Below are 72,089 nucleotides of genomic sequence, written 5' to 3' on the forward strand. Positions count from 1 at the left end.
TAACAAAGACTGATCCTTGGAAATGAATTGCAGTAGTATTATTTATATTGAGAACAGTGTCAAAATTAAGTGATACCATTGGTTATCAACGTGGGGCTGATTCTTTTGAAAAACGCTTTAAATTCTTGCAAAAAAAAAAAAAAAAGCTTTCAATTATAGAATAGACTTCCACATTAACTCCCTCTATCTCATTTTATAATTTGTCTTTTTTGGAGTGATTTAATGCTTGTTGATGTAAAATGTTTTCAGAAAAATAATGATTTATTAATGTAATTTATTCAAAAATTGTTGCTTATTATTTTACTCCTTCAATGTTCTCTCCCTCTCACCCTTACAAAATAAAGAAGATTTTTAAAAGTTTATTTTTTAGAAATTAATATTAATTTTAAACCAGATCTATTCCATCATTTTGGCTGAAAAATTATATTTTCTCCCTTTTAAATTATAAAATAATTTGATATAAAATTACACATGCTAATAAAACATATAATAGTAACACTTTACAAATTTATTTTTTCATAACAAAACTATTAACTTTTAAAAAGACCTTTACACACTTAATCATTTCTACTCCATTTCTGAATATAAGATAAACTATTATTTTTATTTATAAGCAAAACTACAAGTTTTAAGAAGCATATATCACATTTTTTTAAATTGTCTCTCATAAAATCAATATTTATTTTGAATAAACAAATTTATTTCATTAATTACAGAAATAATTTAGTCCATTTTTTGAATTTTTAGACATAATTATTACACTTAATAATCAAGAGTTGGTTGTTTTCTCTTATATTTCAAAAAGGAAGAGAGTATGTTACAATATCATTTCAGTTTTTTTTATATTTGAAGAGTAATATTGAAAAAATATTATTAATAAAATAATTGTCTTAAATTTTGGGATAAAAAATTTCGGTAAAATTATCTTATAATTTGAGATGGAGAGAGTATTTAATTAATTTTTTTCCTTTTGTATTCACAATTTTACCAAGAAAGCGTGTTATAATGAGGTGGGAGGGAGTGTTAAACAAAAAATCTCTCTTAAGTTTTAAGAGATATATATATATATATATATATGGAGGCCGGTAAAAGGTGAATCAAGAACTACTCTTAAGTACTAATTATTTGCTTAAGATATGAGAGTATTTTTTTACTCTTTCTAGTTACAATTATAAGTCCAGTATTTTTCATTAGAATAAAAGAAATTTTAAAATCTATTAACTCTATGTACAAATTAAAGAAATTTTTTATTTTATCCATATTAAATATATCACTTCCTCTAAAGCTGATATTATCTTGAATTTTTATAAATTTTTTCTCTTTTAGTATTTTTTTCATTTTATTATTTTAAATAAATGTAAAATATTATTTTTCATTTTTAAAAATGCAAACTCCACAAAAAATTGCAGTCTCAATCGTAGAGGATTTAAATCCATAATGACTCCAACACAAAAATCCATCCTCCAAGTTAATTACTCATAAATAGGACCAAGACATGAACCTGAATTTGTATCACACATTTTAAATCTTATATCAAATATTAATTTTATAAATAAATTATATATTTTTTAAATCTCGCAATGCGTATCAGTTGAAGCTAAATCTCCAGTGAGCTGATTTTGTATATTGTTAAATAAATCATATAAAAAAAAAAAGCACAATGCAAAGAGAGGGAAGAGGACATCCAATGAGAAGAAAGTGTGTGAAATATGGAAAGTTAGAAAAACAACAGGGTCCCAAGAGGATCAAAGTTGTCTCTAAGAACATCTCTATATTTACTCATGTTTCAAATTACAAAAAGGCATAACTTCGACCAATTATTTGACAAAATATATAAGCATCTTGATATTATAAAAAAACGAAAAAAAAACAAGACACTTCAAGTTATTAATTATATATTATAAGGAGATGAGGAAAGAAACAACACAAGAAAGTAGATCAAATGAACGAGCATTATATATTATGAAAATGAAGACGATTTGAGAATGTGATGCATGTGATGAGAGCATGGTCCAACTTCAAGTCCATGTAAAGTGATTGGCTCTGCATCGTATCTTGCTATCTTTTCTTTACTATTTTTTCTGCTTTCACACAGTTTCCCTCACATACGTACAAAACCTTCTAGTGTATTATTATATAGGGCAACTTCTGAAGCAATGAAAACTTGATAGGTTTGTCCAACCAAATGCATTAAATAAGCTTAATATATATAATATTCATTCTGTGTGTGTGTGTGTGTGTGTGTGTATTCGGACCCATCACTTATAAGCTTTCATTAGAGACAGTTTGATTTTCCAACCAATTAATAACAAGCTGTACTGAAGAAGGATTGGAGAGAAAGGAAATGGAGGCTTCTTTTAATTGATGCAGTTAGGTTAGAAAAAGTAGAAACATTAGTGTGATAATTAAAATATTGCTTAATTCAACTTTGCGTAAGACAAATTAATGTTTGATCAACCAATAATATTTGATACTTACCAAAAAAAAAAACTAATAACGTTTGATAAAACAAAGAATTAACACTTCGGCAAAATTTTCAGACATATATCTATATAACATTTTAATTACATGGGTCTTGTGCTATCAATTTATAACAACAACAAGTAGAAGACTTATCTAAGTAGGTAAATTTGACCGCATAAATTACATAAGATCATTGTGCTCTATCAACATTATTAATCAAACCTTTAATTTGGGTATATTATTAATAAAAAAAAGTATTGTTCAATAACTTTTTTTATTTATTTCAATCTCCTTATTGGCACATTTCATGGCCTTTTATTATACTTTCAAACTATTTTAAATAATGTTCTACCATATTCTTTTTAATAGATGCCACATTTTTTTTTTGGGGTATATGCTCATTGAGAATCTTTTCTTTTGTTTTTTTTTAATGCCTACATATCCTTGTCTTTGCCATTCTAACTTTATATGCTCATTGATTTAAAACCAAACATTCACAGCCAAAATAATATGGGTATTCTTATAGCAATTAATAATTGGTTAATTCAAACTCAGCTCATCAGTGTTTGACCGACGACTTCTTTGACACGTAAGACATGCTTCTTCATTATAAATGCTAAGTTAGTTGTGCCTGTGCCATCTTTCTTTACCGCGACATTAACAATTGGCTAAGATTGGGACAGAACAAGTGGCTTTGATCATATTCTCTCCAGAAACCCCGAAACGTACTCATACAGGAACGAAACCCAATGATCCACCGTCAAGCCCATGTCTGTGTATGTTGAATTCTACTTCCTCCCTGGCTGCTGACCCACCACTGTTCCTACACAAAAAATGAAATTAAAAGTGCAACTTTTATTTCTCAACAAATCTCTCTCTCTCTCTCAAAGTCACACAGATATGAGAATAGAAGCTGCAACATAAATGGAACCATTACTGCTGTTAATAGCTAGGTTTTCAGTCTGATACAGTGATGAAAAGATCTTGTTCGTTCATTTTGATCTGACAGTTGTTATTCTGCCACATTCTCTATTGTGTCAAATGAAATAACATCGTTTTAAAGTTTGTAGTGTTTATGGGGCGTGTCTCACGTCTCAACAGTAATATGGTCCAATTAAAATAGAGGCATGAGATTTCTGCAATTAGACTGGACAGAATATCACGGATTGTATAGAGTCCGATAGATCAATCCGTCCTGGCGTCCTGGTACTTATATATATATATATATATCACTACTTACATGACTCATGTGTCAACATCATATTCATCTGTCATATGATCTCGTTGGATACGCATGTTTCACATTATCCCAACCTCTTACCTCCCACGACTAGTGTCACCATTTGGCTTATAACTTTTTCAATAGAAGTTAACGCACGGAACATCTCAGCTTATGATCCTATGTCCATATAGAAGCTACATATGAAAACAAGGACAGGTCATGGCTGGCACCTTTAATTATACTTACATACACTTCACACTCAGTACTCACTCACTGTTGGTCTGTTTGAAAGGCCACTTCTATAAATGACACGGAGAGACAGATAGCGACGCATATTCAATGATGATGGTTAAAAATTCACTGCAAAACTATTGTTTCTTCACTCCAATAGTTTTCACCAATTAGTACATGAGTTAGAACGAATTGATAGTGACATGATCTTTTTCAGGGCAATTCAACTCATTGGGTTTCAAATGGGAGAAAGCTTTCTAAATGTTTTTTTTTACAGTGATTATTTAATTAAATTAGATTCGATCATTGTTGGATTTAATTAGAGATAGTTATTCACTCATTCCACAAGTGTTTTGTGTGATTATACAATTCCAAACCAAAGACCATGTACTTAATTAGTTATAATTCCTTCTACTAAAACTAATGCCAGTTAATTTTCTAAATGCTATTTTCTATCATTCATAGAACTAAAACTCAACGGATCTTTCTAAGGCATGTCAGAACGTCCAATATGTGAATATTTAATCTGAAGTTAATCAAAAGATATTTTTGTTCAAATTTGAAGTTATTTTATCAATTTTTGTCGTGTTATTGCGAAACTTAAGGTTTTGGCCCCACCCATTGTCGTGTTGATAGCGATGAATAATTGTTTTAGGAAGCTTGCGTGATTGACGTTGAAGTCTTATTTTTTCTCTATTGGTTTTCTTGCTTTGAGAGAGATCTGCAAATCTTACTAACTACGAGAGAGAGTGTGAGAGCTTTTGGTGCTTTAAAAGCAAAATGATAGTAATGATAATGGATTAAGCATAATTAATCAAGGAAAAGAAGAAAGATCTCCTTAATTGAACGCCAAAGTCTTCATCACAACTCCTTACTGACCCACCCTGTCCCCTCTTACTGATACGTGTGTTCTATTCCATCAGTTTTCAAAGCTACCTTGCAATTAGTCAATTTTTTTCTCGTGAGATAAAGAAAGTCTCTTTGTAAATCCCCATGAAACGGATCACCTTTGAAGTGAAAGCTTGCATCTTTTTTAACTGTTAGATTTGATGATTAATCATCATTAAAACAATCCTTCTAGTGGCCAACCTACTCAATGAAATTACTTAGCTGTAGGTCACTAATAAACATTGATCTTAGTGAAAGAAATTACAACTATTTAAACATGAAGTTTTGAGTTTAAATTTATGTATAGAGAACGCTTTTGAGAGAACTACCTTTGGAATACGACAATACTCAAATGACCCAATCACACAATAGCATCCAAAAATAATTTAATTACATGTAGGCTTTTAGTAATTGTAATTATTTTTGAACTGTGTCATGGTTAATTAAACGAAAAAATGGTCAACTACTCAATCATGGCATTTATTAATATAAAAATTGTAGTTAAGGACTTGGATCTTAAAAGAATGCGTTACAGGGTCTTGTAAATCAAATTATCATTAAGTTTTACTAAACCTTTATCAAACTAGAAAAATTACTTCTATGTTTTAAGAAAATTGCAGTTATAATTAATGGTTCTTCCATCAGTAGTGACTTTTCCCATTGATTATAATAGTAACTTTTCCAAATCTTTGCGTAAAACCTTGAAGTAATTTTGAATATTAACCTTGGGGTGTGCCCTAGATGTAATTTTCCCTTTTCAATTATGTTTTGCCTGCTAGTGTTTCATCATTTCACGTCATGGAAGATGCAGCAGAAATGGGTTATGACGGTCTTAATTAATTAATCTTCTTTAGGTGTGGGTCCCAATGATTAAATTTACATAACATGGGATTACTGGTGGAAATTAACAGACATTAATAAAGAAGGTTAATTTATAGATGACTCCCATTAGGATCTCCATTATAATTAGAATCACAAAAGTGTTTGAACCTAACAATCCCTTTATGCTTTATTATGTGGATCCAATGATTCTCCATTGCAAGGGATGAGAGAGCTAGGTAGCTAGGGTTAGGAAAACCAGGGCTACCTAGCTAGATGGCGCACTTTAATCCCACTATATTAGAGTATTATATATAGTAGCATCAGATGATTAATAATGGGTACAACATCTACCGGTGGACTTGAATCTCAATTGAAAAAAATTAATTATTAAAACATGATGATGTTTTATAAATTTTTAAAAATTAATTTTGATAAAATTAGGATGTTAGGATAATTTTTTTAAAATTAATTTTGAGTGGATAATTATGCTGTTCAAAGTGGCAAATCAATAATGGTCAGAATTGCTTTTTCAAATGAAATAAATTTTAGCTTATACTAAAGGAAGTTTTGAAAACCAAATGAGGTTTGGTCCAAAAATTGAGGTGTTTAGATAAAAAATTTTAAAATTATGATTTTCAACGCATAATTGATTTTAAAATGGTATCCAAAGAGGCCTTATATCTCCTAATAATTATCATATGTTTCTTTCAATTTTTCTAAATACATTCCTTTTTTCTAGCAAATTTCTAAATGCATTCTAAACATTTATTTTTTGTAAACATTGATAATTGGGAGAATGGCAATAAAAGTTTCAAAAGAAAGAATTCATGACAGTTAGATTCAACAAAATTTTCTAAAAAATTATATTAATTCAAATACTTTATAGACAAGAATCTTAATTGCAAATTAAAAATTATATCTAAAATTTAAATATATTATTTGCAAGAAATTTATAAAATTTTAATTGATTAAATTGATTTTTGTAACTTATTTTTAAGAAAATTTTATCAGACACTGAACTGTTATTGATTCTCTCGTTTGAAACTTAACTTTCATTCTTCCTTGACAATTCCAATATTCAAACTTTCAAAGGTCATTTTCAACAGAACATAAAAAAAAAATTAACAATTTGTACAGTACTGGATTGAGGATCTAGTATAACACTGTCTTGTCCTATTCATGGATTAAAAAAAACAAAAAAATTGTGAACATATGCTGGCTGGAGAGTGTTGTTGGACCAGTGGTAGCCAAGCAAAAACTTGTACCATATTTTGGCTTCATCTTCTGTGCTGTACTTGGCTTCCCATAAATGCTTTATTTTGTAGACCATAAGACCTATTTACTTGTCAAGATCAAGTTTCATCGCTTTCTTCACATAAGATTCCGCAATTTGATTCTTATCTCTACTGATCACTGTTGCTTGGTAACGATCTTTTCACTAGGCACAGGATATTTAATTCAGATAATTGGAAAACCTAGTGAGAATCATCATTATTTTCAAAGACTAAAAAAAATATAATGTTATTAATTTATATGAAAAACTTTAAGAAATGTACTTAATATTGTAAATTTTTTAAAATATTGAAGTAATCTTCAAATATAATAATAAATCTCATTCAATGTTGAAACAAAATTTCAAAACCCACGCTACAAAAAAAAAAGACTTTTAGCGGCAATTTTCTGTGGCGATACTAAAAAGTCACCACTAATTCTCAACTTTTAGCGGCGACATTTGAAGTCGTCGCAGAAAGTCACACTTTCAGCGGCGATGTCTATTGTCGTTGTTGAAAGTTGCAAATCAGCGACGACTTTTTAGTGTCGCCGCTGATTGTCAACATTTTTATAATTTTTTTAAAAAAATTATGTTGTAAGTTTCAGCGGTGATTTTTTAGTGTCGCTGCTGATTGTCAACATTTTTATAATTTTTTTTAAAAAATTATGTTGTAAGTTTCAGCGGCGACATATAAGTCGCCATTGAAAGTCGACTTTCAGCGGCGACTTTTTGGTGTCGCCGCTGATTGTTAATATTTTTATAATTTTTTTGTAGTGATATTTCTTATACTTTTGAAATTAAATTTTATGACAAGTTCAATTTATGTGTTTTCAAAATTAGATTAAAGTATTTTCCATAGGAAAAAATATATTTTTGTTTTACCAATTTCATGATGTTCTTTTTATTTAAATTTTAATTTATTTCCATTTCCATTTATTTAACCAAGTTGTATGTATGTATGTATGTATAGATACACATACATATCTTGTAATTTATAAGTGGAGAGAGATTTATATTAAGAGATAGAGAATGGGCCATTTAACTCAATGCTTGCAAAATCAAAAGTCTTCTAATTTTATAGAAGTTTAGAAAAATCATGGTTAAATTAGCTCTTTTGATTTGCTTCACCTAATTATCTTTTTTTTTTGTGCTTAAATTATTTTTTAACAAGATTCAACTCTTGTTTTTCTTTTACTTTTCCTTTTTCTTCTTTTGTCATATTGGTTTTTCACCTATGATTTCTTATGTCTTTTTCTATTTCAAAAAGAATTTGGATATTTTGCACAAATATCTCTTTCAAATTTTTTTCTTATTTAATTTATTCTATTTTCTATTTTTTGGATTTCTATTTGTTCTTGAATTCTTTTATAATGTATTTCTTTATTTCTATCTCTTCTATTTCTCCTTCAGGTTCACTATTCCTTTTTGGTTGTAAACTGAGACTATTAAGACTTATTTTATTCTTCTTTTTTGACTTAGATCCTAATATCTTATCGAACCATCTCATATTTCTATTTCTACAAGTTTTATTTTCTATTGATATTGTTCTTATTAGGCTTAATAGGAACACCACTGCCTACCTTTCCTACTCTTTCACAGGATTTTTGAATATTATATTTCTTGAATATTCTCTGTTTGTTACTAAACTTACTTGGCAATATCATTTTTTTATAAGTTATATGTGATATTATGTTCATGTATCTTTGTTGATTTATTTCAAAAGGGGTGTTATCTATTTCATTTTCTATTTCTTTTTCTATATTTTCTTCTACTTTTATTTTACTAGTTATAACCAAGAACAATAAATTCTATTTTTTTAACATATTGACAAATAATTAATATTATAAATATCACGGGATTAAAGTTATACAATGAAATAAAAATGTAAAAAGAAATACATAGTGATACAAAACAAGAAAAAACTAGAGTTAGGAAAATACAAGCCCCTTCTATAGGAAAAATAAAAAAAATTATATATAATATTCTTATAAAAGATATATGAGACATAAAAAATATTTCCTGAAAAAACATAGAAAAACCTTTAGAAGAGATAATTTTAAAAAAGATAAAATAAAAATAGTTCGTTATAAATATGAAAGATTTGGCCATTTTATAATTTTTTTTAAATTATGTTGTAAGTTTTAGTGGCGACATACAAGTCGCCACTGAAAGTTGACTTTCAGCGATGACTTTTTAGTGTCGCTGCTAATTGTTAACATTTTTATAATTTTTTTTAAAAAATTATGTTGTAAGTTTCAGCGATGACATACAAGTCATCGCTGAAAGTTGACTTTCAATGATGACTTTTTGGTATCACCGCTGATTGTCAACATTTTTATAGTTTTTTTAAAAAATTATATTGTAAGTTTCAGCAGTGACACCAAAAAGTCGCCGCTGAAAGTCGACTTTCAGTGACGACTTTTTGGTGTTGCCACTGATTGTCAACATTTTTATAATTTTTTTAAAAAATTATGTTGTAAGTCTCAGCAGTGACATACAAGTCGTTACTGAAAGTCGACTTTTAGTGGCAACTTCGAATGTCACCGTTGAAAGTTTGATTTTGTATTATCATCATAATTTTTTATTTTTATTTATCTAATATTTAATATTTTAAGACATTAATTTTTTTGTATTATTGTAATTTTATAATGAATATATAAAATTACATAATGAATTTTCATTTAATATATTCTATGGTTAAATTGTAACTTTAAGATAAGGTTAATGTCTTATTTAATGCTAATGAACTAAAGTAAAGAATTAAGCCAAACCATATTATTTTATGTGTGTGTTTGTATTAAAAAATTTATAACTAAGGTTAAGATTCAACTGAGGTTAGCAAACTAAGATTAGAAGAAAAGTCAATAAATATCAGATGATTTATGTTTGGATATATTTTTTTTAGAAGTCTATTAGATAAACTGAAATTTATTTGGATAATTTTATTCAAAAGCCAGTTAAGATATTTAATGGCCAAAATAAGCATGAAATTTTTTAATATATATTTTTTGACTAATTAATAACTAAAAGAAATTAAATTTAAAATTATAACTAATAAGTAAAAAAATCTTAAATATTCAAAATAGAAGAGAAGAGAGAGAAAGCGTAAGTCATTAGATCAATGTAGAAGTCAATAACACTATTTGTTTATAATAATTAAACATGTGATACTTAAATTTATTTATTCATAGAATGATATTTCATCTAATCTAATTTTTTAATTTAAATTCTACATTTAACACTAGTAACTTTAAAGCTTGATGCTATTTTAGAAACATAAATAATTATAAACTAATGTATAATCGTCAGTATTTTTACTATTTATTCTTAGATATTTTTTATATTATAATTATAAATATGACTATTAAAATAAATAATATAACTACCTTAAGAAGTAAAAAAATTAAAATAAATAATACAAATGATATTGTATCAATTATATTTATAGTTTACTTTAAACAAAATAAATAATATAATTTGTAATTTTATAAATTAAAAGAATTAAATTGAAGTATTTAAGGATAGTAATGATATTTTATAATATTTAATATTTAATATATATATATATGTGTGTGTGTGTGTGTGTGTGTTTGTATAGTTTAATAATGTGTGTGTGTGTGTGTTTTTTTTTATTATGCAATAATAGACTATAGGTTCATTCCAGCTCAGTGGCAAAATGGTTGGACACAAAAGGAGGAGGTCACAGTTTCAAACCTTGGAGGAAACAACTTTCAAAATGGAAATATAAATTGGTGACATGATGACACGTGGCGTGTGATGAGAGTGACACATGGAGAGTGACATGGTGCCACGTGGTGTGAGGTGAGGGTGACACGTGGAGGATGCATGGCGCCATATGGTGCAAGGTGGGGTGCCACGTGGATGGTGACGTGGTACCATGTGTGTAAGTGAACCGACATTACTTTTCAGTGGCGACAAATGTCGCCCCTGATACTTAACATTTAGCAGCGACAAAAATAGTCGCCGTTGATGTGTGATTTTTACGGCGACAAAATGTCGCCGTCGATTGTCAACTTTTAGTGGTGACTATTATTTGGTTGCAACAAATTTTCTTTTCTGCGGCGACATTTGTCGCCATCGATTCTCAACTTTTAGCGGTGACATTTATTATCGCCGTAGATTGAAATCAACGACAGGAGCTCTCGCGGCGATATTGTGGCGACTTTTTGCTGCTGCTAAAAATTTTCAGCAGCGACTTTCGGCGGCGACAAATGTCGCCGCAGATTCTTAACTTTCAACGATGACTTTTATTGTCGTCGCAGATTGAATCAGCGACAAGAGTTCTCGCGGCGACATTTTGTGTGCCAGCTAGATATCCTCTCATATAATTTTTTTCTTTTCCAGACATTTGTTCTTACTTGTTTTAGCTGTTAAATTTTTATTTGACTTTTTTAACGGTGTTATGAAAATTATTAACATATATATATATATATATATTTATATTGTTTATTAAAGATATTGATAATCAGTTTAACAAAAAAAAAGAAATTAATGATCAATAATAGATATTTCAAAAACAGATATATATACCTAATTATATCCCATATGCTCTCCATATTAGAGAAAGAAGTACTTTAGATGATATTATGTTCAAAAGCTCAATTTTATCATTTCTGGGGTTAGGTTTGTGGATGAGAATAAAATGAAATTCAAAAATCATGTGCAATAATATGTATATGATAACATTCATGCGTCTGCATGCACCTAGAGTGACTTGTCTTTCCATTTCCATTAATTCCTTTTTCATATGAAATAGGCATGCAGAAGATCTCAGTCAAACAATTAGGATTTCATTAATTTTTGAGTCACCCCCAAAACATATATAGATTGTTACTTAGGCCTCTCTCTCTCTCTCTCTCCATATATGCATGCATGCATGGATGTCAATCCAGCAATATCCATGCATGCATATACATGAACGGACTGAACAGAGCCAAACACAGATTTAGTTAACACTGTTAGAGTTGAGAGTCCTGAATTAAAGAGGAAAAGGTGAAGAAAAAGAAAAGAGAGAGAGATTAGGGTTTGGAGTTGAGAGGAGTGTGAAAATGGTGAGACATGTGTTCTCCACTGATAATGTAGGGAAACACATGGGAAGGTACATGAGACTGGATTGTATATAGTTTGAAGAAGGAAGCAGATCCCACACTTTGTATCTTGGGACCACATGTGTGTGAGTTTTGTGGCACTTTGTCCCCACATGAGCACTTACTCTTTTGCTTGCTATTATGTGGACTGATGAAGCAAATTGTCGGTGTCATGCTTTCCATGTCTCTTGTTGATTCATTAACAACTGTCTTCCTTAATTGACAATAAACCAGCTTGTGATGAGAAGAGTTTTTAATGAATTTCATTTGTTAAAAAAACCATTTAAATTTATTTTTAATTATATCTAGCTAAGAATTTGTAAATTATGTAAATACTAATCCAGTCTCATCAACAAGAGATTCCTATATTGAACTTTTAAATATTAATAAAATATTTTGAAATGTTGATATGTTAAGTTAATAATAATTATTAGCATAAAAAATATTATTTAAAATTAATAGTGTTAGAGTGAGAGGATTGAAAATATATTTTATAAAATTAAAAGATTAAACTGAAATCTTATATAAAGTTAGAGAGCTAAAGATACATTTTAACCTGTTTATTTATTTGTTGTGTTCAACTTTTTTAGAACTTGTTGCAATGGTTTTCACCATCAATTTAGGAAAATGACTTGAGGGCGTCAACCATGCTCTCTTTAGCTGTTATTGATTAAAGTGAGATGCCTATATTATCACATAAGATCGCCCAAATCACGATTATGGCCCACCATTAGTGCTTAAGAAGCAACATTAAACCAATGGAACAATAAAGAACACTAATAAAAAATTCAAGTATACATTTAATTTAATTAGAGATCATCACCATTAATATCCTATCACATTAGAACCTCGCCCATTATTAACTTTTTAATCATATTTAATTTTGTTCCTTTTTCCAACCATTACTTTGGAAGCATCCAAAAAGGATGCAAAGATAGCCCCAAAATTGACTTAATTAGTTTTCAAGTTTTAAATCATTTTTAATTGTTTTTCTTCGAATCACTTTTAATTCAAAAGTAATTAAAAACTCCCCAAAAGCGATGTGGATTTGTGACTCAATTAGGCTCTTTATGTATTCCAAGTGACACAACCTCTACTACTTTTTAAAATTGCAATAATCACGCCCCTATTTATTTAAATAAACAAATTGATAGGTGTGATCAGATGAACCCATTTATAATACATATGTAGCTTTAAGTCATGTGATGAAGTGACTCTCTCTCTCTCTAATTATTTATTTATTTATTTATTTATTTATTTAAACAATAATTAATATAGGAAAACTGACGTGGAGCTAACTCTAGATTGCATTGTTCACAATGTCCACATTTTATATGACAAAGAAAGGGAATGATTCTAAAGTCCCTTGTGACTCTTTACAAGTGTTTGGAAGCTCTTTCCCGTCAATTTAGTACTTCTAGTTGCAAAAAATTATATATATATATATATATATATATTATATAATATAATATAATATAATAAGACAAAACATGTAGTTTAATTTTCTAATAAAGTGATGAGAGACATTGAAACGGCTATATACGCAAATAAATAACGGAATGAATTCTCATATTACATTACCAATTCGGATTTTCTCTGATGTATTGCGTCTCCAATCGCCTTTGGCCATTGGATAAATATCATGATAAATGCCAACATTTGTATAATTAAATAAATATGATTATTATTAACTTCTAAAATTTCATGTCATTTCATCACATTTTTCTTAGATTTTTAATATGTTTTAGCACAATTGTACATATTTTGACCATTCAAGTTAGGAAATTGAGTATATTATTTTTGAAAATTCACATGATGGCTCTACTTTGATATTTTCAAGCTAATTTATTAATATTTTGGTTTAATGTTATGATGGGGGCATTTTTAGACATTAAGTGATGCTTTGGAATGTATTGACATGAAGAAATATGGTGCAAAGTGTAATTAAGCCAGATGGGAGAAGCGTGAAGAATAATGCAAAGTCACAACTTTATTCACGACAGCAAAGCAAATCATTCTATTTAGTTGATGAAGTTAGGATTTTGGTGTATATGAGGTCTTTTTTTTTTTTTTTTTACTTTGGTTGACATCTTGGACTTTTTAGAATTATTTGGGAGCTTTGAGTGTATTGGGGCTTGAATTTGGTAGAGAATGAGTTATGGTTTAAAACTTGAAGAGATTTTTACTTCATATCTTGATTCCTTCTTCTCCATTGTCCTTTCCTTTCTCTTGTTCAATGTTTGTGCTAATATATCAGTATTTTCACATCGGCTTTATGAACATTTATAACTAAAACCTTGTTTCTACGATTATTTTGAACTCTTATGTGGATTAAATACTCATTTAATTTCCCCTTTATATATGTGATTAATGATGTGATTATGTTGATTTTACTCTATTCTTAATGCTTGTAGTTGATTAGCCATCAATTAGATTGTTGGATTCATTTGATTAATTACTAGTATAGAAAAGTCCCATATTTGACGCTTATTTTTTTTTCAATACTTGATCGTTTTTAACCATCAAGTAAGGGTGCGACATATATTAAGGCAACCTTACTTGACGATTTTTAATCGTCAATATTTATGGCCTGGTTTTGGCCATAAATACTTGATGATTATTTTAAATAAGTGTCAAGTATTATCAAATACTTTATCCTTATTTAGAAACAAATAACAAATACTTGATGCTTATATTTGAAAATAAACCTCAAATATATAAATACTTAACAGTTATTTTGAAATAACATTAAGTATTTGTGGCATCTTTTTAGGCATAAAGATATAAATACAAAACAAAATAGTCAGCTAGCAACCAGAAATAATACAATGAATGTTTCTGATAATATTTATTATCTAGATAACATTAAAATTCCTATACTTTTAGCCTTAAAACCTAAAAAATCTATACTTAGCTAATTTTAAAACTAAAGTTCCAAAACTAAGTGGCCCAAGCCATAAAAATTGGTCAAAAATATAATATAATGTGTAAAATGTATATATATATGTAACTAACTATTATGCCAGCCTAACCACTGTCGCTACCCACATATTAAAAACATATTGGGCCACCTCTTCAGGGATTTATTCTATATGTGCAGCTGCTTCACAAATGCAATAGACGTCCTCGAAGTACTATAAGTAAATAGTCACAATAATTTTAAATTAACAGGTAGCTAATTAAAATTGGTTAAAATTTATAATTAAAGTGTAATTAAATTTAATATATATACCTTGTTAGATAATGTGATAGGGTCATGGGTGATAATTTCCTTCATGAACTTCATCAAGTAATAACTACAATGATTGCTTTGATCTGGCTAGAGTGGACACTATAAAAAAAATACATATAAATAAAATTGTAAAACATAACACAATTTCTTGCTTAAAAACTTGGCCAATTAAATAAATACCTTAACAGTGACCCATTTTTTTAAAGAGTCGAATGCCCTCATCTTAGGGGATACACTTTTGTCGGTCGCAGTGCGATACAACACCACAGCTTTAAAAAGGAAGTATGGAATGAATGTGAGAAATATATATGTATGGAAACTAAAAATAACAAGTGAAAAAATCCAGCTTGTTAAAAAGTACGACCATATTTTCCCTATTACTGGGTTCTCCATTAAGGGGATCGAAATACCATATTTTTGGAGCAACGAGATTAACCACAACAAGTATTCAGTGTCCCTTAATAAGAAATAGTATGTATTATCAAATGAGTAAATATAAAAAAAATTACTCGTAACAAGTATTAGCAGCTCACTCTTGGAAGTAAAGAGCGAGAAATAAAGCATCCTTGTCTGCTCCCCTTTCTTGGAATTGATTTAAAGCATTCTTGGTTGATCTTCAAGAGCTTCCTTCATAAGATCATTGTGGGGAGAGACATTATGAGGATTAACTAGCTTGATTCTTAACTCGAGGCTACCAAGAACTATAAATGAGGTATAAAGGTGACTTGGGTAAAAAAAATAAACAAGTCAATACGTGTGTGTACACACACACATATATATAATTCAAGTAATTAACTGAGCAATATTGAAGAATTACCTTAGGTAGAAGGTCATTAAATTAGTTCTCGCCATATCGTGTTTGAGAATTTCATTTAAAATTTTATCCCGAACAATTTCAAATGATGCTCTACTGAATAACCTATCATCAAAATTAATAATATCCTTAATCAGCACTTAAACAAACTATCCTTGTAGATGAAGCATAAGTCTCAAGAGAACCATAAAATTTATTTTTTACAATAAGCATAGGCACTGGATGCTGTGAAATCATGGCTAGTTCTTTGGTGTGGCTTAACACCTTGCCCTTCAAGTTGCTTTTTCCCTCAATTATATAATGAAAAAGTTATACATGTATATTCAAAGATTCTAAACAACTATTTAAATCATATATACCTTTTTTCTTACTAGCAATTGGTCCTTTAGCGGCTTTGGGTCCTTTGCTAGCTTTAGTATACCTACTGTTACAAGGTGGCTAGGTCATACAATGAAGCTCCTTAATACATCTCCTATCATCTACATCTTATCAGTATGATAAGGTAATGGATAATTGGGATCGATTACAACAAGCAAGGAAACCTTAACACAATCGGGTGGGAGGGGAAGGCTATGGATTGTGTCCCTGAAAATATTGTACACGCGTCCCGTTGCAACTACTTTGTGTGAAGGATCATCTGCTAGACAGTTGCAGTTATTCTTGCCCTAAATAAACAAACAATGTTAATTTTTAAGACAAAAATAGTTAAGTAAACTTAGAAGATAAAGTGTATTACCTTAAATATTTTGTTTGAAAGAATTGTGTAGCTATCTTTTTTACTAGGGCTAACGTCAATGAAAAGCCTCCTAGGGATCTTCCCCTTCAGTAGCATGTCCATTAACTTTGCCTGGGCTTCTATCTACTACTTCATAACTGCTTGCTCTTTTCTCAGCTCTTGGACCTTGGATGAAGAAGCCAATGTTCGCTTCTTTATCTTGCCAAAGTATTGTTTCTTTGTAACACTGAAGCTGACATCCTTGACATGACCAGGGTGGTTAGGGGTCCCCAATGCTCTAGCCAATATGTCCTCATACTTAGGAAGCTTGCCCTGTGAGACTTCCTAAGAGAGGGAATCCTGTGCAAAGTAGATATGATTAGTATACATTTTCATAATCATTTATTAATTGAAAGATAATAATAATAATACTTATACTTTTTTCAATAACCTCCTTCACACAAGGGTTGTTAATAACTCCATCTTTGTTTGTTTGTGCCAATGCCTAGAGTCTTTGGTTAGATATGGTAACATCTAATCCTTCCACCTCTACTTGTTTTTGCTCCACACCTATATACCCCAACCTCCCTGCTCTGTAAGGATATTCATTCTTGGCTACTCTCTCCTTATTCTGGGCACTCAATTCCTTTAATCAATAACAAAAATATCTTATTAATACATTTAATAAAAGGTACTAAAATTTAAATTTTAAAAACACAAATACCTTGAATTCCTTCTCGCATCGAGGGGCAACAAAAGCATCCCAATCTTCCTGTTTTATTAAAGACTATAACAGGAGAGGAACTTGGGCTACAAATTTAGCATTATGGTCTTCCAAATATTTCTGTGTGATAAAATGTTTGAAAGACAGTAGTGCCCTCCTAACCTTTTGAAGGATAAAATCTTTCTTGCTCTTGTCTATTTCAAATCCTGATTGCAAAATAAAATAAATATGTTAGGTGTATTAATTTTAAATACTATAAAAAAATATAACTTAGTAAATGCAACTTATAGCCATGGTCTCCCAAACAATGTCCTTCATGGCTTGATCAACTTTGTGCCATAATTTCTATATGATAGGTATAGTTGTCTTTGCCACACCCCAATATAACTTATAATTTTTACAGATTTGATAGCTTGCCTTTTCTTGTTCCTTTGTACTGCTATTTTTTTGCTTGCAACTCTTGTTTTTGTAACTTTTTCCATTATTATTAGGCCCCACTGGATGTTGTTATATTCTTGCTCCAATTTTTTTGTGATAATGGAGTATTAGTAGAAGTTATAGCGAGATTTGATGGAGGGATTTCAGTAGACTTAAAATCTAAAACCATTTATCTATAACACAAGAAATTTAAAAATGGCACACATAATTCAAACATTAATCAACTAAGATAAAAATGGCACGATTAATTCAAACATTAATCATTCTAAATAAAAATGGCACATATAATTCAAAGGTTTCATGTTCAAGTCGCTCTTTTTCATTTCCTTGACTCTAATTTTTAACTTCCCCCTCCTTGAAATATTTTCTTCTTATGCTAATATAATTTACCCCTCTTGGAAATTTAAATTTCTTTATTGTGATTATTTCTCATGTATAAAGCATCATCTGTAGTGTCGTTACTTTGATTTGATGTCCCTTCAAATAGGTCAGCTTCAACTACTATATTTTCATTTAATTTTTTGCGTAACAAAAGAATAGATCATCTCTTATTAGTAAGGTCAAAGACATAAAACACTTGTTTAGCTTGTTGTGCCAAAATGAAAGGCTCATCTTTATACTGTTCCTTGCTCAAATTCACCTATACAAATCCAAATTAATAATTAAATTTCAAGGCATTTTTTCAATCAATCCACTTGTACCCAAAGACTGGAACCTGAAAGGATATGTAATCTAAATCCTATATATGCTCAATTATACCAAAGTATGACATGTTTGCATAGATAGAATGTTTATCCTTAGTACTAGAAATATGCATGGAATGAGCTATAATAGTTATACCATAATTTTGCATTGTGCTCCTATTATCTTGCTCCCTTATATAAAATGTGTACTCATTGACAAGGTAAGTAGTGTAAGAAATGGCCTATTTGCTTGGACCGTTAGCTCACCATATCAACTTTTTAGAAACTCAATTAGAATCAACATTTAACATTTAAAGAATATTCTCCTTAAAAAATGTTGTAAAATTTTTATTGTATTCCCTAGCATAACAAATTTATGATCTATTGAGATTATCCCTCTTAATTTCAACTATATTCTTGTCTACATACTCTTTAACCTCTTCAGTATTGTGCAACACATATAGTGGGCTTGCTCCCACTATACACTTGAGATAGTAAAGACTTTATTTCCCATTATTCCCCCTCTACCTGTTCTACCCATATACTGAGACTTTGAAAGCCTAACATAACTAATATGGCTCAGGTACTCAGTATAAAATTCAATAGCCTTTTCACAACTATATCATTCAATAATGCAATCCTCCGATTGACTTAGTTTTTCACATAACCTTTGAAAATCTTCATATAATGCTCAATAGGAGACATCCATCTTAAATAAGTAGGCCCACACATTTGAACCTCCCTAACTAAGTGAACAATTAGGCATACATAATATCAAAGAATGTCGATGAAAAATACATCTCAAGCTCACACAGTATTAATACAATTTGGGCTTGCAACCTTGGCAACTTATATAGGTTAATCACTTTACTATAAATGGACTTGGAAAATAAATATAACTTAATGATCATCCTTCATATTTTAAAGGGTAAAATTGCACATATAGCCACTAAAATGAAATCCTCTATTAAAACATGGCAATCGTGAGATTTTAAGCCCTTCGACTTCATATCTTTCATTGATACAAGATTTTTAATGTTTGAAGGGTAGCCTTTAGGAACTTTAACTGCATTAAAAAACTCACAAAATGTAGTTTTCTCTTTCTTAGATAGCATATGAGTTGCTAAAGGAAGAAAAGTACGATTCCCTTTATCTTGAGATGCCAATTCTTCTTTTATTCATAAAGAAACTATGTCCAACCTTGCCTTTACACTATCTTTTATTTTTCCTAACACTTAGAGTAAAGTACTAATAAGAATCTCACAGATATTTTTCTTAATATGCATAATATCAAGAAAATGCCTAATATCCAAGGTGGTCCAATAAGAAAATTTAAAGAAAATAGATCTCTTCTTTTATCTGCTTGTCCTAAGGTGCCTTGAAAATCATTTTCCAAATTCAATATCTAAATCCTTGATCTTCTTAACTAGCTCATCACTTATTAACAAAAAAGGTGTCTTTCTTTCTTCTGGATTTCCATTGAAAGCTTTTCTTAACCACTGGTGTAAGAACTTATAATGCTTGAGGTAAATATTCTTCATTCCATGTTAAAGCCTTATAGAATGTGTTCCCTCTTCATAAATAAAGCATCCAAGTTTTCCTTTAATGTTATACCCTAACATATTACCATAGGTAGGAAAGTCATTAATTGTACCAAATAGCATAGCTCCTAAATTGAAACTTTCTTTTCTATACCCATCATATATCTCTATACCTAACTCTCGAATGATCTTCAAGTCATCAATTAGAGGAGTCAAATATATCTTTATGTTAGTCCTAGGTTGCTTGGGTCCCGCAATTAGCATGGACAACATTATATATTTATGCTTCATGTAAAGCCATAAAGAAAGGTTATAAATCACCAAAATGATTGGTCATGTGCTGTGGCTACTACTTTGAAGCCCATGATGATTCATCCCCATTAGTAGATAAAGCAAGGTGTAGGCTTCTATTCTCTTCCCTGAATTTAGGGTACTCATAATCAATCTTTCTCTATTATGGAGAATCAGTATGATGACAAAGTATGCCATCTTTCATCCTTTCATTCGTATGCTATGTTAAGCTTTTTGCAACTTCTACACTACTATACATATATCTAAATCTATGCACGATTGAAAAATACCATTGTGCCTTTGCCGGACTCGATTCATTCTGCTTGTAGCGTGAGGCATTATACTTCAGACACTCAATTAATAATATATATTCATTTTAAAATAAAAGGCAATCATTAAGTCACACATGTATCTTTTCATAACTCATGCCAATTGATTGTAGCACTTGTTTTGCGTTATATGTTCAGAAAGGAAGCTTATTTTCCTTAAGAAGTAATTTTACTTTCAAATACCTAAGCAACTCAGTAAAGTTCACATCACTTCATCCGTGTTTTGCCTTCATGTTATACAATTTTAACACTACTGACAACTTTGATGCACTACAACCAGCATACAATGGCATCTCCGCATCACTTTTCAACTTCTCAAACATTTTTGAATAATCCTTGAGATTCTCTTTAATCACTTTGGCTATCTGTTTGAGACAATCTTCCTCAAGTATACATGTGTTAAAATCATTAAGAGATGATACACAGCTTTCACTATGCTCTTGGCTATAACTAATATCATCATTTGCCTCACTATGCATTGTCTAACTTTGATCCATCCTATTAATCACTAAGTGTTCTTCACAAGTATTTGGACTAATTCGCTTCACAAGACCACACTTTAAACATAGCTAAATAATTCTAACAGGGTCCTCCACATGCTTAACTACAAGCTTAATGAAATTCGCCACCCCATCCTAATATTCCTTAAATAGATGATTGGAAAACATCCATTCTTTATCCATAAATCCTAAAAAGATTAAGAGAAAAATACAATTAGTGACTTTAACTACTCCTAGATAGTGGGAGAATTAGATACAAGGATTAATCAGTCAATAAGTTACTAACCATATGTTTACACATTCCCTCTTTAATATTGTTTAAAACTAATAATTACATTTTAATGCTAGACATTGAAATAATTTCAACAACATAACAACTTAAAAAGAGAGTTTCTCAGGCTTTATACCCTTTATTAATCTAAATGACAACAACAATAACATCCATAACAACAATCACATAAAATTATATCCAAGAATAATTTCAAAAAAATTCAGTAGTGTATATAACGACTTAAAATGAGTATGATTAAGGCTTTATGCCTTTAGAAAAATCAAGTTATCCATAACATGACTATGTACGATCCAACAACAATAATAACAACATTAATAAGAAGCCCAATTTTAATTAAAATCATATAAACTACATCAAACACTATATATATCAATTTAAAACCTCAAAATTATTTCTACGTAAGTCAATTTTCAATCAATTCAAAAACTAGTAATGTGAAATTTGACAACTCAAGGAGTGAAAAAACTAAACTAATCATTTAATTACAGAACAAGCATAATTAAGCACCTAAAAATTTAAAATTTTAAACACCCATTAAAAAGAACAACAATGGAGATCTAAATAATCAACACAGAAATTACTTATTGTATATGTAAATCAAAATTAACAACTCATAGATTCAAAATGAAGATTAATGATTGGAAAAGCAAGAATCAACCTCAAGAAGAAAAGGGAAAGCTAAAAATGGAGAAAAACAGAGAGACGATGATCCTAGAGAATTATAGAGGTTGAGAATCAAAAACTCCCTAAGAATCGAGAGCAAAAATGCATTTTTTAGTAGTTGGAATGACAAAAAATGGGTCTCGATGGCTCTGGGTATGTTTCCATGATGAAGGTTTTGCAGAAATGTAACACAAAAATGATTCTAAAAGGTAATTTAAATGATAATACTTGACAGTTATTGTTATTTCATGATAACTATCAAGGATTATATAATTGACACTTGTTATGAAATAACCGCCAAGTATGTCATGAACATACTTGTTATGAACAAGCATCAAGTATGTGCATAATTTTAAATTTTTTTAAATTATTAATTTAACATTTGTTTAGCCAAGACCGTCAAATATATTTCATATTTATTTAATGGTCATGTTTAAAAATCATTAAATATATATATTTGATAGCTATTAGTAAATAACCGTCAAGTGTGTGTTAAAATATTTGATGCTTATTTATGAAAAACCATTAATTATTCTCCATCTTTTTTATTTGTCATTTTTTTTCAAATAAGCATCAATTATTATAAGGCATTAACTATCCCTTTTTCTGTAATAGTAAATGATTGAAAGAGCAAGGTTAAGTGTAAAACTTGAGATAAATTGTGTGAAAACTTAAAATTTGTAAGTTGAATGGATTTTTTTATTTATGAGGTAAAGATACACTCGTTAACTTCACATAATAACATAGGATTTGGAATGAGAATTGAAGTTTAATTATTTAATTAAGAGATTAAGGGATTAATTAACCTTAAAATCCTACTTGGAGACTTGAGAAAGTACTTATGGGTAATTTAGTATCATTAAATAGCATAATTATTCATTAAAAGCAAAATATATTGGGGGTTGATTGAGTATTCTTCAAGTATAAAGGGAGATAAATAATTCTAAGCCTAATTACTTTTAAAAATTTTTGAATCAATTTCTTTTCTATGTGTTCATACTCTTTTACACATTTAATTTATATTTTAAATGCCCATGATACTTTGGATTTGCATCAAGTTAATTGAATTCACAATGTCTTTTTATTTGACCATAATTTAACACAAATCTCTATGGTAATAATGATACTCCACTTACTTTGTATTACTTGCTACAATTCGTGCACTTGCGGAGTGTAAGCTTTTGGTGCTATTACTAAGGATTTGGCTTTGAAAATATTTTAGTCAATCTTAGATTAGTGATAGTAAATTTCACCTGAACATTATAAATTTTGTTTCTTATGTGTTTGTATTTCCACTTGTTACTTGTTTTCTTTGTGTTTTTATGTTTTTTAGTTTTTTTGTCTTATGCTTTCCTTACACTAAGAATTAAGTTGTGTTTTTCTCTTGATGTATAGATTCTCCTTGGTGGACTAATGGGATAAGTGGATGTTGTAAGTATGATGCTAATTAACATAAATTATAGTTATGCCACTCTTGCTTGTGAATCTCGACATGATTATACTTGTAATTATTTTGAGGATGGTCACTATAATGAGCAATATCCTTATGTCTCACCTTTGTATTATGTGGAGGAAGATTACACTAGGGTCCAAACTAACTTGCATGATAATAATTTTAACCCTAGATTGATTGCATTTTAATTGGAAAAATTTATTTGTGGTTGATAGGTGATGGTTAAGAATTAAATTTAGAGCAGTTTTTATAATGCTAGTGAGAAGTTTTAAAGGGTGTACTTATTAGGTTTTAAAACAAGATTTTGTAGAATTTCTTTATTGTCAAAAAGTTCTACTTCATCAAGACTTTGAGGAAGTAAAGAAGATTAAAGTCACAACTTCAGTTTAAAATTATGACCTTGGGAAAAAATTTCAAAAAAAAAGTTTTCCTTTTTTTCCTTTTCCTTTCTTGTTCCTTGCCCCAAATTTGACCTAATTTAAACCTTAAACTTACTCAATCACTTTAGTATAAACTTTTATTCTCACTATCCACAACTCCAACCACCAAAATTTTGTCCACATATGTTTCCTCCTCTTTACCATGAAATTCCCAAAATTTTTAGTGCCATATTTGTTTTGTTCACTGTGGATATTGTAACATCCTAGATTTTAAATCTTAAAATTTCAAGTGTTTAGAAGGGCAGAATGGTAAACTTAAGTGAATTTTTAACTAATGATATCTTCGAAAGACTAATGTAGTTATTAGATCATTGGACAGTCGTAGAAGAGGGCTAGGTTAGAGTTTGAGCGGGCCGTGGCATAGAGAGAGAGGCCCAAAATGTGTTTGAGTATCTCTGTGCCATACTTCACAATAAACACACCATACGCCACAGCGAATAGATAAAATTTGCACTTATCAAATTCATGAATCGAACCAAAAATCATAAAAGGGAAAGGATAAGCATGAGAAGGCAATAGAGAGCGACTTGTGGCTGCTAAGGCTCAGCTTTAGGACTAATTTGGAAGCATTTAGAGTAAGATTCATCTTTGAGTAAGCTTCTTACACCTCTCCCTCTCCCTTTATGTGAATTTTTGAAGGTTTTGAGTGATGTGGGGCTTGAGATTCATTTTTATTATGATATAATCAAACCCATTGCCTTAGTTAAGGTCTTGAGTAGGGATGAGCAGACAACCTATAACCTGCCAAACTCACCCATATACAGTTAAAACATGTGAACTAAAATCAGCCCATTGAAAGAAAAAAAAATAGGCAAGCTAAATTTACAGGCCAGCCCATATTTAATTTTAATAGGCAGGATGGGCTATGGGTTAGCCCTCAAGCTGCCGTCTTGGCCCGTCTAGAGGTTTACTTATACATATTAAAAAAAACTTTCCAAACTCAAAATGCTTATTCACCTTTGCCCTTAGAAAAAAATATTTCAATCAATCAATCCCTTCCCTCATCTGCTCTTCTCGTTTACAAATCACACTTTGCCTCCTTCGCTCAACTCAAAAATCACACTCAGCCTCTCGTCTGCTCAAGTTTGTCACTCACCTCACTCAATCTTTGTCGTGGCCTCATAGGTGTCACAATTTGGAGTTAAAGGCTGAAGCTCGACCATGCTCATGACTTATCTCCCTCCCTCTTATGTCTTGATCTCCTTCTTCTTTCACTCAAATCCAAAGTTAGGACCTATAGAGTAAACTTGCAGATCTGAACTAAGCTTTTTGCACCCATTTCTTTATCTTATATGTAACCTTGTAGATCTGAATCATGAGTTACTTTTTTACATGGTTCTTTATCTTATATATAAATTAAAGTTACAAACCTAAATCTTGCGTTGCTTTTTTACACCTTTTTCTTTTTTTCTTTTGTTTACAGAACATTTCTTTATCTTATATATGAACTTTAAATTTGTTCTCTTTTTTCTAAATCTACAAATTTGTTGGCTAGATATTAATGTATAAGTTCAATTTCTCCTTTTCTTAGTTCTATCATTTTCTTAATAAATTATGCTAGAGTGTTGCAAAATTTGGAGGTAAAAATAGGCTAATCTAAACCCGTTCTAACCTGCCTAAATTATACTAACTTGTTTTTAAATAGACCAAAATGGGTTATCTATGAGTATGACTAGCCCATACTCATTTTGAACTATATAGGTGGGCTACAGGAACCCTTCAAGCTAGCCCGTCCCTTCCGTTGCTCAGCCCTAGTCTTAGGGAGTTAAATCAAACTTATAAACCTAGGTTTGTGCATTATATAGCAATTTGGATTTTTTGAATTGAGTTTGGACAAACCCTAAGTAGAAATTGGGAGATTGAGAGCAACGTGGGTAATGAAATAGTGTTATTTAAGTATTTAGGTGTTAAATAGAATTAATGGAGTGTGTTGGGAGAATTGATAAGGTTAAATTAAGGTTTTAGATATAGTAGGTACCTGAAATTTTATTAGGAATAGGTTAATTAGTGCATAGATTGATGATTAAATGTTTAATCTTATAGATTAAATATTAATTGAGAATTGCTATGTTAACAGACATGTGTAGAGCTAAGTCTAACCATGGTAACCCTTTTAGTGACAAAAAGGTTGAGGTAATTCGATTGTCTAAAATCTCTTTTTATGTGTTTGGATGGTTGTGTGGTAGTATTAAGGTTAATACCTTAGTTTTGTATTAGTATAGTATTAATATGAAATAATTATGATTTAGAAACTATTTGAAGTGGAATAGAAAGTTATGTTTTTAATGTTGTGTTTTGAAGGCTAAATTCTATTTTCAAGCATAATTACTTGTGAAATTTTATGGTTTAAGTAGAAATGAACATGTTAGTAGAAAATTATATGTTATGGGTATGGGTGGAAGCATTGAGCATATGTTTGGCAAGATCATTGAGAGAGAATGAGAGTTTTCCCTAGTATGGTGTTAGGGACATTATTTGGAAATTTATATGGTACATTGGTATCGTGGAGGCCCTTATGCATAATTCTATATTGTTTGGAAGTCGCAATACTATGTGAGATAGATTAAGCATCGATACTGCAATGTTCGAGCATAGGAGGAATTTGTTGTCCATAATGAGTGAAGGCGCTCTTGGTTGGGGCTACCTCCTACTAATGGTGAACTTGAGCCAATCTAATCACATAGATTTAGTCCTATTGAGTTGTCAGCCCCCAGATTCAGTCGAAAGATATAAGGAGGGTATAAGGTGGTGTGTTGATCATACATATCATTCTATGACCATATGTATGGATATATGACTTGTTATGTGTTTTAAATGTCACTTCACATACACACCATCTATTTTCACACACAAGTAGTTTGATTAGACTATTTGGTTATTGAGTCCTCAACTTACCCCATGGTTACATTTTACAAGTGAAGGCTCCGATAGGGGAAAAGGGAAGGAAGGTGTTGTTGAGCATTGAACGGACATGTTTGTATAGTCCTTTCCTTTTCTATTGGTTTGTAACGAAGCATATATGCTTATGCCAACCTAGGATCATTAAGTCATTTTGTTGTCACTTGCACGAATTCTAGTATAATTGTTAGGTATGTTGACTTGGAATACTATAATTTATGATGTAATGGCTGTGAGATGTCAAGATACTAGTGCAAGTGTTATTTTGTGTTGATTTATGTGTTTATATGGCCATTTGAATGATTATTGCATTATTGTTACCCCTTTTTAGATTTATGCTTTTAGGGCTTGGATGTCCAATTTATGTCTAGAATGTTATTATTGTGGTTTAATTGTATAAATAGGTTGTTTGTGGTCTATTTGAGTTAGTTCAAGTGGTTCCATAGTTATTGGCGCTTGGTATATGAGTTTGAACACCTTGGTTGTTGTTTTGGAAAGTAAATATACCATTTTGTGTCTAGGTGTCCAGCTTTCATTTGGTTTAGAGTTTAGGTGTGAGACCAGTGTCAATAACTAGGTAGCTCTAAAAGCTGCATGTGGACACTTGAATCGCTCAAATTAGACATCAGATAAAAAATCTTCAAAAGTTGGCCCAAAGTAGCGCGAGCCATGGTACATGACATCTATACTGCGGTGCACAGCTCAACAAGAGCCTTGGCTCTCTGTGCCACCCATAGCGACAGATGGTGTATACACCGCAGCGGATGGAGTCATCAATTGGGGAGATGATTACCTCTTTTTGAGCTTGTTTTAAGATGTTATTTATTTTTTCTTGCTTCAACATTCTTCTATACTTTATTTTAAACTATAGTTTGAGCTTAAATGGTTTTTCAAAAAAAAATTTCTAGGGACCCCAAATTTCTTAAACTTATTTTCTAACCCTTGTGTTATGATAATAATTGTATGAGATTTTAATTCATTATTAGTTATCTTATTGGTGTTTCATGTTTGTTATGTGTGCTTGATAATGTTAGGGATGACGTTACAGATATTGTTGAAATGTTTTTTTTATAGGTTGTGCTTTTTGTGCCTTTTATGCAACTCTTTTGTTGTTGTTTGGGGGTGAGAGTATTATTTTGTTGAATTGACACGAAATTCAATTTTGAAAGCTTGAATTTTGTTGTTCCTCTTTTCTAAAATTTGAGCTAGATTAATAAATTATCTGTTGAATTGAATGTGGGATCCAATGATAGAAAGCTGCTTGGATTGAATGTTTAGTAGGAAGTTGTGGTTAATATTATAACATGCTTGGTTCATGATATGTTGAGGCTTGTTTTCTAAAAATTTTGAAATTGTCTTTTGAACTTTAGAATCAAAAAGGATTTGAATGCATCTGTAAGAGAAATTTGTAACAAATTGATGTGTATTTTCTTTCTCAATTGAAAAACTCTAAAACTTAGTTTGAAATCTCTTGAAGTATTTTAATTGAAAAAATTGCCAAAAATCCCTCCTTAAATGGGAAATTGTTCCTAAGGACCAAGCCAAATTTAAAGGCTAAGTTGAATGTTATAATCATAAAACAATATGTGCAATTGACTGAAATGCCCTTGTGGCTTAAAAAAAGCAACAAATGAAGAAAGAGGCAATCCCTCCAATGTTGTCAAATCACTATAAAAAACAGTTAATTAGTGATGGAATTTTCTGTTTCTAATCAGTGAAAATTCTGTCACTAAATAGGTTAGCGATAGAATAATTTCATGGATAAAAAAACGATCACTAATTTGTTAGCGACGGAATTGTATTCTGTCACTAATTAGTTGTTCATTCATGTTGTTTCATTGAAATTTTTGTTGTCTATTCTCTCTCTTGACATTTACTTGTCTTTCAGAGAAAATTGAGTTGTCATCCATGTAAAATTGTTGAATCAACATCATTTATAAGTTAATATGGCTTGGTATATATGAAAAGTACTTGAACATGGGAGAACTTATCGTGAGTGTTCCTAATCTTTCATGATAACTAATCAATAATTACATATATTTACAAATAATTACATGATAATTATAAACAATTACATGTAATTATTTAACAACCAGAGTGCATGTAAATGACAATGACTCTATATTTCATGATAATTACAAATAAGTACTTGTAATTTTAACATACAAAGGGCACACAAATGACAGTGAATGTAGATTACATGATAAATATGAAGAATGACATGAAAATCTCACTTCAAGTTGATATTAACTAGGTCCATCCTTTCATGACAATTACAAATATTTTTGTGAACACTGTATTTTGTCCGGACTTTTTTAAATTTAATAATAAAAAATTAAAAATATAAAAATGTAAAAATAAAATTTAATCCTTTTTAAGATTATATTTTCAAAACAAAAAAAATTTAATTGATAGGGTTTAATTTTATATTAGATAATCTTTTATTGGTTAGGTTTTAGTTCTTTTAGTTCAAAAAAAACAAAAAATATATATATAAAAATATGAAAAAAAAATTAATCCTTTTTATGGTTATATTTTCAAAAATATTTGTCCCTTAATCCAATGTCAGAAATTAATAAACACGATAAAAAAAGAATTATAGTTTTTTTTAAATAATAATATTCGAAAATCTCTCCACTCGGTCAGACATAAACAGGAGAAGAAAAAGCAAGAAGAAGAGCAGCACACACACAGGGACAAGAAATCACACACAGAAAGAAAACTGAAGGAACAGACAGCAAGCAGACCAAAAAGAAAATAGAAACAGAAGAAGCAGAGGCGTGTGCTAAAAAAAACTGAAACACACACGAAAAACACACAGAAAGCAAAGAGCATTGATTTTCAGCCTATTCTCTGAAGGTTGCAGTCTGAATTGATGTCACACAAGTGCTGGATGTTTTACAAGCAATAAAGAATCAAAAACGTGTTCAATACTTGAGGTTGAGGCGATGAAAGCGTTGTCTTGAGAGGAAGAAGAATGCAAACCTACAATCACAAGTTACTCGGGTAATATTTAAATCATATCATCTCCTTTAATCTAGATTCATTGATGAACATATATTTATTGATAGATGTTAAGGGTGTGGACGGATCTAAATGTATGTTTAAGCATTGATCCAGGTATATGTTTAGGCATTTAAAAATTTAAGAATTAAATATTTTTTATGTAGAATTTAGAACATACATGAGAGGTGTTTGACAAAAAATAAAAAAAAGGAGAGCTTGTGAAAATATTGATAATTTGTGAGGTTGATTGGGGTTTGGAGCTGTATCTATTGTGGTTATGATCTTGCTAAAAATTTATGCCAAATCTATTTTTTAAACAAATATATCCTCAAGTCGAAAGAATAATGAATTATCAAATTAATTTATTCTTTCCATTGCCTTTATTGTATAAATTGTTTAGCCAACCATAACATTATGCACCGATTGCAAACACAAATATTTTAGTTATCTATTTGTCATGTGAGATTTTAAGAATCTCCGTAGGCATTTAGAATGATTTCATACCGCGTAAATCAATAAGATTTCGCAGGCATGAGGATCAATCTTGTATGTATTTATATAGGTTTTAAAGGCCCATTATTAAAATTAATTCTCTCTTTATAATAAATATTTAAGTCTCATGTGAAATTTCAAGAATCTTCGTAGAGACTTAAAGTAATTACATTATCGTGTAGCATAATAAATCCTCATAGATATCATGATTCACAATTTATATGGTAAATAAATAAATGAATTTTATAAATAAGATAATAAATGTTTTATGATTTTAATTAAATTAATAAATTTAAAATATAATCATATTTTCTAATTAAATCTTTTAGTCATGTGAGATTTTTAAAACTCCATAGACCTTTAGGATAATCGTACTACCGTGTGAGTCAATAAGGCTTCGCAGGTATAACGATTAAGATTTCTATATTAAAAAATATGTGTTATATAATTACACATTAAAATATATTCAAAGTGAATATTATTTAATCCTTTTTATCGTGTGAGATTTTAAATCTCTGCAGATATTTGAAATAATCTCATGTCATGTAAATCAATAAGATTTCACAGATATGAGAGTAAAACTTATATATTAAAATTAACTGTCCTTTTATAATCTAAATTAATAATTTATTTAAGTCTCATGGGAGATTTTAAGAATCTTCGTAAAGACTTAAATTAATCACATCCTCGTGGGGATAATAAATCCTCACAAATGTATTAATTATCAATTTTTATAATAAATAAATAATTTTTGTAAATAATGATATAATACATAATTTAGAAAAATTAATTAATCAAATTAACATATTTAAATTTTAATCATATTCACCAATTATATCTTTTAGTCATGCGAGATTTTTGAATCTCCGTAGACTTCTAAGATAATCGTATTATCGTATGAGTCAATAAGACTCTGCAACTATAACAATTAAGTTTTTAAAATATATATATATATATAAGTTATATATTAAATTAATTAAATTAAAGATGTATTTAAATTTAATTCCTTTATCATGTGAGATTTTAAAATCTCCACAGATATTTAGGATAATCATATTACCATATAAGTCAATAAGGCTTTGCAAGTATGTTGATTAAAATTCTTCAAAACATGTATCTACATGCTAAAAAAATTATTATTAACACTTAAAAATGTACATAAGAATATAAATAAATAAATTAAATCGTCAAACTCTTTTATCGTGTGAGATTTCAGAATCTCCGCAGATATTTAGAACAATTGCATTATCGTATGAACCAATAAGGTTCTGCAGGTACTGCGATTAAAATTCTCAATCATAAAACATAAAGAAAAATAATTTTAAACCCTTTCCTTTCTTTATTAAAAATTCAAAAATGGAGAAAATAATTAAAATTAAATTACCTTTTGCAATTTAAAACACACATATCAAAATTTCAGAAATTATTTTATTTGCAAAATGGTGAATTATTTCTAATTAATTTCTCTTCAAAAAAAATATTTTCACCAACAAACTTTTAAGCCCGAACTACGTGGACTTTGATCCCCATCACAGGGTACCTAGGCCTCAGAGTCAGATTTTGAGTCAAGTCCGTCCTCCCTCATAAATAAATAAATATTTCTCACTTTATTCTTATCATTTTTATCAAATACATGAATATAAAAGGGATAATTAAAATAATTATAAAATCATATTAATAGAGCACAACAAACTTCAGGTAACCATTCTGATGAATGGGTGTTGCGAGGTGCCTAACATTTTCTCCACGCTCAACCGACTCTCAAACCTATCTCTGATTTCGCAGACTATCCTTATCCTCCTTTTAAACGGTTTCCCGATATTTCCCTCAAAATTTTGGTGGTGACTCCTCGTTCGATTCGGTTCCTGCTGTGAAGCTGGGACCTCCGCTCGCCCGCCGTCCACGTCACATTTTTTCCGGGTGCGACAATTTACATGTAATTTTAACAAACAGAGTGCATATAAATGACAGTGACTCTAAAATTTCATGTCATTTCATCATAATTTCCTTATGTTTTTAATATATTTTGGCACAAATGTGCATATCTTGAATACTCAAATTAGGAAATTATGTATATGGTTTGAAGATTAAAAGAAATTTTTGCTTCATATCTTGGTTTTTCCTATCTATTCTTCTTCCTTTCTCTTGTTCAATATTTGTGCTGATATATTTATATTTTCTCATGAGCTTTATGAACATTTGTAACTAAACCCTTATTTCTAGGATTATTTTGAACCCTTATATGAATTAAATACTCATTTAATTTTCCCTTTATATTTGTGATTAATGATGTAATTATATTAATTTTACTCTATACTTAATACTTCTAGTTGATTAACCATTAAGTAGATTGTTGGGTTCACTTAGTTGATATTCGAGAAAACTAGATTGAGTGCAAAACTTGAGTTAAATCATGTGAGAACTTGAAATTTGTAAGTTGGATGGATGGTTTTATTAATGAGGCAGAGATACACTCATTAACATCACATAATCACAATAATTACAATGAAAATTGGAGTTTAGTTAGTTAATTAAAGGATCAATTAAATTAAATAGCTATTTGGAGACTTGAAAAAGCACTTGTGCATAATTTAGTATTCTTAACTAGCATAATTCTTCATTAAGAGCAAAATATATTGGGGGTTAATTGAGTATTTGAAGTATAAAGGGGGATAAATAATCCTAGACTTAATTACTTTCAAAAAGTTTTGAATTGATTTCTTTTCTATGTTTTCATACTTTTTCACACATTTAATTTATATTTTAAACACCTATCATACTTTGGATTTGAATCAGCTTAATTAAATTCATAATGCCTTTTGTTTAACCATACTTTTAATACAAATCTCTATAAAAACGGTGCTCTACTTACTCTGCATTATTTGTTATGACTCATGCATTTATAGAGTACAACAGTCATATGCCTACTTTTTTTTTAAATTTTCATTATTTTCTTTGCCTATATGGCCAAGAATTCAAATAAGATAACTGGAGAAAATATACCATTATATTGAAGAGGATCTGAATTTATTACATATATCCCTTACACATCATATTACATTTGCACATGACATGACAAAACTGAAAACTCACACAGGTTCATGTACACACAAAAAATATTTGACCACACTACATAAAACTAATTGGAAGTTAGCTTGAAAATTTGAACCAAGCAAGTATATTATGCCAAATGTAGGTTTTAATAGCACACGGAAGACAGCGGTTTTTTTTTTTTTTTTTTCGAGAAAGGCTATTAAAAATATTGAAGCAAGGCTTTGTTAGTGCATCTATAAACTTAACGTTCATTAACAACCCTTGTTCATGGAGCTATCTATGGACATAAATATGGAGCTTCTCTAGAGAAACATTATTATATATAGAAGTCAAGCCTTATGCACGTATATAGCGCTTATTAATTAGAGAATAACTATAATAAATACTTAATAGCTTTTGTGATTGAAGAAGAGCTAGATATACTACATATGTTGTGTTTGAATGAATAAGAATTTGAATTTGGATTTCAATCAAATTTTTCATTTGGGTACATCAAAAGCCAATGAATTTGAATCAAATTCAAATCCCTATCTTATTAGATTTTTTTTTTTTTGTAATTTCAATAACTCTCTCTATATTATTGTTGTTTGAAAGTTCATCTACTCTAACTCTCTTATTTTCGTCACGTTTTTAATATTGGTATCTCTAATACTCTCATCTTTTCTCTCATATCTCATTTTCATTTCTCACTAATTGAAAATAAAAAGCAAATGCGTTATTTTAAATTTTTATTTTTTATTTGAATATCAACTCTTCTCTTTTCTTCTTTGAAATTTTTTAAACTATTCAAATAATAAAATATTTTAAATAAATGAATTTTAAAGGCAAGAATTTAAATGTAAAATTTAATTTCAAATCTATCGATCCAAACAGGATGCTACCTTAATTTAAATTCTTGATGGGTTGCCATTCACATCTCATCTCCAACCATATTTAAATACTAATATTTTACATATAATTTTTCCAACTTTAATTAGAGGCTCAACTTCAATTCATATCCACGGCAATTACCTATTGACTTTTGTCTCTCTACGAAACAAGGACAAAATTTGATTCAGATCCCTACAGATTATATTATATATAAGAAAAGAACTTAATTAATTACAAGCTATAAAACAAATTTAAAATTAGGTGAAGGTGACTCCAACTGGATCAATTAATCTTATTGAACCTATTACAGATACAGAGTGTTTGGTTAATATTCAATTGCAGCGTGCAGAGGGCCATTGAATCAATATACTATTTGACATAAGAAATTCACGATCAACCATAACATATAATTAATTAAGAGACATCTGGAGTTAATTAATTAAGAAATACGCTCATGTCTCCAAAAAAAAAAATTGAGTGATTATTCTTGACTAAACCTTATTAATCCTTACTAAAGAGGCTATCTTCAAGATGGTCCTTAAACGAAAAATCATAATATATTTTTGTAGTTTAGAGATACAACCTATTTTGTTCCCAAAATCAGTTTTTTATTTTAGTTTTTCATTGATCTTTCTCCAACTTTCTCGTTTCATCCTAGATTAGAAGCTACATATTTAAAGAAAACCAACAAGCATTGATCTTAGCAAAATGGGCTATAATCACTCATATATGAAGTGTTGGGTTCAAGTTCATGAGAATGTCGAAAACTTTTCTGGGAGAATTACTTTCAATTAAGTCTGGCCAACAATACTCCAATATGATCTATTTAGACATTCATATAAAAAAAATGCTATTTAAAGAACTATATTAGCTCACTCGTTCACTTATTTTTTCTCTGAAGGACTAATTTGAGAACAATTATTATTTGAGTGAGCTAGGATCCAATTAAAATAATATTTTATTCATTTTAATCAACAAATCTATGGAGATAATTTACAGGGAATTGAAATGTTCACAACTGAGCTATCACCTAAAAAAGGATTAATGAATATTTTGGACTTTAAACTATTACTCAAATAACATCCTAAATTCTGTACTCTTAAAATGAGTATCCTAAATTCTAAATTATTACTCAAATAAAAAATTACCCCTGCCGTTAATTTACATATAATAGTCATTACTTTTGATTTTGTGAGGCCCAGTCAAATGATGATGTGGCACCAATCTCCACTTGACATGTGGCATGCCAACTAGGTTACATAATAGTCAATGAAACAACAAGGGATAATTTGCTCAAAATTTATAAATTAAAAAAAGTTTTTACTCATTTCAATAGTTTAGGATCCAAAATGTTATTCGAATAATAATTCAGAGTTCATAATATTTATTAACAAAGAAAAATAACTGTGAAATAGAGATTTCTATCATACCATTACTAATTCTTAATATAAAAATCCACACTTAGGTATGCATGTGGGACTTGGGTCCTATAGCTAGAAGGGGTTTTAGGCATTTTCTCAAACTGTGTGATGTGCTTGTTTCAAACCAAACAAAACTTGGGGATCACCAATTGATTGTCCTTATTAGGTTATGGCATAATTGTATCTTGGGAAATGCAAAGCACATGCATCAAATGACCTAACTCACTATACCATATTGATGGGTTAGTTCCAGGACATGTCAAGACAAGTTTGTTTAGTTTGCAAGAAATTATAGTTAAAAGCATGTGTGACTTGTTACAGCTATATCTCGTATTCAACCCTCTATTTCATTTATTAATTAATTTTTATATTGTTGCACATCATCGTGAATTTTTGGTTTGAGTTGTGTACAATTATAATTTTTTGCCATTGAAGATTGGTTCAATTAATAATTAATAAGAATAAGTCTTACACCTCACAAGAATGTGTGTTAAAATTTTCTTAAAAATGCAAGGATATTGTTTATAAGTATAATTTGTAAGTATCTTAAAGCCATAATTCACAAAGCTGTTTTAAACCTGTCAACCTTTTTGACCTAACTTATAAATAATTTCCTTATTTGTAAAAATATTTTTAATACTATTTCCAAACATTTGATTGTCGATGTGAATTCTTGCAAGGATGAACACCTAATTAATATCACCAACAAAGCATATCTTTTTCTTAAGCAATTGAAAATTCCATTCTATTAGGCAATTTGTGTTATAAGATAAAGATATGTTTGGATTTACGTTTCACATCAATTAAGACTAAATCTTTTTCTTAATATCATCTTAATCAAAGGTTTACTTCCAATATCGGCACATAATTTCTAACCTCAAGATTTAAACTCAAATAATTAAAGCAAATGGCATGCTAACGTCCTTAAACATAGCCCTAAATTTAGGTAACAACTTATTCTGTGATTGCTTTCAAAATTCAAAGTTCAAACCAATATGCATAGAAAAACTTTTTTTTTTTTTGGCCAACAATATGCATAGAAAAACTAAGCAAATGGATCATGACACTCCAAGTATGCTTAGGTTAGGAATTAAAGGGCAGTCAGCACCAAAACATTATTAGGGTAAGTAACAAGACTATACAATTAATTAATGAAAGCTCAGTTTTATTAGGTTTGAAGATGATTGATCCTCAAATAATAGTTTAATGGTTTATTTGGTAATACATGAGAGAAAGAAACAGAAATGAAACTGGGAAAAGAAGCCAGAGAGAAAAACATAAGCAATTTCATAATTAATAGAATTCCAGCCCCTAAATAAACAAAGGAAAGTACGTACATAAAACACTTTCTTGGGAATCTTATTGTAAGGCCTCTCTAATTATAGCTGATACACACGGATATTTATTTGATCATTTTTTTTATTGTAAACATTTTCAAGCTTCATTTTTTTCCTTATATAATAAATATGGCTTTGTTGGCTATTAATAATTTAGATGGTTCTGAATTACATGATTAACCTCTATGAGCTTATTTTGCATTTCCTTAATTTAATATATATGTCATATGAATCAAATATATAATTGAATAGATAAATATGGAGATGGCTTTTGTTTAATTCAATTACATAACCAGTTATCCTAAAAGTGTAAAATACTACAACATTATCAAGTAATATGCCAAAATCTTAGTTTAAATTAAGAGACAACCCTTTGGTGGAAAATAATGAAAGTCTTAAAGTAAAGGGAGAATGACAAAGGTCCTAAAGAGATCAATTAATTCAAGTTAAATCATAAATGTCAGACTCCAGAAATTAAGTTGCAAATCCTTAAAATTTGACACTTGAAACCTAATTTAAATTAATTAATCCTTTTAAAGCATATCTATCATTCTCTCTAAAATAAATGCATAAACAAGAGAATTAAAACTTTATCCCAGCATCATATGATACGAAGCCTTCAAATGCCAAAAATGGACATTTAAAGGGAAAAAAATGATAATGAAAAAGAACATTTTATTTTTCACATTATTTGCGATATGCAGCATTTTGAATCAGACAATTTCCTTGGAGTGGTGAATCCTAACTTGATTTCCAATCTATTTACAAGTGAATACACTTCTTTTTTTATCATAAGTAAATACAAATTGAGTTTGGTTTGGTTTTCTTAACTTGATTTCCAATATAATTACTTTCTTCATATTTGTCAATTGGATAAAATGATCTTATATTTAGGATCAGACGAAGTATCAACTATTAATTACATGCTTCAATTTTTCAACACGTTTTAATTATAAATTCACTTGAGGTGAAACAACTTCAAACCCAAGATCTTTCATCTAACCTTGAAAAAAATGAAAAGATCTCAATTGGATTGTCAAAAAGAGCAAGGCTGAAGAGAATGACGTTGATGCACAGACATATAACTAAATATATCATTACAATATAAACTATATACGTTCATCATGCTACATGGAAATGGATGGTATGAGCCACACTGGACCAGTGGAATATTGGAAACAGCCGGCCTTGGATGCTTGCTTTCAGGTCTTTCAATAAATACAAAATATGAAAGGGAAAAAAAATACACCCAATTGTATTGGATGTGAAAAAGGGGGGAAAAAATACACTTATCATGCTTCAATCGAAAAACCTGATAGCAAACAAATAAAAATTGCTCTCAAATTTTGTCCTATGAGAAAATGCTAAATGCAAGCCAAAGAACAAACAAACATCAACCAATTTACAACCATGGTGTAACCTAACCAGGGAAACATCCCAAAACATCAGAGACACAACCAGGCATCTTTCAAAACATTCTCTTACCAGAGCCATTAAGATTGAGATTAAACCATTTCCTTCTTCCTGATTTATCCTTGCCATCCGAGCTTCCATCTTCCTTAGGGCTCCCTGTTTTGGAATCTTCACCAGAAAATTTCTTGCTACTACTTCCATTACTCAAATTACTTCCATTCCCATTAGAAATGATTGGCCTGGAAACAGTGAAGCAAGAATGGATGCCATCTCTCTGCTTCAGAAGCTCGTCTACCTGAATAGCAAAATGCACTTGCCAATGTCAGAGATATGATAAGAAGTCGTAACAAGTTTTATCAGATTATATTTGTTAAATTTAACTACTACTAATGAGGAACCAGATTTGCAAGGAGTTATAAAGACCCCACAGCAAACATATAGTCTCACTATTTAGAGTACAAATTCAAATGAAGGAAATGGTATGATTGAATAACGTGATATAATGCTCGCATAGCTCATTCCTCACATCTCACAATATGGAAACCAGCCCGTTTAATTTTTTGCGTCTTTTTTAGGTAACTTTAAGGTGGCCAGAATATCAGATCATGCCCCCAACCAATCAATAATAATATTATCAAAACAAGGAGGATTTAGAGGAAAAACTACAAAACAAAACCATTTTCTGCAAGATTAAACAAAGTGAACTTGATAGAATTAATGATTGGGAAATTGGACTTGGCAATGCCTTGAAGTGGGAGAGTCCATTGAATGCAGGAAAAAATCTCCCGAAACATTTTTATTTATTTATTCTCTAGGTTATTTTTGGGTAGCCTTTTGCTACATTTATGGTTCCCAGAAGTCTTTCAGAATCAGCGAGTCATAGAGAAACCAATTCCATCTAGCATATTAAGAGAACCTTGCTTATTTCTATCTCTCGCATGGCATGAATGCTCTGTCGAGAAACTTTGAACACATTTTCAGCACCATATACTAAGATGCCTCTCCGAATTTTATATGAAAATTAGCAGTGGGCCCTATGTACTTGCATGGCAACTCATGTTAGACTTACAAATTTAAAAAGGAGAATCATCATACGAAAATCATGAAGCATCACAAGCCGACGATGAAATCATACTCTTAATGGCTTATAAACAGTATGTATGACACGTCCATCCGAAATAACAACGTATAATAGTGCCATCTTTTTGTCAGACCTAAAATTTGACGTAACTAGACATTAGACCAAAACCAGCTTCTTCCATGTCAATCAGACATAATTTAATTTTGATCCTATCACAAATTAAGCCTTGAGCAAATTGATGTTAAAATGAATGCAAATGCATACATATTCAGAGATGCAATTGTGTAGTGAGTGATAAAAGTAGCTCAGGATATTAGAACATACTGCTTGCTTTTCTTTGGTGTATCTTTCAGTCACTTCTTGATAGTGTGCCAATGCCTAAAAGAGACAACAAAAATAATATTAATAACATTGCAACTTTGAGCACCAGAATGCACCTTAAATCATCAATAACTAAAGCTGATAATAACCTTTCTATATTCTGTTTCAAATTGGCGTAGCTCATTCCTTTTTAATAAAATTTTAGCCTCAACGTCCTTAAGTTTTTGATTGGTATCCTCGTATGATTTTGCACAAAGTGCCTCAATGGTATAGGTGGCAGTCTTAAAGAAGTTATCTCCTGAATAATATCAACTTGAATCAGGATGCATGATATTCAAAGAGTTAATATGAAAATCTAGTCCACACAGGGAAAAAGATTATTAAACAATAGATCATCCAAACCATAAACGGCAAATATATGAGTGCCAGGCTTTAGTTCCAAGACTTCACAAGGTTGAAGACCTTCCAACCTTTTGAAGAAGGCAGCTTCAGGATCCTTTGCCATTGCTAACTGCAACAAAGTACCCAAAATAATCACCACTTTCCGTCCCCCATACCACTGAACAAGAAAGACCAAACAGAAAGAAGCAACAGAAATCTAGTGAACACATTGCATACAGCATTCACAGTTGAATCCAATCTGTACACTTGAAAATGCAAGAAATACATTCCTGCAGATGTCACCCTGCCAGTCTTTTCGCTGTCTTCCTGTATATAAAGACAATCGCATTCAACAACAGTGCATGCCCAGTGGTCAATTGCAACAACAAAATAGCAGCAGATTGTAATATATGTTTCTACAACTTCTGTAATGGAAAAGACTGTTCTGAAAGCTCAGCAAGAATAATTCACCTGTATAGTAAATTAGGTACATGAATAAGATTAATAGATGTACAGGAGGTGCTTGACTTTAGATGTTACACAGTACCACAAAGCAAAGGAAGCTATTCTAAGACTTTATTGTACCAGATTAGTACTTTAATTGTTAACTACCCATGTGTCTGTGAACAAGAGAGATTAAGAGCATGAAAGAAAAAGGATACTTCAATTAATGGATTAGTAATTGAATGGTAGTGGTAATTATTCATCTCCTAATCTGCAAATTCCCATTTCCTTCACAAATCACCTATAAAACGATTATGTTCTGGTAGATTATGAAGATGAAAATTGAAACACTACTTAAAAAATGAAATTTTGTCTTGACTTCACAAGTTTAAACATTTTTAAAGAAAAAGAAAAAAATTACATTAAGAAGGAAAAGAAGTACAAGTTAGAGGATACAAACTGCTCAGTCAAAGAAAACATGATCTGAAAAGAGACTAGCACAGCAGACATTCTGGAAAAAACTAACCAGTGTAGGAAAACAGGAGTTTAAAAATAAGTGTCACAGTTAATAAAAAGAAACAATACATAAATTACCTGCAGTGCTAAGCCATAGCCACCATTCGCATCATGTTCAAAGTAGAGCAACTGAAATGCAGGATTTACTGTTATAATCCAATTTTATCTTATCCAAAAATTATTATAACACATAAGTCATTCATACCTTGAATTTGCTCTGTGCAGTTGATGTGGCTCTTACTACAACCCCTAACTCAGCTTGCTGCTCATTTATTGTCACACCAAAGAAATGAGCGCCTTGCTTCTCCACCTGCAACAAATTGTAATTTAAGCAAATCTGTAGAAGGGAAAAATATATAGCAGAATAATTATGTATTTCTTCATCAACATGAGACAAAACAGAAACTTGAGTACCTTTCCACTAACTGATGTTCCAATTGGAAGGGGTCTGACTGTAACTGTGCCACTCAGAGCTTCTTCAAGAACAGTAGCTGAAATGGTGGTCTTGATAGGAACACCCAGCTTGCTATACTCAAATAAAATAAGAGTTAAGTCACAGTTAAACTGTTCAGAAAATCTAGAAGCAATGAACTATACACTCACCTGAACAAAGCTGCAAACATTGTGTTGACAGTTCCAAGATTGGACAAGTCAACTTCCATGTCCACACTGTCTGCTTCAAGTGCCTGATATGAATTCACATAAAATTCATGGTATAAAGATTGTCAAGCTTGAAAAAGAAAATTAATTAAGGAAAAATTATGAAGTGAGAAGAAGAAAAGCACCCCAGGAATTTGCATAATTGTAGTGAACTTTCATTTAGCTATAACATAAATTAATAGCCATGCAGGCCAAAAGAAATGGACATCAATACTGCTGAATACAAATAACAGTAAAAATGCCTTAATGAAGATAAAGAATATGAAAACGTGAATTTATGGGGCTAATGATAACAAGTGACAAAAGCAACAAAAGACAGAAAATCAACAACAGAACACAAGTAAATAAATAAATTCTCTCTAACAAAACAAACATCCTAAAATTCACACAAGCATGTAAATACAATTCAGAAAAGGTAAAAGCAATAAGTGCAGACATCTCATGTCCACTTTCATGCCTATGCCCTGCTCTACAGAACTGTTCACCCTGAAAGCATAAATCCCCCTTGAAGGTCAAATTCTGCATTGCTAAGTAAGATGCCAGAATGATGTGCCCTCTAAAGGAAATCTCATAGACTATTCAAGCATCACAATTCTTTTTTCTTTTGGGCAAAGGCATGGACGGGTAGCAAATGATTCTGTGCGTTGAACCAAATGAGTAATATCAATATATTCTCTCAATCCCCTCACCCGGGGCCTAATTTTATGAGTATCATATCTCCCCCAAGGGCAGAAAACCCAACATGATACTAAAGGAAGCAACAGGTGGGCAATACAATAGATATCTTGATAATATGTGTGTGTGTGTGATGTTCACAGGAGTCTAGTTCAAGCACAATGACTCTTCAAAGAAACGTATGAAACAGACACAGACACCATTGTGACACAAAAGAAGCAATAATTTAACTTAGATAGATAAAGTGGGTTGGAAAGCCTTTATATTTTGAAGAATCATGCATTTTAAGCCAATGGGAGTATTTCTGTTTCTATGTTTTATCAAGCAGTGAAAGAAAACCAAAATAGAACACAGAAAAAAGGAGACAGAGCCTTGATCCACAGGCAAGGGGTAAGACAGAGACCTCAAATCCAGCACTGTCATATCGCCGTCTCTTCTCTGGGTCAGACAAGATACTGTATGAAAACGCAACCTCTTTAAAGAGTTCTGAAGCTTCAGGATTGTCAGCATTTTTGTCAGGGTGATACCTGTCAAATTTATGGAATAAATATATATAAGAGAGCATTTCATAATAATCACTTTTTTTATGAACATAATAATAATAATAATTTCTTATACAGTAAGTATTACAGAGACTTCTTAATCCTGAAAGACTTGACCAAAATAGGAGCATGGAGGGACTGCCGTGGAAGATTATAAGAGAAAATGTTGTTGGACTTCCTATTGAGAATATTACTGAGGTGACTAGGACTCTCATTGCACGGAATTAGAATGTAAAAATTGAACATGTTTATGGGGAAGTCAACCAGTGTGCTAACTGGCTTGCCTTGCAGTTAATTGGTTGGGACAAGACAACCAGGATACCTAGGCTTATGTTTTCTTCTTTGCTCCCATATAGTGTACCCATGTTCTTTTATTCATAATGATAAATTTTCTCCGTCTCTACCCTTTTCCCTTAAAAAGACAAAGAAAAGGGGGCCCCCACACCCCTGGGGGGGGGCAATGAAACCAAGCAAGCATTAAACCTTATATTCACCTCATGAGAAGTTGATAGAATAGAGGATCTGTAACAACTATCAGTAACGTTAGCACATAGTTGCCAAGGGATTATCCCAAGAAGAACTTTGCAAGATGCTACTATCAATTAGAGACTACTATCTTCATAGGATACTAGATATTTCGTTCAAATTTTTTGACAAAAAAAAAAATAGAATAGAATAAAATGTTAAGTAATAGTATGCACTATGACGAGAATAACAAACAACAGGAAACATGCAAGTTGCTCTATTGGTTCAGCTTTGAAGACAGGACTGTAATATGAAAGGTTGACATTAGATAAGGAAGTTCATCGAGCTTGAGAATTCTTCAACTTTTGTATCTCAATCAAAGATTATGCAAGATGATCAAACAAAAAATTTAGACCCAGACTATTCTCTGTCTCAATTTCTAGCATTTAAAGACAACGAGGGAAGGACAAATAACTATTTCATTGCAGAGGAAAGTTCATCACAGGATTACAGGGACAGACATAAGCTCGAAGGTCTGACAACCTCCCCGGAAGAAAAAAAAGACTTCAAAGCTAGAAGCATGTAACTATAAGCAAAGACCTGGCATTCTAAAGACCCAAAACTCTATTTTAAACGAAGTGATACCCATGAATTATCATTCCTAAAGAGTAAAAAAGAATCGCAAGCACTATCTTTCAGAACAAAGAAAACCTTATATAGCGTAGCCTCGTATAATTCAACAAAGAAGGTAATACAACGAAAATATAGAAGTAAACATACTTGAGTGCGAGCTTTCTGTAAGCAGTTTTTATCTCCTGATCATTTGCGTCCCTTAACACAGACAATACCTCATATGGATCTCGTCGAATTGCTGGGGTAGACGGTCCTTCCATCTTAGAACCCATCCCCTTCTCCACCCTTTTCTCTCCTACAGAGCAACTAATATAAAATATTTTCTTCTTCCAACAGTTATTAGATGATCCTCTTCATCGAGTCAACTCTTACACCAAACAAATTTTTCCACTAGAGAAAACTAATTATAGATCAATACCAAGTATCAACAGGAGTGGACGCACAGTTCAAAGAGACATTGGATCGCTAAAAACCTCCTCGAACTGTCGAAAAGAGCAATATGCATCAGCTGGAAATTGGGATCTAACCCAAGCCAAGAGGTCACTTGCCGAGGAAAGGAAAGGGGTCAGATTGGGTTTTGAATTTCCAGAGCAGAAGCATCATGGCACGTACGATGACCAGCGAGAGAGGGCGCTTCTGTATTTAATTTTATTTTTTAAAAGTACAATTAAATAATTATTTTATTTTTAATAATATCTCAATAATGGTTAATTATTGATGAGAGTTCTTAATTCATGCTGCATAATACTCTATATAGTATTAAAATATTTGATATTTTTGTAAGGTTAGATTTTAAAAAATATAATGAATTTTTAATTTTTAATATGTAATTAACAAAGTATTAAAACTAGTTCAAATGTTAATTGTCCAAATTATAATCAAACTGTGATTAATCATAAACAAAATATTTTATTAAACTAATCAAAAAATTGGTTTAACAAGTTACCGGTTTAACCAAGTAAGTTGACTCATATTTTCATACCATGATATTTAATATGCTTTATCCAAATATATTCTTAATAAATAAATTATTTATTGTTAAATGAGACACTTTATTAAATAAAAATAAATATAAAAAAATGGTATCAATTTAAAGATATTGAAATTTATTATGAATAATTTTTACTTTAATATAATTTGATTTCATTGACATAAATATTTTGTAATAATTGAGTATCATTACTATGTTGATATATTTGTTTACTACGATTATTAATTAAAAAATTTAATAAGCAAATAATATAACTTATTATATTGTATAAAACTTTAAATTTCAATAATTCATTTAAATCATTTAATGTTCATAGAAAAAATAAAATATTCACCAATTTAAGAAAATTGCTAAAATATTTATTATAGATATGATAAACAATGATTTTTATGTTATGAAAAATTAATGAGTAAAATTTAAAAAAATAATATATATATATATATATATTGTTATATATCTGTAAAATTAAATATAAATATATATATATATATAAAATATTTATATTATGTTGATGATATATTATAAATTTAAATTTCTTTCAATTATTATATATATTTTGTCATTTCAGCTTTCTTTAAAAAAAAATTCTTAGCTTTGTCCCTGCATTTAAAATTGTGGTGTACGTAATTTGCATTCCAAGATGATTTTATATATATATATATATATATATATATACCGAAAGATATATACACTAATTAAAAGATTTTTTAATGAACTTTAGCCTAAAGAGTTGAGATAAGTTTTTTTGAAAAAGTTTTCTGTGAACCTAACATTTACTTATTTGAAATACAAAAATTGAAACAACAAACTTTTTTGAAGATAAAGAGTATCCTTTATTAATAATAGATACCTTTTTGAAAAAAAAAAACAATCAAGATAGTAGCAAAAAAACACAGGGTCAAGGGCTTTGTTTCATACAGGGTTGTTAGAAACTGAATTTTTAACTAAAGGACCTAAATTGGTATTGAAACAACATTCTATAGCAATTTTTGAAGATTTTAAACAAGATTCCCATTATAGAACTTGCACCCTGATATTTAGCTTCTAAACAATTTGATAAATTATCACAACCTCATGGCACAATTTAAAAAAAAATAATTGTGTTAAGTGCAACAATAATAGAAATAATTATAAATACACAATTTAGCAAGTGAAAAATTACCACAATCAGAATGAATTTACCACCAGAGTCCATAGTACATATTTTTGGGGTCATCTACTACACCACAGCACAATTATTCACTTTTCAGTAGAAAACAAATAATAATAATACGACATTGACACCTACCCAAAAAAAAATTCGACACTGACTTCTTTTTATAAAAAAAATGAATAAATTATTTCCTAAATTTTAGATCAAATAGCATTATAGACCTTGAATTTGTTTATTGTATAAATTATTTTTTTAATTTTTAAAAATGATGCAATATAGCCCTTACATTAACAAAAATTAACTTTGACCTTTAATTAATCATAAAATGACATAAAATAACCTAAAAAATTATAAAAAAGGCCAAAAAATTACAATATAGGATCCAATAAGTACAAATAATGACCCTAAAAAAATTATAGAAAAGGACTAAATGAAAAATTTTGGACTATTTTTGTAATTTTTTATGTCATTTTCTATTATTTTTAAGTCAACTAACATCCAAAGTTAACTTTTATTAAAAATAAGAGTCAGATTGCACTGTTTTTAAAAGTTAAAGAAAAAATTTACACAATAAACAACTTCAGAGTTTATAATATTATTGGACTTGAAGTTTAGGAGATAATTTTCTCATCTTTTTAAAAGAAAAAACAACAATTTATATATCCAAATATGTCATTTCATTCAAAATTCATTCTCATTTTTTCCCTTTTTAATCTAAAAAAAATTAAATGAGTTAAATCCTTAGAACTCATTAATTAAAGCTAAAACATGTTTCTGAATTTAAAGAATATTTACAAAGATACTTACAGATCATTTATAAATAATTTTGTCACATTGTCAGTGAATTTGAGCTTACTACCTTGTGAGTTATGAGCAAAATATTTATCAAGTGAACCAATCCTTGTTAGCATCCTTATTTCTTTCCTTTTTCCCACTCCATTCCCTTAAAATTCTTTTAACATATCAATGGGATCTTTAAAATCATCGACTTAATTTCCATTAAAAAGAGTACAAGTCTATGATTCTTAATTAGAAATGAGAAGCAGATTTAGGTGACATGGTATAAGCATAAATTTAAATGAAAAGGTTTGATTTATTTCCAAAAAACAAAAAAAATGGTCCATCAGGTAGACAAACTCCAAGTCTGTCTCAACTTTGTGTGTACGATCTTTACAAAGGTAAGCTATCATCATTTGATTTGGCTCCTTCATGAGGGCGCACATTGGGTTTCACTACGCATTCACACATTATTATTAAATATAGAAAAGGAGCTTTAACAAATTTAATCAACATTATATGACTAAATAAAAATAATAACCCATCCTTCTCTAAATTAAAATAACAGCTGTTTTTAATTTATCTTTGATATAAAAGATAAAACTATTTTTAAACATCACCATACTCTGATTGCCTTTTTTCACATTGGTTTCACTTTTATCCACCTGAAAATATGGAGATGACACTGCACTCTCGATCACAACGGTGAAGAAACTGATAGTAGATGACGGAACAGCTCACATTGATAGACAAACGGAGTTAGAAATTTATCTAGGAAACCACATGAATACAAGGCGAGACATATTGGAAGTTACAGATTCATGTTGAAAAATCACAGATGCGAGGTGAGGAAGTGTGAAACTGCAACTTCTACACAAAGCCACACTAAAGCTGCAGATTCAAGGTGAGAAACTCCAGTCAGACTCTGTTATAAAAGCCAGAGTTTAAGTGAGGGTTTCGTAGGATTTTGTTTAATCTGTTTTGGGTAAATGATTATGCATTTTTTGAGTTACTAATTTGTGATACTGCATCATTGATATACGATTATATATCAGTTATAAATAAGTTTATGCCTAATTGTCTGATTATGTTAATTTACAATAACATATCAGTGATATACTATTATATATCACTGATATATAAGTCATATCAGTAAAAACTTACTAATTTATTTATCATTAATATATAGCTGTATATCAATGATGTAGTATCACAGATCAGTAATGGAGTTTCCTTTTTAATGTCTAATGTTCTCTTTATAATATCTGGGAAAAACAAAGAGGGAGAGGGAGGAAAAGCTCTGCAATGAAGATGGTAATCCGGGCAAATTAGATCAAAAATTTTGATTAAAAAAAGCACTATACGAGAAATGGATATGATGATCTTGCAAGAAAATCAGATCCAAAAATTTGATGAAGAAAATATTCAAAGATGAAAAATGAGAAAGGGAGAATGCACAATATGATTTTTTATGATAAAAATAAAAGATCCAGTTAATTAAAGATTAGTTAAATTAAATATATTCTATTCTAATAATAAATTTATTTTGAGGATAAAAAAGAAAAAACACATCTAATTAATTTTATGAATGAGTCATATTTTAAAATATTTAAAAACTTCATCTATAATTTATGTGAGTTATATTTTTTGAGGTTATTGAGCCTATTTTTTCTATAAAAAATCGGGATAAGGATCGTATGGGTGGAAAAAGTGAGAGGAAGTATCGTGTGTAACACCCTCAAATTTACAGACCCATTTTTCGTAAATTATTAAAACCATTATTATGGTAGAATTTTTTTTTTACCATGATACATCTAAGACATACCACAGGTCTTAAAATATCTCAAAAGGCAATTAAAACCATGAGGGACAGACATGATCCTCATGGCATGATATTTAAATCAGATCATAAATCAAGAAGGACAGACATAATCCTCTTGATCATATAAATACTTTTAATAAAAAGGATTAGAGTTTACATGCTTCTCAAAGAAGATATGTCCTAAGTTGGCACAAGATACATTGTATAATCCAAAATAAGAGGCAACGTAAAAGATGGTGTCTCATACACCATAGTTACACCTCTGGTGCTTTCTCGGCCGGACTCTCTCCTATAAAAATATTAACCACGGGGAATGAGACTTAACAGTCCCAGTAACCAAAAATTAATATGTAATGATGCATGCGGATGTAACTAATCATGCGATTGCTAAGTGGGCACACAAAACATTTAACTGAACAATACTTTCAAACAAACCGAACAAGTATTTAATTTGCATGATTGCACCTTATATCCTCCTTTCACCATGCTCGGACGCCAAATCACCCGGCCAAAGGTGAGTTGGACCAAGCGACACGCCACTCATTGGGTCCAATGAGGGCTTACCACGTGGTAATAATTAACCGAACAGAAATTCCCATTAACACCATATATTAAAATACCCTGACAAGTCATGCATCATTCAAATATCCAAACAGAAATATATCCGAACAATAATAGCTCATCATAATAAACAAAAATAAATTTTTAACCCACTTGACAATAATTTCAAACAAGTATATACAGTATTTATTTTCAATAATTCATAATTTTTCCAAACAATAAAACAACACATAACCATTCACAAACACACCCATCACAACACATTAATAATTGTTACCTTGTGTCTTGAATAACAAGTTCCCCTTCACAACTCCTCTTTCACCACTATCTTTGTCAACACAATCTACATAGTTATTTCATAATACTATATATTAATTTTACATTAAAATACATAACTCTAATTTAAAGAGTTAGAAAGTCTTAGATCTATAATCCATATTAACACTAATTTAAGATTTATGCCTCATTTAACTTTCCAAATTCTTTTCTAAAATTCTCGTACCCTAATAAACTATTTTTAAGCCTCAAATTACTTCTAGTATCACAATTTCATCCTTCTATATTCTAAAAATTCGTCCAAAAATAAATTAAAAATTTTAGAATTATCCTGAAGCCTCAAATCACCTTTCTATAATCTCAAAAATACCTATTTATACTTAAATAAATATTTAATAATCAGAGGTTCATCCCTACATCTCAGATTCCACATAAATTCAACCATATAGATCTAGATTTTAACTCAAAAATTCTTAAACATAAGTTTCAACCTTAAGAAAATATTCTATAATATTTATTATATCTCTAAGAGTTTTAACCTATATTTTTAATACATCATATCATCAGATTAACTATCCTATAGAAAAATTCTAATCAGAATATTTACTCTATCCTATAAAATAATCATATCACTAGAAAGCTAATATTATTTAGAAAATAACTATAAAATTAATTTTATAATTAAATAAATTTTTAAATGCTAATCTAAACAGGAAAGTTAGAACATACCTGAAAAAAAGAAAATAATCCCCCCTTGCAAGAAAATGCTGAGCAATGTGAGAGGAAGAGAGAAAAATAATATAAAAATAGGATTGTGGGTCCTAAAATTATATTAAAAAAAACTATAGGTCTGAATTTAATTATTCAAACCTTTGGGCCATAAGTTGCAATTTCCTTTAAATTGCATCTTAGTCTCTCATGCTTCCTAATGCACACACCCCCTCCTTTTTATACATGAAGGCACATCTTCTCTTCCCTCATCTAACTAATGTGGGACTTAGAAACAACAACCTTCCACCCCTTTTTTTTTTGTTCCTTCTACCTTCTCTTTTTTTTTAACACACACATAAAAAAATTATTTATGTATTATATGTTAACTAAATATTGCTTATGTGGTTTTAAATTTAAATTTTTAAATTCATAATTAAATACCTAACATAATATTATTTCTAAATAACCTTAAATAATATAAATTCCTATTATTATTATTTTTTTCTCAAAACCTAAATTTCATAATTTTTTTATTATATAAAAATTAAGATGTTACATCGTGCAATATTGAAAGTTCTTAATCAATACAAATTTTTGAAGATTTCTTAAACCTAATGCTGTCAGAACTGGACCAATCCTTAATAAATCGTGGTCAGAGCGTGGTTCAACTAATTTCATTTAAAATAATAAAAATTAAAAATTATATATGAAAATGAAAAATATTTTAGACAATACTTTTTTGGACAAAGACAATATTTAAATATATTTTTATCATAAAAACAAATAATTTTTAAGTCAACTGCATCAATATTATAATATGATAAAACTATTTATTATCAAATTGCAAATAATCAAAATCATCAAGTATGCCACAGTAATTATCCATTCAAATCAATATAAAACTTTGTTATTAACTAAAGTAATTAACAAATCATCAAATATATATAACATTAAAAAATTTAACCACAAGACAAATCAAAAAAATAAAATAGCATAATTTTGGATTATTGAAGTTCTTTTAAAAAATTGAAAACCAATTCTCGGTCAGCCTAACCGGTTTACTTTATACCAATTATGGAGGATTGATCGTATCAGACCATAGGCCAATTCTTGGTCAAACTAGTCAATCCAGTTTGATTATAACAACATTATTTAAAAGATTGCAAATTTTGAAAGGAAACACACACCCACCACAAATTTCCCACACCTGAGGATCGCAGCATCCATATTAAAAGAGGAGTGCCAATGCCAATGAGCCACAAGGGCCCAGACAATCCACAATTATCTTCATATGTTGGTCCTTTCTCCCAAATTTTTCAGGAAAAATTACTACCAAGTCCCTCATAATGATTTTAATTGTCCTAAAGTGTCATGAAATATACAAATTTCTGTTTAGACCCAAGCCCCTTAATATCGGAAATAATTTTTTGTACAATTACAAAAATACCCTCAACTTTCCATGAATACGATGGACTTGTCCTCTCCACTGATCCAGTTCCTATTAACAGTGTCTCCATTGTCGAGTTAAGCACCAGGAACGCATTCTCGTCCTTGTCATAGACTCTGATATGCAACCACTACACAAGCGTCTCTCATCCTCGTCTGATGAGTTAGGCACCACGCACTGGCATCTCTCGTCCTCCATCGTGGCCTCGTCTAAAGTTCTGATCATTGCTCGCTCGCTCACCTCTCGTCCTCTACTTTGTGTTCATGTGATGGACGACGGTGGGTTGGTGGCTCTATTCTCTTCACTTTGGCTCTCATCTCCTCTCTAGATCTCTTCCTCCCCTTCATGGCTTCAGGCATCGCTCTCCTCTCTTCACAGCTCACTCCCCTTCAAGTTCTCCAACAACAATAGCTATAGTCGTTGGTCACTCTGGTTTCCACATATATGATGACCATGGTGGGTTTCCACCACAAGGCCTCATTAGCAAATTGCGCTCATGCAAGAAGAAGGGCATATTGTATTCACTCGTCGTGTACATGAGTCTCCAAAAACACAAGGGTGTGGAAGAATTTAATAGTGTGTTTGAATTCATGAGAATTTGAATTTGAATTAAATTTCTTATTTAAATACACAAAAATTTATGAATTTAGTTTAATTTAAATCCAAATGTTTATTTGAAATTATATTCATTTGTATTTTCAAATTCCCTCTATTCTTAATTATTTAAAATTTTAATTACTTCAATTTTTTTTGGTTTTCACTATTAATATTTCTTTGATTCTCATATCTCTTCTCACTTATTATTGATTAAAAATTAGAAATAAATATGTCATTTATAATTTTTTTTGTTTGGAATCTCAGTTCATCTATCTTTTTCATTTAAATTTTTTTAAACTATCCAAATAAAAAAATTTAAATTTATAAATTTTAAATGTGAGATTTAAAATGCGATATTTTAAATTTTAAATTTAAATCCAAATTCATTAATTGAAACGCTACAAAAAGGATTTTGCAGTAATCTCGCCAAATTAAAGAGTGTAGTCTAGAAGTTCTGGAATATGTTGCCAGTTATTTTGTTGTTGGAGAGGTCGACTCTGACCAACACTCTTCTTGTTTTACCATTGTCGTGGCATGAGATTCCCAACCATTGACAAGGGTTCGAACCGATCGTATGTCCAGTTTGTGTATTGCTTTTGGTCTACTAGAGTTTGATTGTTGAGATATGCATGATTTGAGTTCAAGCAAAACTTATTTGCTGTGTCCAAAGAATCTCCGATAACTATTTTACCTGCTCAACAATACCATTGTAAGGACGAGTGAAGGAGAAGCCCGCGATGGGGGAGATTTTTTTTTTCTTTTTTACCTTTGTTAAAGGATATACACTAAAAATTAATTGCAATTAAAGTCCATGAAACTTTAGATTTATTTGTGCATTTTATGAGACTTTCTATAAATTGAAATCTCCACATGGGATCTCTGTGTGATTTTTCCAATTTTTTATTCATTTAGTCATTCTCAACAATATCAACTTTTGATGCTTTTTTATTCAGTTTTTAGAATCATTTGTCAATTATACGGCAAAGAAAGAGTCGTAAAATCTTGTGAAATAATTTGTCAAAATGGGAGGTAAAATTTTAAATGAAGTTTAAAATTGCAGAAAAAAACTTGTAAATATAATAGTAACAAAATTTAAAATATTAAATATTAAAATTTAATATCTTAATAAAAATATTATTAATAATTTAAAAATAAGTTGCAGAGAGCGGGCCAGTGCATGACAGCCGACGGATAATCTTATTCATTTATCATGTTTTTGCAATTACTCCCGAGTTCCTTAGAATATGTGTGTGTGAGAGAGAGAGGGAGAGCAATAACCTTTGGCAAAAAAAAAAAAAAAAAAGAATAATGAGCCAATTTATTAATGCCCCCCCTTTTTTTTGAATGAAGTGAAAATTTCATTAATCAAATTAAACTGTACAAGCACAAAAGGAACAAACAAACATTACTGATGGGCAAACCACATCAGTAAGACAGTAACGAATTACATAGGAATCTACTCATGATTAACTAATTAAACAGCATATTGATAAAAATCAATACCATGCTGGACAATCCAGCTTTCGTCCTTAGCTAAATATAAATCCTTCTTTCTCCTTTGAGGAAGGATCCAAAGAGAGTCTCAGTGCTAAATTTATACTAAAAATTAACATATTCAATCTATATAATGTCTCATAAACTTACATTAATGCTCTATATTCATGAAAGACTGTGGATGATGTCCCATAAACACATGGGTATGCAGCACGGTAAAATGAAAATTGAATACGCATTTATTCCCCTCAACTAATACTCCAACATTCCACTCCCATTTGTTTGGATTTATGCTCAGCCTTTGCGAAGTACTTTCCCACTTTCTAGATATAAGATATTGTTTGGACCAATGATTAAAAAATTAAACCGGACTAGATAGTCGAACCGATTTGATTGTCGATCAATCTAGATTTTAACTTGATCAGCATATAAAAATTATTTTGGAGGTTGATTCCAATTGGGTTATTTTAGACTGGTAGTCAAACTAGAAACCAGATTCGGTTTTCAAAAACCAGACTGTTTAAAAATATTATTTTTTATTTTTTATCAATTTTTTAAAAAAAATGATCAATTTTTTTAATCATTTGATGTTATATTATATCATGTGACTTCTTAAATCAAAATAAACTTAAAATATTTGATTTTATTTTTAAGTTAAGTAGCAATTTAATTTTTATATTTTAGATTTAGATTATTATATGCATATATAATTTTTTTTAAATTTAATTATTACGTCACCAATTTAATTAGTCCAACCCAATTGAACCATACAAATCGTGAATCATTAACCTTCCTAATTAAATATCTGATTTGATTTTAAAAATATTGGTTCAGACGTTTTATAATGTACAAATAAACTGACTTTTGGTAAGTACGTTGAAACAAGCAATGGGAAGTGAAATTGCCAGCGTGATGTCAAGGGGATGGAAGCTCTACTTTGCATTTCTAAGCTAATAATTCTCAATACATAAGTTGTATATATACTAATGATGTAATCCTCTAAGTGTCTCAAATCCTTTTATTTAGTGGGTGTCTACATTGTAATAGTAGGATTTTATCACGACTTGAAAATTCATGCTTGATTAGAAATACATGGAACGGACAATAATGACATTTTTATAAGATACATTTCAACCTTTTTTCTATAGTCATATAAATCATTAGATTAAGATATAAAATATGACAAGTTGACATGTGATTTGGCGTTCTCTATTGGCGGCACCGGCGGGAGACATGAATGGCGAACTATGAACTAAGATTAAACAAGCACTTCCTGTAGTGGAGCAAGGGAACAAAATAACAGAAACTGAAAAACAAACACATGCGAATAGACGAACACAAGAGCAGAAGGCAAAGGGAGGAGAGAATTGCCCCGAAAACTCAAGAGGCTGGTGCCATTTTTTGTCAACACCCAGGGGCTATATATAGCTCATAATCACCGGTTAATGTTTCGGTTACAGACGCATTAAACAACAAAACGTACATGGATTAATGCTCCAGTTACACACATCTTAAACAGCAAAAACATACACATCCATTAATCCAGAGGCGTTTAGCAGACAAAACGTTTAAGACATTAATTCACAAAAATAATTTTCAGAAGAGGTTTAATGTCCAAAAAACTGCCAAGGCCTCAAGTTGAAATTCAAAATAGCAAAATCAGAGGTTTTTCCAGCAAGCTAAAAATAATTATTTATTTAATTATTTTTGTGAAAATAATCTGGTAAAAAGAACCTAGTACCTCTTGAGATCACTTCTCCTCCAAACCCATTTTATCTCATATGTGCGAGACCACTTCTCCTCCAAACCCATTTTACTAGCCTACTTCATTCCTTAGTATATATATACTAGGAATGTCCTTCTTTTAGTCAATGTGGTACTTTGACACACACATACTTTTGACACACATACAACATTCTCTTCATATCTTGTGCTTGCAAGTAATTGATTAAATCAATGATTTTTATAGTGTCACGTAAAACACTCACTAAATAGGAGGATTTAAGAGACTCGTTGAATTTAAATTTGTATAATTTATGACTCCTAATCATTATCATATGCTTTGCTTGCGCACTGCCGCTCTTATAGAGTAACTCTCACACATAAAATGGTTTGGTGGTGCATATAATAACCATTCCCTCTCACAATTAGAAAGCTAAAGGGGATATTATATTTAAATGCCTAGCTTTATTACACTTGAAAACCCAGATTTCTCTATGTTTTAATAAAGCCCCATGGCCTTATATTTGGACCTAACTCACCAATAATGGATAACTCAACAGCTTGCAATTCAGCTACATTAATTGTTTGATAATACTTCCTTATCGTCTTGTTTTATGAAAAAATTGCTGATCACATGTGCAATTACATATGCTATAAAATTTAAGTATTATACACGTGAGAGGACTGGATAGCATGATGATGAATACGTCATTTTCTGCATTTCGTATGAAGCAGTCCTATTGTTGATTGCTTCCTTACACTCACATCCAACGTCCATGTTCCGTCACATGTCATCTCATTTTCACGCTATGTATGTATAATAACTTATATCGCAACATAAAAAGGCCAGCAAAGATAGTGAGTATTGAAAGTTTGTTGTGCCAGGCCAGTTGATATTGCTAAAAGTAAGATCTATCACTAAAGACTCTTTTTTGAGTTGTCTTCTTCCCGATCTTTTTCCTCAATTTCTCCACATCGGATCTTCTCGATATCAAATTTTTGGTTTTTTGGTCTCAAACTTGAAATCAATTTATTTTGCCATTAGATCGATGTCTATCTCTTTGATCAGCTTTTGCTCCTGGGCTACTCTAACAATATGATCCTGTGATAACTTTTAGCTTTTCTAGCATTATTTATCAGTTGTGAATGTTAATTGAGTCAGTCACCATAAATTTAATCATATGTATTGATTTTTTTTTGGCACTATTGATATATTACTCATTCAAATGCCACGGGTACGTCAACAAGTTCTTCATGCCATGGCAACAATCTCTAGATTATTCTTGCTTTGTTTAATTAATTTTTTTGAATCAAAGTGTGAAAAGATCATACAAAAATATGCAAAGATTGTTCTTTTTTTTTAAAATTTAAAATGGAATGTTGACCCATGTGTTGCCCGAATATGTTATAAATTATTATCTTGTTTATAATTTCAAAAGCGTGAGACTAATAATATGATAAATTGCAAATTGAAAATGATATGGATTATTTCTTGTACAGTGTTAAGCGCTATAAATCGAAGCGCTTATACATGAAAATATTGCAAAAAGTTGAGGCAGAACATATATGATCTCTATATAGAAAGTGCTTCGATTTAGAAGCACTTATTCACTTAAGTGTTGTTATATATGTGTCAAAAGTATGTGTGTCAAAATCCCACATTGACTAAAAGAAGGAATCTCCTAGTGTATATATACTAAGGAATGAAGTGGGCTAGTAAAATGGGCTTGGAGGAGAAGTGGCCTCGCGCACATGAGACAAGCCAACTCAGGGCAATAGCAGTTGAAATCAGTCGATTCGCCCCCCTTGCGCACGAGTTCAAGAGGCACTGGGTTCCTTTTACCGGGTTATTTTTACAAAAATGATTAAATAAATAATTATTTTTAACTTACCCGAAAAACATCTGATTTTGCTGTTTTAAATTTAAACTTGAGGCTTTGGCAATTTCTAGACATTAAACCTCTTCTGGAAACCAAATTTTGAAGGTTAATGTTTTGTCTGCCAAACGTCTCCAGATTAATGAACGCTGAATGTTTTCGAATTAATGGACATGCACGTTTTGCTGTTTGAGGCATCTGTAACTAAAGCATTAAACGCTGAACGTTCGTTGTTTAATGTGTGTATAACCGAACCATTAACCGGTAATTACAACCCAATGTTTGTGTCTCCTTCCTCGGCCTATATATACCCATGGGTGAGGACAGAACAAAGTGCAAGCCTCCACAGTTTTTGGGGCAATTCTCTCCTCCCTCTGTTCGTGTGTGTTTGCTTTAGTCTCTGTTATTATGTTCCCTTGCTCTGACGCAGGAAGTACTTGTTTAATCTTGAGGAGCTGCCAGTTCATTGTCTAGGTGTACTGGAATAGTTCTTAATGATAGTGTCCTTCCGGGCACGACTTAAGCAATCAGAAGCTCGCTGTTCACTTCTGCCGCCGGTGTCGCCTACATTCTTAAGAACTATTCAGCCCAATCGTGACCAACAGTGCTGAAAATGTCACTCTCGAAGGTGTGCCAAGTGGATCGGCTGGAGGTCAGTACGTCCCTGCCGCTATTGCCGTCCCCCTACCGAGGCCGTTCCCGAACATATCGAAGATAGAAGTCTTTGATGGCCGGTACTTCAAACGCTGGCAAGAACGTTTCTTCACCGTCCTTGACATGCATGGTGTGGCTGCTGCTTTTACTCAATCCGAGCCTCCTGCTAATACTGATCAAGCCCAGCGAGTTGCATGGACTCATGCAAACAAGGTATGCCGACACACTATCATTAACACTTTATCTAATAATTTGTTCGATGTCTACTGTGTCTACAAGGAAGCTTGTAAGATATGAGAGTCCCTGGTGACAAAGTACACTGTTGAGGATGTCGGCAAACAAAAGTTCGTTGTGGGCAACTACTACAAATGGAAGATGACCAAGAACAAGGATGTGAAGAAGCAAATCAACGAATATTATAAGCTACTGGAGGAGTTTCGTGCTGAAAACATCAATCTTCCAGACGAGTTTGTTGCTGGGATACTGATTGAGAAGCTGCCAGAATCATGGTCTGACTACAAACAGCAGCTGAAACACAAACAGAAGCAGCTATCCTTGACTAACTTGATCACTCACATCATCATCAAAGACACTAACCGCAAGGCAATACGTGCAGCTCGAACCAGAGAAATGACATCCAAAGCCAACCTAGTGGAGACAAAGCCTCACAACAAAAGGTATGATTCTAAAACTAAAGAAAGAGGAATAGAAAATCTGATTACAAACCCAATGCTTCTAACCTCTCTTTCAAAAAGAAAGGAGACTGTTTTGTCTGTGGTAAATCAGGACATTATGCAGCACAGTGTAGGAAAAGAGCAAACCGTGATAAGCCTCGAAAGCCAAATGTAAATTTGGTACAACGAGATGGTGACAGTGATGATGACATCATTGCTGCAGTGGTGTCACAAGCTCTCTTGATTTCTGATGTGAAGAAATGGGTGGTAGACTCTGGGGCTACCAGGCACATATGTGCTAGCCAAGAGATGTTTACTACCTATAATCCTATAAAGAAAGGGGAAGACCATGTTTACCTTGCTGATTTCCGAACTGCTAAAGTTCAAGGAAAAGGGAAAGTGGTCTTAAAGCTCACATCAGGAAAGACTCTGGCTCTGAATGATGTTCTGCATGTGCCTGAAGTTAGAGCTAACTTAGTGTCAGTTGCTCTTTTAGGGAAAGCTGGGGTTAAAGTGTCATTTAAATCTGATAAGATTGTAATGACAAAAAATAATGTGTTTGTAGGCAAAGGGTATTGTAATCAGGGACTGTTTGTTTTGAATGTTGATGAAATGAATAAGACTAAATCTTCTGAGTATATGCCTGTTTATATGGTTGATTCTTTTGATCTGTGGCATACTAGACTAGGTCACGCTAGTAAAGGTTATATAAATAGGATGCGACAACTTAGACTACTTTCTAAAATTAAAAACAATGATTTTGGAAAATGTGAAGTACGTGCAGAAACTAAACAAAGTAAAAAACCTCATTTTTCTAGTCAAAGAGAATCTGAATTACTATCTTTAATTCACACAGATTTAGGTGACTTAAAACAAACCATGACTAGAGGTGGTAAAAAATATTATATCACTTTTATTGATAATTTTTTAAGATATACTAAAGTATACTTGTTAAGAAACAAAGATGAGGCTTTTGAAAAATTTCTTTTATATAAAGCAGAAGTTGAGAATCAGTTAAACAAAAGAATTAAAAGACTTAGATCGGATAGAGGAGGAGAATATATTTTGTTAAATGATTTTTATGAAAAAGAAGGAATTATACATGAGATAAGACCTCCTTATTCTCCCGAGTCTAATGGTGTTGCAGAAAGAAAAAATAGAACATTAAAAGAAATGATGAATGCTTTGCTTGTGAGTTCTTCTGCCCCTGATAACTTGTGGGGTGAAGCTATTTTGTCTGCATGTTTTTTACAAAATAAGATACCTCATAAGAAAATAAAGAAAACACCTTATGAGTTATGGAAAGGGTTTACCCCAAATTTAAAATATTTAAAAGTGTGGGGGTATCTTGCAAAAGTTTTATTGCCTGATCCTAAAAAGAGAAAAATTGGCTCTAAAACTTTTGATTGTATGTTTATTGGGTATGCTGAACAAAGTGCAGCATATGGTTTTTTAGTTTTAAAAAGTAATGTTTTAGACCAAAACACAATTGTAGAAACTAAAGATGCTGAATTTTTTGAACATATTTTTTCCTTGAAAATTAAGCATGTTTCTAAACCTGTTGAGAATTCAGAGTTTGAACAAAATTTAAATGAGGATTTGGTTTTAAGGAGAAGTAAAAGACAAAGGAAAGAAACAAGTTTTGGAGATGATTTTTATACTTATTTAATACAAGATGAACTGTTAAATTTTTATGAAGCTATTTCTTCTCCTGATGCCAAATTTTGGAAAGAAGCAATTGAAATTGAAATTAATTCTTTAAGGAAAAATAAAACTTGAATTTTATCAAATTTGCCCCAAGGAGCTAAGGCTATTGGGTGTAAATGGATTTTTAAGAAAAAATATTTTTCAGACGGTTCAATTGATAAGTATAAAGCAAGGCTTGTGGCCAAAGGTTTTACTCAAAAAGAAAATATAAATTATTTTGACACATTTTCTCCTGTGACTAGAATATCTTCTATAAGAGTTCTTATTGCTTTGGCTTCAATTTACAAACTTTTTGTTCACCAAATGGATATTAAAACTGCTTTTTTAAATGGTGATTTAGAAGAAGAAATTTACATGGTACAGCCTGAGGGATGTGTGATTCCTGGGTAAGAAAATAAAGTTTGTAAACTTGTAAAGTCTTTGTATGGCTTAAAACAAGCGCCTAAGCAATGGCATGAGAAACTTGATCAAGTTTTGACAACTGGTGGATTTTCTACTGTTGAAGTAGAAAGATGTGTTTATACAAAGCTTGTGAATAATGAATGTGTGATTATATGATTGTATGTGAATGATATGCTGATTTTTGGCTCTAGTATGTGTGTTGTTAATGAAACAAAAAATTTTCTTTCTTCAAATTTTGATATGAAAGATATGGGTAAAGCCAAGGTAATTTTGGGTGTAAAAATCATAAGGAATGAAAACGAAATCTTGCTTTCCCAAGAACATTATGTTGAGAAAATTCTCAAAAAGTTTGGACATCTTGAAGATGCTCCTCTGAGTACTCCTTATGATTCGAGTGTGCAATTAAAAAAGCACCAGGGTGACCCAGTTGCTCAATCTGAGTATGCACAGATTATTGGGAGTCTATTACATTTGATGAACTTTACTAGGCTTGATATAGCTTATACTGTAGGCAGATTGAGTAGATATACACACTGTCCAGGCAGTAAACACTGGGAGGCTCTAGTGAGAGTCTTGAGATATTTGAGAGGTACCATGAATTATGGTATATTGTATAGTGGATTTCTCACTGTATTGGAAGGATACAGTGATGCTAACTGGATTTCGGATTCAGAAGAGACAAAATCCACTAGTGGTTATATATTCACTCTTGGTGGTGGTGCAATAACCTGGAAGTCTGTAAAATAGACAATCAACACAAAATCCTCAAGGGATTCTGAGTTTATTGCCATGGAGCTGGCTGGGACTGAGGCTGAGTGATTGAAAAACTTCTTAGCAAGTATTCCAATAGGTGAAAAGCCCACACCATCAGTGTCTTTACATTGTGATAGCCAGTCTGCAATAGCAACGGCTAAAAATAATACCTTCAATGGCAAAAGTAGACATACTCGATTGAGACATAATATTATAAGGCAGCTGCTCAAAGACAGGGTCATCTCAATCGATTATGTGAGATCAAAGTTAAATCTGGTGGATCCGTTAACTAAACCCCTAGGGAAGAAATTTATTATTGAAACATCGAAGGGAATGGGACTTAAGCCTGTTTGAAATTAACGGTGATGGCAACCTAACCTTTGTGATTGGAGATCCCATGATGAAGGTTCAATGGGTAAGAACAAGTCACTTGTTAGTTCTGCTAGCACTGAATTTTGTCCCTTCCTATGGCTTGAGAAAGTGCTAGAATGCATTGAACGGAGGCTGAGCGATAGCTCTTAATATTTTCATAGTTCTTACGGATGGTGTATTCATTGCAGATACACTTGATGAAAACACCTATACAAATGTGGAGTGGGGCCGCTCCTATGAGATCGTGGCGAAATCTCTAGAGCATTTGTTAAAACCAGGCGTGCGCATGGCTAATAACGTGTAAAACTATCGTTAATAACAGAGACTGTGGGGGTATAATCCAATTAATAAGACCTCTAGCACACACTCAAGATCTATTGGTTCAATAACGAAGTTATACCAACTTTTCTGTGTGCTAAGTTTTATTAGTCTAGGTTTGGTTCAAGTCGACAGACACTATGTGAATAACTCAGACGAACATAGATCCTTTTGACACATGTGGGGGATTGTTATATATGTGTCAAAAGTATGTGTGTCAAAGTCCCACGTCGACTAAAAGAAGGAATCTCCTAGTGTATATATACCAAGGAATGAAGTAGGCTAGTAAAATGAGCTTGAAGGAGAAGTGACCTCGCGCACATGAGACAGGCCAACTCAGGGCAATCGCAGTTGAAATCAGCCGATTTGCCCCTCTGCGCGCGAGTTCAAAAGGCACTGGGTTCCTTTTATCGGGTTATTTTTACAAAAATGATTAAATAAATAATTATTTTTAACTTACCCGAAAAACATCTGATTTTGCTGTTTTAAATTTAAACTTGAGGCTTTGGTAGTTTCTGGACATTAAACCTCTTCTGGAAACCGAATTTTAAAGGTTAATGTTTTGTCTGCCAAACGTCTCCAGATTAATGAACGCTGAACGTTTTTGAATTAATGGACATGCATGTTTTGCTGTTTGAGGCATCTGTAACTGAAGCGTTAAACGCTGAACGTTCGTTGTTTAATGTATGTATAACCAAACCATTAAACGTTAATTATAACCCAATGTTTGTGTCTCCTTCCTCGGCCTATATATACCCATGGGTGAGGACAGAACAAAGTGCAAGCCTCTACAGTTTTCGGGGCAATTCTCTCCTCCCTCTGTTCATGTGTGTTTGCTTTAGTCTCTGTTATTCTGTTCCCTTGCTCTGACGCAGAAAGTGCTTGTTTAATCCTGGGGAGCTGCCGGTCCGTTGTCTAGGTGTGCCGGAATAGTTCTTAAGGACAGTGTCCTTCAAGGCATGACTCAAGCAATCAGAAGCTCACTGTTCACGTCTGCCGCCGGTGTCGCCTACAAGTGTTTCCATGAGCCAAAAAGAAATGCTTTTAAAATTGGACAATAACTGGAAAATTACCCATTCATTGCACAACAGCTAATTTAAGAGAGAGAAGGCTTGTCGCTCTAAGATGAATGCTTGAATGTAAGCTGTATTATATTCTCGAGCCTGAGAGAGAGAGAGGGAGGGAGGAGAAAGAAGAGAGTGAGACAAGGGGGAGGGGAGAGGACCAAAAGCTTAGAGGAGTAGAAATGATGGGTCTAATACTCTGTCTAAAGCAACACCCTTAATTCAAATTAACAGTGGGGCAAGAGGATGTTTCATGAGGTTGAATGTATTATTATGAGCATAATGTCACGGTTCATGACTTTTCATGAAGTTAAGGAGTTTCGAAATGTTTCAGAACCCTCTAAAAGGCTCCCGAATAATCTTATGAGTCTAGAGAGTGCAAGAATGTTCTAAAGAAATCTACGCAATTCTAACATCAATATTTTAATATTTTTCGCTAGATGTTTCCATATAAATATCTAGATATTTATTGTAAATATTTAGGAGAGAATTTTAGAGAAATAGTTATAACCGTAGAATTGATTTAATCTTTACCATCCATTAAGGAGGTGGAACTTTTTAGATCTAAGGGGGGGTCTATAAACACCTCATCCCTTTTCATTTGTAATCAATTTTAAATCCTCAAAGCAATACTACTCTTACATTTCCCAAATTCTCTCAAGTATCCTTTGCCCTCAAACTTTTCCTTTCCTCAACTTAACCAAGCATCCTCCTTTCCTATGAGTTAGGCTTATTTAGCAACTTTCAATAAAGATTGTCTAAGTGCCGCATGGGTTGAAAGACCAGCCCGTGACAATAAGGTTCATATTACTTCTAAATTTATAATTCATTATCCAAATTACATATTAACCATAACAATATAGTAAGCATTCATTCATGCCAACAATATAACAAAAAAACAATATGTATATTGTAACTATTTAATAATGTTAATTTTTATAAATATAGTTTTCTTTTGTTTTTTGTTTTTTTGTTTTCGTTTTTGGTGGGGGGTGTTAAGTAACGTGGTTTCGCTCTTACGTGGCATTGAGTGTTCGACAGTGATTTACACAATGGCGATGAAAACCGAGGACGAGCTTTTCTGATCTCCATCCACCACTTTTTCAGTATTCATCGTGCATAGCAAGAATCGATCTCCACCTGATTTTTTAATATAATATTTGTTAACATATATATGAAGTTTAAATTTGTGAATATATTTTAAATATGAAGTTTAAAGCATTAATCTTGGAATTGGCTTTGTGAAACATTGCAGGGTGGTTAAATTTTAATGGTTGCTGGAAGCTTTGTGCGACGGTGGAAGAAGGTTGGGTCGGTTTAATGGCCATAAGAGGTTTTGTGCAACAAGGGAAGAGGGGGAGGATGAAACGATCAATTTTTTTTTTTTTTTTGGATTGGAATGAGGGTACTCTAATCTTTTTTTTTATTTTAAATATATATATTTATTAAAATTTCATCTTCATGATAAAAATATTTTTAAAGTCTAATTCTATTTTGGTTATCATTCCAATTTCAATCTCATTAAAAAAATTTCATGAGAAACAAGGCCTAAGTTTATAAAAATGTCATTATTGAACTTTTTTACATTGAAATGTTATTTCAAATTATCTTATAATTTAAGATACAGGAGTAACTAAATATATCTCTATGCAATAAAAGCGTGAGATTTAGTCAAGGGAGAATCTCAGTTAGAACCTTCATAACACAAAATTTTGTATTTAGGACCTAATATAATCTAAAAATCACTGTTATCATAATTAGACTTGTTATAGATCCGGTCCGATTATATCCAAAAATCACTTATCTTGCCAACCAACTGCAAACTGGCGAAAATCGATTGAACTGGCCATATTTTTTTTATTTTTTATTTTTAATTCATATTTCTAAAATATAATTTATACATGTTTATACCAATAAGCATTGTGAAATAAAAATGCAAGAAATATATATAAATTATGTATATATGTTTATATTTTAAAATTATAAATTATAAATTATGAAATAACTATGTATATTTTGGATGAAAAATGATGTCATAAATTATAAATTATCTTGTTTGAAATTTAAATATTCATTTTTCTCACTATATATGATTATTTCTTTCTAATGTAAACAAATAATATTTAAAATATATCAATTTATTTATGACCAGTTAGACCTTGATTTTAAAGCCAATAATTCAAGCAAAGCGAGCCTATTCTGGCTAGGCTTATTTGAATCAAGTTTAAAGTATCACACCCTCTTAAAAAAACTTATATAGATAAGCCCAGCCTAACTTTTTTTGGTCAAATTCAAGCTAACCCATTGGGCTTAGTCAAAATGATTAACTCTATATACATATAGAGCAAAAAATTTCAGCTATCAAGCTTATTCAAGTTCGGCTCAATTCAAGTCGAACTTATTTAGATCAAACTTAAAGTATTATATCCTCTTTAAAAATCTCATATAGCCAAGCCCAATCTTAACTTTTTTGGATAGGTTCGGGTTGATTCGAATTACTGACTCTATTCAATTTCAATCACTGTTCGACCATTGAATCTTGAACTGGAATCTCAACAAATTCAATGACCGATTTGATTTTCATAACATTGTTGAAAACACACTATAGACCTAAGCGCCTTTCTTGCAAATTTTATTTTGAATGAAAAGACGCATTTGCCTTTGTCTCAATAGCATATTTATATATGCACAACACGATGTCTACGAATCCTCAACACAATATTCATGAATGCACAAAACATCTTGTGAACATTCACTTGAAGTATGTTGTTTCAATGAAATTATATTGTTCATTATGAATTTTATGTTATACAAATATTGTAAATCTACATATGTTCACTGTATTGAGAATTGATAAACGTCATGTTATACATTTATAAATATTGTGTTGTGCATTTATGGATTGCTTGCACATTTCACTTAAGAATTTATGGACATCATGTTGTACATACATGGATATTCTATTGAGATAATGGCAAATGCGTTTTTTGTCCATAATAAAATTTGCAAAAAACATCTTGAACTTGCAGTGCATTTTTAAATACTATTAGGCTCTAAATGTAAATTTTTTTTTTAATTCTAAGGCCCTAAGTGAGAATCTCCCTAATTCCATCTAAGTTATATATTTATAAATTTGTTTGAGATATCTAAAAGAAAAACTCATGTATATTGACATTTACAGTGACTGATTGATCAAAGTAATCCAAATAGGCAAATACCCGATGAACACCCTCATCGACTTGACCTTGACCTTCTTTCCCTTAATGGGTCTAGGAAAGTTGATTAGTGTGCTAATCACGAATCATGTAGCTTTAACATGGCCCTTCTTGTTTTTGCTTCAAACCTCCAAAAAGCCTTTGGGGCCTAGATATGGCATGGCTGGCCTTATACGTCATGTATTATATAATTATATAAGATCTTGATCTTTGATCTACTTTTTACTTATTGATTGCTCGTACACTGCAGATGGGGTTCTATGCAAGGATGGGGGATTGGCACGGCGCAAGCTCTCAACTTTTCATAGTATTATACGTTATATAAGATTTAATAAAATTAAATGATAAAGAAAAAAATACAAAAAAGTCAATTATAATAGCATGATAAAAAAAAAGTTATCAATGCAAGCAATATTTATACTAAAAATGATATAAAGTATTAAATATTAGAGTAAAATTATCTCAATACAAATACCTTCCTTCTATCTTTGAAATTTATATGAATCTCCGCTAATATAAATAGTTACAAAATATAGACATCCTTTTTATTTTTAAAGTTTTACTTACATCTACCAAATTATTAGTTTACTGTCAAGATATATTGGACTGAAATATTCCTATTTAAATCTAAAAATTGCCTAAAAATATTTAAAATACACAAAAAATTCATGCATATACTTTTTTTTACTTTTTATTTGTATTTTAAATCTTTTAGTTATGTAAACATATCTATTTAGTAATTTTTAAAAAATTCAAACAGGCAGTTTAAAAACTTATTGCAATAAAATTTTTGAATTATTTATTTAAATATTGATATACTTAATTACTTAAAGTTTTTAAATTTGGGAGAGAGAGTAGATAATTAGATTATAAGGAAAAATTAATAATTTTAAATTTTTAATATAATTACAAATGAAAAATTATGTATTTGGATTTTTTAATGAAATATTCCGAACGGTGTTAAAAATTAATCTTAACTGTAGGTTTCGAAAACAAATGATAGGTCTTTGTAATTTTAGCAAAAAAAAAATGGAAGGGAGCTGGCTAAATTTTACTCTAAATGTTACAATTATACTCATTTTCATAAGTATGAACTATTTATAGAATAAATGGGTGAGAAAAATATAAATTTAAATATATGTATATGTACGAGGTTTGGAAAGTTAAACAGAAGCAAATGTAGTTTTGCAAGGAAGCACAAATAAAATTTTGAATAAGCGAAGGGAGACCAAAGCATATTTTTAATAAGGATATCATTTTCAATTTTTCCTTTTTACGGATCCACCTGTATCTTGTGCCAATGATTTTTAATCTTCACGGCTTCACCTGTCTCTTGCTTAAATCTTGTATTACTGTCAACAACCAATGAAGTTTAGTGACATGAAAGTTACTCTATAGGTGAGAGATTGCGGGTTCGATATAATTTTACTTATCAGACTATTAATACCTCTCTCAATTTTTTTTAAAAATATAATTTTGAGTCTTTATTGCACTTTGTTTGACTTTGTTATAGGGGGATATCATATTAAGGGCCCTTAAAAGTAAAAATTTTGCAGATAAGACCTAATAGAATCTGAAATTATTTTGAGAGCCCAAGGTCTCATTTACAATTATGTTTTCTAGTGAAATGACCAATTTATCCCTCTCATAACCAGCTGTTGAACGACAACTTTCATCTTCTTCCTCCCTCTTCCTTCTCTCTCTTCCTCTTTTAACATTGATGCAATAATCAAATTCATCTTCCTCCCCATCATGCTTCTCTATTCCCTCTCTTCTTCTTCCTCCTTCTTCCTTCTTTCTCTCATTTGAAGCATTTTCGTTCAACAGGCATGAGTGAGTGATCCACTTTTATCCAAATGGCTATGGAGAAGATGATCAAGTGTTCGATCGATTACATTCCTCTCCCACCAACCAGCTTCTTGAAATGATCTGCTATAGTGTGGAAAGAATGGATCAAGCTACTGCATCTGCCTTTATAGAAGCAACTTTTTTACTACTCTTATGCTTGTCTTTGAGCTTACTTCGTCCATTCATCTTGATAAGATTCTTAAAAGCTTCAAGTGATCTATTATCAATTTTATTTTGTCAAAAGAGGACATAGAAAGAGTTTGAGCCTTATCAATTTTATCTAGTCATAATGTAAATGTTCATGTTCATTTTAATAAAAACAAGTTGTTATTTATGGACTTTTTTTTGGTTTCTGATACAGATTTTTTTGCAACGGATATACATGTTCTGGTGTATATTTTATTTATGAAATTTATGTTGTTATTTATGGAGTTTACGTTGTGTAAACTTTGCAATTAACTTGTATAGATATTTATATGTATCATATGAATAAACCTTGTGTTGTAAATATATGGATATTGTGTTGTTAAAAAATAAATACTTTCATGTTATATACGGATTTTCTGTTGTTCATAAACTTGAAAATTTTTTTCAAATGTGCAATTTAATCACACAAACCATGTGAAATAGATGGACATTGTATTGTTAATAAATGGATCTTGTCATGTTATATGCAGACTTTTCATTATTCATAAACTTGAGAAACTTTTTGTCAAGCCTAGCCAACAGATAAACTGGACACACATGAACTTTCAATTGAGAATATATAAAGATTGTGTTGTGCATAGTGGATATTATGTTATACATTATCTGCCTAACTTGTACATTTTGTTAAACCTAACTTACCGATAAACTAGATACACATGAACTTTCATTTGAGAATATGTGAAGATTATGTTGTGCATAGTGAATATTGTGTTGTACATTATCTACCTAACTTATACATTTTGTTAAGCCTAACCTACCGATAAACTAGACACGCATGGACTTTCATTTGAGAATATTTGAAGATTGTATTGTGCATGGTGGATATTGTGGTATACATTGTCTCCTTAACTTGTACATTTTGTTAAGCCTAGTATACTGATAAACTAGACATGCATGGACTTTCATTTGAGAATATATAAATATTGTGTTGTGCATAGTAGATATTGTATTGTATATTATTTGTCTAACTTGTATTAAGTCTACTGATAAATTAGACATGCATGGACTTTTAGTTGAAAATATATAAACATTATGTTGTGTACAATGGACATTGAGTTGTGCATCGTTTCTCAGGTTGTATTTTCCAATCATAAGGGTAAAATCGTACTTTTAATTTCAAGAAAAATTGCAATAAGGGCCTATAGGCATCCAGTGCAATATCAGAATTTTTCAAGCCCAAAGTACAATAATATGTCTTTTTAAGTCCCTTAGTGTGATTCTCCCTTTGTTATATGTCCTTATATTTTTTTGATATTTTAAATCTCTACACTTTAGTTTTTTGGCAAGGTATGTAAAACCGAACCGGTCATTAAACCGGTCATGACACTGGGTCACGGGTTAGTGGTTCAATTAGGGTTGAACCGATGGCAAATCGGTCATGATTTAAATAATATAATTTAAATAAAAAGACATTAATTATAAAAACATTCAACCAAATCCAACCACTCAAAAGTCTAACAGTAATAAAACACAGCACTTTAAATATCTATTATTACAATTACAACTCTTCAATTTCAAAAGTCTAGAGAAGAGATGGAGATAGAGCTGGAGAAGCGATGGAGATTGAGCTGGAAAAGAGACAGAAAGTCAGAGACTAAGCTAGAGAAGAGATGGAGATAACAGATATAGAAATAGAGCTGGAAAAGAGACAGAAAGTCAGAGACTAAGCTAGAGAAGAGATGGAGATAACAGAGATAGAAATAGAGCTGGAAAAGAGACAGAGATAAAGTTGGAGCCTAGAAAAGAGACAAAGACTAAGTTAGAGAAGAGACGCTGATTAGGTTAGGGTGAGAGAGGAGAGACACAGATGAAAGGCCGAACTAAATGCTGTCTAAAAATTTAGATTAGACTTAGCGTACTCTACCTTTAATTTTTTTATTTTTTGACTTTAGTTTCATTTTTTTTTGTTATCTTATTTCTAAACTCAGCACTATAAAAAATAAAAAATGAAAAAAAATCCCAAAAAAAATAACCCGTTAACCCAGTCAACCCATCGAGTTAACCGGGTTATACTTGGTTGAACCCGGATTGACCGGTTTACACCAGTTCATCCCCTCACTGGTTTAGGAGTAAACCCAAACCGGACAAGGGATCGGGTCACTGATTTCCAGGTTGACCTGGCCGGTCCGGTCCGGGTTTCAATACCATGGTTTTTGGTGTTTTAGATAGAGGTGTCAATTAAGGCTGACCCTTAAAGGGTCAGGGCCTAAACCGAATGGCCTTATAAAGCCCAGTTACATCTCAGGGCTTCAATTTGGCCAACTTGGCCTTAGCCCTCAGGGTTAAAGGGTCGACCCTCAAGACTTCGGCCCTATATTTTTTTAATTTAAAAATTTAAAAAATATATATATTTAAAATTCAAAAAAAGTCATTACACGAAATATTTAATATATAAAAATAAATTTAAGTGAATACACATAATAATAAATTTAAGTCTAATAAAAAACAATAATATTACAAAATCAACACCAATAATAATTAGACTTTGTTAGCATTATCAGCAAAATTTTAATAATTTTTATTATCATCAGCATCAATATAATTCTATCCTTCTCTTTATGGAGCCTCAATAATGGCAAAGATATTAAAATTTTTATATATTTCTTCTTCATCCAAGTGAAATGAGGCTATGGTTTTAAAATTAGCAAAATATTTATTTTTTAATATTAAAATTTAAAAAAAATAAAAGGGTTGGCCTTTTATTTTAAGGGTTCAGAGGGCAAGCCTTTTTAAGATCAAATTATCATTTTGCACTTTGAAATAGTAGCCTGGTCCTAGATCTTTTTGAGCTCAAAAGCGTCAACCCGCTGGTCCTAATTGACAGTTTTAGTTCTAGATCCATATAATATTACTCATAGAGGGACCTATACTACAAAAAAATGTTGCTTTTGGGGCTTCTTTTTTTTTTTGCCTTGGGGCATTCTAAAATGCCCCTTAAGGTAATTCTGACGTTTTCTAAAAAAGTTGCTAAAACAAATGCTGCCACTACTATAGTGGCGTTATACTGAAACGTCGGAAAATCATAACAAATGCCTCTTAAGGGGGCTTTTTTAATTAAAAAAACACCTAAAAAGAAGTCGTTGAGCTCAGGAATCTTTGGAGGCATTTTTTAACAA

At 30.8% G+C, this 72,089-nt stretch overlaps 1 protein-coding gene and 1 long non-coding RNA gene across 2 annotated transcripts; both read right to left on the minus strand.

The window, feature by feature from the left end:
- Positions 1-38,252: 38,252 nt before the first annotated feature.
- LOC129284499 (chaperone protein dnaJ 15-like) lies at positions 38,253-44,947 on the minus strand. Its single transcript, XM_054920003.1, has 11 exons — positions 44,479-44,947; positions 43,095-43,218; positions 41,960-42,042; positions 41,771-41,882; positions 41,562-41,666; positions 41,435-41,485; positions 40,634-40,723; positions 40,418-40,526; positions 40,165-40,313; positions 40,019-40,072; positions 38,253-38,908 (listed from the first exon to the last, which is right to left on the minus strand). The coding sequence occupies exons 1-11, from the start codon at positions 44,601-44,603 to the stop codon at positions 38,669-38,671; spliced, it is 1,242 nt and encodes a 413-aa protein (XP_054775978.1). The 5' UTR covers positions 44,604-44,947; the 3' UTR covers positions 38,253-38,668.
- Positions 44,948-49,200: 4,253 nt separating this feature from the next.
- Positions 49,201-50,803, minus strand: LOC129321741 (uncharacterized). Its single transcript, XR_008596084.1, has 3 exons — positions 50,641-50,803; positions 49,913-49,978; positions 49,201-49,363 (listed from the first exon to the last, which is right to left on the minus strand). It is a non-coding gene; the product is annotated as an uncharacterized LOC129321741 (long non-coding RNA).
- Positions 50,804-72,089: the final 21,286 nt, after the last annotated feature.

The sequence above is a fragment of the Prosopis cineraria genome, unplaced genomic scaffold, assembly GCF_029017545.1.
Source record: "Prosopis cineraria cultivar Desert tree isolate PC_DT_omini unplaced genomic scaffold, ASM2901754v1 PC10, whole genome shotgun sequence".
Taxonomy (NCBI): domain Eukaryota; kingdom Viridiplantae; phylum Streptophyta; class Magnoliopsida; order Fabales; family Fabaceae; genus Prosopis; species Prosopis cineraria.

Coding starts and splice junctions, on each gene's coding strand:
- LOC129284499 (XM_054920003.1), bottom strand. CDS start 44,603: ATGGGTTCTAAGATGGAAGGACCGTCTACCCCAGCAATTCGACGAGAT. Junction 42,043..43,094: donor ATGACAGTGCTGGATTTGAG/GTCTCTGTCTTA, acceptor AATTCATATCAG/GCACTTGAAGCAGACAGTGT. Junction 38,909..40,018: donor ACACCAAAGAAAAGCAAGCA/GTATGTTCTAAT, acceptor TTTGCTATTCAG/GTAGACGAGCTTCTGAAGCA.